Source organism: Oryctolagus cuniculus, chromosome X (assembly GCF_964237555.1).
Source record: "Oryctolagus cuniculus chromosome X, mOryCun1.1, whole genome shotgun sequence".
Taxonomy (NCBI): Eukaryota; Metazoa; Chordata; class Mammalia; order Lagomorpha; family Leporidae; genus Oryctolagus; species Oryctolagus cuniculus.
In genome coordinates this window covers 49,415,813-49,486,610 of record NC_091453.1, presented here as the reverse complement: position 1 = coordinate 49,486,610, position 70,798 = coordinate 49,415,813, and the positions used below count along the sequence as shown (strand labels likewise).

Sequence of the window (70,798 nt, the reverse complement as noted above, 5' to 3'; positions counted from 1 at the left end):
TTGATTGCTGCAAGGTCAACTAATTATAAACTATAATGGCATCTGAAAGGTTCCTTTTGCCATATAGTAGGATAATCATAAAAGTGATAGTGTATCGTATTGACTGGTCCCACCCACATTCAAGGGCGGGGAGAGATTCTACAACAGTATGACCATTAAGGGGGAAGGATCATCCTAGAACTCTGCCTATCACAGGCTATGAAAATTCCATTCACAATCCCTCCCCTAGGTTTAAGAAAGACTTTCTAGCCCTAGGGTCTGGTCCAAGTGGAAATTGGCTCGTTTGGAAAATTCTACAGGGAGCTATGGGTAGGTATGTTTGCATGTGTACCTGCCAAGGCCCAAGCAAAATATAATTTCACTATTTCTTCCCAGGGCTAGGGCCAGGTACTGTTCACTCTAGACCGAACTGTTCTGAGGGTAAATGAAGCATGAATGGAATGGGCACAGGGTGATATCACATGAGCCTTTTCTTTGACAATAGAGCGTGGATTAGCCAACTCAGAATGCAGCTTGTGCTAGGCCCAGATAACGTAAGAAATGGCCACTGTCTTGCAACCTGTTGCCTAAATCAATATTCTACCACTGATGTTCTGCTAATAAATAATGCTTGGGGCCCAAAGGCTAGACTTCCTATAGCTGTGACTTCTTTTAGCCCTGGGATCCCTCCTTACAATTGGAAATAATCGTACAATTAATAATCTCCAATCGAGAGAGAGAGAGAGAGAGAGAATCGTCCATCCTCTGGTTCTCTCTCCAAATGGCCGCAATGGCTGGGGTTGCTCTAGGCTGAAGCCAGAAGCCAGGAACTCCATCCGATCTCCTACATGGGTGGCAGAGACCCAAGCATTTGGGCCCACGCTCTGCTGCTTTCCCAGGCACATTAGCAGGGAGCTGCATCGGAAGCAAAGAGGCTGGAATTCAAACCAGCACTCAGATATGGGATGAGGGAGTTGCGAGCAGCAGTTTAGCTCTCTATGTCACAAGGCCAGCTCTTGATTCTCTGGTTCTTTGAATGGAAAGTGGTATGATGAAATCAAGTCACAACGCGGTCCTTTCAAGCTGAGACCAACTAGGTGATTGTAAGAAGTCAGTGGCTGAGGAGGTTGAAAAAAATTCAAGAGCAAAGGTGAATTAAGAAATGCAAGGCCCCTGTACCCACGTAGGAGACCCAGAAGAAGCTCTTGGCTCCTGGCTTCAGATCAGAGTAGCTCCAGCTGTTGTGGCCACTTGGAGAGTGAACCAGAGGATGGGAGACCTCTCTCTCTCTCTGTCTCTCCTCTCTATGTAATTCTGACTTTCAAATAAATAATACATCTTTAAAAAAGAAAGAAAAAAAACTATGCATGGTTACAATTTTTGTACCAATGTAACCTTACTTTTTAAAATTTTTTTTATTTATTTATTTTTTGACAGGCAGAGTGGACAGTGAGAGAGAGAGACAGAGAGAAAGGTCTTCCTTTGCCGTCAGCACCGCGCTGATCCGAAGCCAGGAGCCAGGTGCTTCTCCTGGTCTCCAATGGGGTGCAGGGCCCAAGGACTTGGGCCATCCTCCACTGAACCCCCTGGCCACAGCAGAGAGCTGGCCTGGAAGAGGGGCAACCGGGACAGAATCCAGCGCCCCGAATGGGACTAGAACCCGGTGTGCCAGCGCCGCAAGGCGGAGGATTAGCCTGGTGAGTCGCGGCGCCGTCCGTAACCTTACATTTTAAACCCATTTTCATGAACTTTTTGAAGAACCCACTTATATTCCTTCTCCATTCCAGTTCCTGTTGCCACATTGACTGATTTCAGAATCCACGTGGAGGATTCCACCCCTATCTCTAGCCCAGTGGTTCTCAACCTGCAATCACTTATCAAAGTCTTTAAACATACTGATGTTTAAGTAGGTACAAATATCATATGTTAATTAAAAATAAATTTAAATTAAAAGTACTAATGCTTGGGACCCACTTATAGCAATTTAATCTGAATCGCTGAGGATGTGGCCCAAGTATAGACATTTTGAAAGCCCCCAGATGATTCTAGCATGCCAAGATTGCAATGCAAGTTTTTAAGACTTCTCCAGCTACCCCCATTACAAGCCAGGATGGAGGACTGTGGTCCTGGTCTCGTGGCTCCTTGACATCCTGAACTATCATGTCTGCTACACGTCTGAAAATGAACTTCATCAGCACGCCTTGACCTAGCATCTCACTACCTCTGAATTCTGCTATCCCAAGAGTCACACTACATCAGTCACTTCCCTACTCAGGCTGCCACTTCCATCTCATTGACTCCACCATTTTCTTCAAAGTTATTAGAAGTCCCTCATCTTTGCTTCTTTCTCCCGCCACTCTGTATCTTACAAATGCTCATTCTCACTGCTAACTTCAACACCCAAGCTCTTTTGCCTACCTGGCCCACTTGCCTTAGAAATACCAAACCCTGAATCAATAGACAATCTCCCTCCTCTGTCCTTCTTTCAGAACTTCTAGGGGGGAAACTGGATGCCACTCAGATGGGTGCCACTGTAAATACATGGTTTCTAATTTTAGTTCCTAAATACTGCTGACACTTTAACTTCTATTCAACTCTCTCACCTCTCTCTCTCTCTCTCTCCCTTCCCCCTCTCTCCCTCCCCTCTCTCCCCTCCCTCTCTCTCCCACCCTCTCTCCCTCTCTCTCCCTCTTTCTCCCTCTCCCTCTCTCTCCCTCTCTCTCTCCTTCTTCTCTCTCTCCTCTCTCTCTCCCTCTCCCTCTCTCTCCTTCCTTCTCTCTCCCTCTCTCTCCTTCCTTCTCTCTCTCCCTCTCTCTCTCCTTCCTCTCTCCCCTCTCTCCCTCTCTTCTCCTTCCTTCTCTCTCCCTCTCTCTCTCCTTCCTTCTCTCTCTCCCTCTCTTTCTCCTTCTCTCTCTCCCTCTCTCCTTCTCTCTCTCCCTCTCTCTCTCCTTCCTTCTCTCCCTCTCTCTCCTCCCTTTCTCTCTCCCTCTCTCTCTACCTCTCCCTCCCTTCTTCCTCTCTCTCCCCCCTCTCCCTATCCCTCTCTCTTTCTGTCTCTCCCTCTCTCTCCCTCTCTCTCTCTTCTTCTCTCTCCCTCTCTCTCTCTCCCTCTCTTCTCCTCTCCCTCTCTCTCTACCTCTCCCTCCCTCTTCCTCTCTCTCCCCCCTCTCCCTATCCCTCTCTCTTTCTGTCTCTCCCTCTCTCTCCCTCTCTCTCTCCTTCCTTCTCTCTCTCCCTCTCCCTCTCTCTCCTTCCTTCTCTCTCTCCCTCTCTCTCCCTCTCTCCCTCTCTCTCTCCCTCCCTTTCTCTCTCCCTCTCTCTCTACCTCTCCCTCCCTCTTCCTCTCTCTCCCCCCTCTCCCCACCCTCTCTCTTTCTGTCTCTCCCTCTCTCTCCCTCTCTCTCCTCCTTCCTCTCTCCCTCTCCCTCTCTCTCCTTCCTTCTCCTCTCTCCTCTCTCTCCCTCCCTCTTCCTCTCTCTCCCCCTCTCTCCCTCCCTCCCTCTCTCTTCCTCTCTCTCTCCCTCCCTCTTCCTCTCTCTCCCCCTCTCTCCCTCTCCCTCTCTCTTCCTCTCTCTCTCCCTCCCTCTTCCTCTCTCTCCCCCTCTCTCCCTCTCCCTCTCTCTTTCTGTCTCTCTCTCTCCCTCTTTCTCTCCCTCTCTCTCCACCCTCTCTCCCTCTCCCTCCCTCCCTCTCTCTCCCTCTTTCTCTCCCTCTCTCTCTCCCTCCCTCTTTCTGTCTCTCCCTCTCCCTCCCTCTCTCCCCCCCCTTTCTGTCTCTCCCTCTCCCTCCCTCTCTCCCCCCCCTCCCCCCCTCTCCCTCCCTCTCTCCCTCCCTCTCTCTCTCCCTCTCTCTTCCTCTCTCTCCCTCTCCCTCCCTCTCCCTCTCTCTCCCTCTCCCTCTCCCTCCATCTCCCTCCCCCTCCCTCTGTCTCTCCCTCCCTCTCCCTCTCCTTTCCTCTCTCTCTCCCTCTCATCTCCCTCTCCCTCTCTCTCTGTCTCACCATCTCTCCCTCCCTCTCTCTCTCCCTCTCTCTCCCTCTCTCTCTCCTTTCTTCTCTCTCCCTCTCTCTCTCCCTCTCTCTCCCTCTCCCTCTCTCTCTCCTTTCTTCTCTCTCCCTCTCTCTCTCCCTCTCTCTCCCTCTCCCTTTCTATCTCCCTCTCTCCCTCTCCCTCTCTCTCTCTCCCTCTCATCTCCCTCTCCCTCCCTCTCTCTCTCCCTCTACCCCTCCCCCTCTCCCTCCCTCTCTCTCCCATTTTCCTTAGCCACTACTTTATACCTTTGCCCTCTTTTATATAGAAATGATGGAATACAAGCTCTCCTTCCACAACCACAGGCTTGCTTGCATCCCTTGTCCTTTTCTCTTTCCTTTGGCTCCAAGAGAAACGTTCCTTTCCTTATGTAAGGAGATTTATTCTTTCTGGGTTCTGAATCCTATCATCATGTCTTCTTATTTATTGAATCTTCAACTTCTGCCAGTTTCTTCCCCTGAGAATACACACACACACACACGCATGCACGCACACACACACATGCACACATGTCAAGTCTCTTCCATCTTCTAACAATTCTCTCTTGGGCTTGTGGTCTTCTTCAGCTACTGTCTTCATTTGTTTGATCTCAGCTAAGCTTCTTGAAAGAGTGGTCTAATTCACTGTCTATTCCCTCACCTCTCACTTACTCAACTCACAGCTACCCAGCTCCTACCAGTCCTCTAACTGCAGTTAGAATTCTTCTCCACACCATCTGTCCTAACCACTTCTGCCTTTTAAAAACCTACCTTGGTTCTCATGATTCTCCTCTACAATGATTCACCTCCTATCTCCCAGATGGACTGCTTCGTCTAAGTCTTTGTTGCTGCAACATATATAGTCTTTTGTTAAAGGATGCATTTTGATTTTTTTTGAAAGGCAGAAGGAGAGAGAGAGAGAGAGAGAGAGAGAGAGAGAGAGAGAGAGAGAATCTTCCATCCACTGATTCACTCCCCAAATGGCTGCAACAGCCCAAGCTGAGTTGATCTGAAGCCAGGGGCCAGGAGCTTCTTCTGGTTCTTCCACAAGGGTGAAGGGGTAAAAGTACTTGGGCCATCTTCTGCTGCTTTCTCAGGTGCATTAGCAGGGAGCTGGATCAGAAGCAGAGCAGCCAAGGAGCCAGCATTGTGGTACAGCAGGTTAAGCTGCTGCCTGGGATACCAGCATCATATATGGGCAATAGTGTGAGTCCTTATCTTTATTGGTGACACCATTCAATCTCACAAGAGAAACCTAGGTTTATTTCATCTAAGGTCATCTCTCATGATGAGTGTTGGGTGTTGCAGTTAGGTTACTACTTGAGATGCCTGCATCCCATATTGGAGAGGCTGGCGAAGGTCTTGGCCTTGCTTCCAATCCAGCATCCTGCTGATGCACACCCTGGGAGGCAGCAGATGATGGCTCAAGTACTCGGGTCCCTGCCACCCATAGGAGAGACTCAGATGAAGTTCTGTGCTCCTGGCTTAATTTTTTCCCAAGATTTATTCATTTATTTGAAAGTCAGAGTTAAAGAGAGAGAGAGAGAGAGAGAGAGAGAGAGAGAGAGAGGAGGGGGAAGGTTTTCCATCTGCTGGCTCACTCCCTAGAAGGCTGCAATGGCCACGGCTGGGTTGGGCCAAAGCTAGGAGCCAAGATCTTCATCCAGGTCTCCCACATGGGTGACAGGGGTCCAAGGACTTGGACCATCTCCTCTGCTTGTCCCAGGACATTAGCAGAGAGCTGGATCGGAAGTGGAGCAGCTGGGACATGAATTGGCCCCCATATGGCATGCCAGTGTTACAGGTGGTGGCTTTATCCCCTGGGCTCCTGGCTTAGACCTGGCCTAGCCCCAGCTGTTGCAGACATTTGGAGAGTGAACCAGAAGATCTTTCTCTCTGCTTTTCAAGTAAATTGAAAATAAATGAAAATTTAAAAAAATAATAAAATGAGCACTCGCTGCCTCTCTTTCTCTCTCTCATTTTCAGCTCTTGTATCCAACTAAACATCAAGTCCTATCAATTGTACTTCTTAAACTGATCTCCAATGGGTCTACTTCTCTGTATAGCTACCACCTTTCCTGAGGTCTTTATCTCTCACCATGGCTCTTGATACAGCCTCCTGACTTGTCTCCCAAATGATTGCTTCCACCCAGCAGGCAGAATGGTGGGAAGCCCTTGTGACAGTACCAGACACAGGGTATTCAGGAAAGGTTTGTCTAACCAGTGGCTGCCAAAAGGCTCTCTGGAGTCACTTAGAAAGCCTCTTTGTCTTGCCAGCCTCATTTCTTCCTTTGCCATGTAGATTCCAGCTAATGAGTGCAAGAGTCCACCTCCTAACAGGTCTTCTGATTCCAAGTTGGAGTGTTCCTTTAACTACAGCTCAGTCCTTCAGCTTTCAGCTTTGTATTCTGGAAGTCTTAAAAACTTGCTTGATAGCATTTGAATACACACAGGCAAGATGGTAAGCAATATGACCTCCCCTTTTCACTTCCCGTAAAGGGAATCCTATGACATTAGACCTACAAGGGCTGAGAGGAGATAGATTCTGCAGCGGTCAAAAGCATGGAAGAATTCAGGGCGTCATCACTGCACTCACCTAGTCGTCCACGTAACTCAACAGACATTTACTTCGTGCCAGGCTGAGTGTCAGGCCTTGAGGATTTGATGGTGGCTCCACTGCCTTCAAGGGATTTGATCAGTGCCGATGGGAACTTTGAACGTAGCAGGAGGAAGAAGCAGATGAGCCTGTGAAAAGTGAGCTCAGTGGTGGTGGGAGACAGCATCTCCCCATCCAGGGAGAATGGCCAAAGAGAGCTGCTCCAGGGTGTGGTGTCCTGGCCCATGGCAGTATCAAGGCTACGGGAAGTCACGAGACGGTAGGAAGAGAGGGTGTGCCTCCCCTCCTGTTCTCACCTCCCCTTGCAGCAATAATAATGCCACTTCTCTAGACACCTCGGATGTGGCGCTCGAGATGGGTGGCAGCATAAACTTTGGCAGGCAGATGTTATTCTGTGGAATTAAGCAGGGCTCACTGAGGCGGAAGTTCCCTGGGAATCTTGGTGGGGTCGCCCCCACCAAGCCCCTAGCTCTTCAGTGGTGACTCACCCACATGCCCCTCCACTCCCAAGGAGGGTCTTTCATCCAGAATCCTAGCATTTCTCTGGCCCGGCATTGGAAAAGCATATTACAAGTGAAAATCAGACAACAGCCGCCAGTGCTATTTTGTAGAGATGGAGTGGCCCCTCACACAACGGGTGGCCTTGACCCCTACTGCAAAGCCCACAGGAGTAGAAATGCCTGCTGTCTGCCTTTGGTCCTCTGCCCAGAGGTCCTGCAGAGCTGGGCTCCCCTGAGCCCCACCTCACCCCCTCCCTCTCTGGGGAGGGGCTGTACCAGACCCAGAAGACACTGCCCCAGGGGCTCATAATCTGAGCGAGACAGTCCAATTATCCACAATTTATGGAGCTCCATTGGAGGGAGTTCAGAAAAGAACACCCTGAACAATTAAGGGAGCAGAGGGCTTGGCTTCTGGGGCGAGATAAAAGGCAGGAGGTCTCAGGCGGCAGGAGTGGTTTCAGGGGGAGGGGTGACTCGGGGGGAGGGCCCAGAAGGCCGTCTGCCAGCAAGGGACTGTTACAGGGTGTGGCCGCCTGGACTGGAGGGTGCAGGCTGAGTAGGAACAAGGGATGTGAGCCCCAGCAAGGGTGAGCCAGAGGCTGAGAGCCCAGGCCCAGCCGCTGGGAGTCACGCCATGTTGAACAAGCACTAACTTTGGGGTTTCCTGGCCCAGGTCCTGGTTTGAAAGAATCCCAGGAAGCCCCCGTTCCCCCCACCCACTCCCCATTGCACCCCCACCCAGCCGGGCCAAGACCACGGCAGGCAGCAGCATGGTACGTCTGCCAGAAAGAAGCCTAGACCAAGGGCCTAGGGAAAGTGGGCCCCACAAGGAAGCCACGTGATGGAGAAAATGGTGGGCTGCTTGAGCTCCTGAGTAGCCTGCAGCATCCATTCCAGACCCCATCCATTGCAGAGACCCCATGGCAAAGGAAGGCCCTAACCCAACTCAATTGTTTTTTTTTTTAATATTTATTTATTTTGAAAATCTGAGTTAGAGAGAGAGAGGGAGAAAGAGAGCGAGAGCTTCCATTTGCTGGTTCACTCCCCCAGATGGCAGCACTGGGCCAGGCTGAAGAAGCCAGGAGCCAGGAGCCTCCTGCAGGTCTCCCACCTGGGTGCAGGAACCCAAGCACTGGGGCCATCTTCTAATGCCTTTCCCAGGTGCAATAGCAGGGAGCAGCTGGTGCTCGAACCGGCACCCAAAGGGGATGCGAGTGTTGCAGGCAGTGGCTTAACCCACTAGGCCACTATGCCGGCACGGCCCCAACTCAATTATTCATTCAGACTTTGTCTTTGATGCATAAGAGGTGTACTGTTTGGGAACAAGCCCTGCTTCTGATCAGACTGTACTTATAGCAGGCTGTGTGACGTTGGGTCAGGCTTCTCCTGGCTCTGGGTCTGTCCCCTCCTCCATCAAATGAAGCAGCCTATTAGAGCCCAACTCTCTCCCTTTGTAATGAAAGCTTACACAGATGCCTATGTAAAGTAAACAGAAGCAGCACTTTCCTTCCCTGAAATGTGCTCCTTGAATTCAAATCCATGCCACCCAGCTCATGATGAAATGAATCAGTCCAAGTTATGGGGTCATTTAGATCAAGCCAGTGGTTTGGAAGCCACTGCTGTAGCTGTCAGTTGCTATCTGAAATCAGCCCCCACAGCCGTATTTGCAGAACCCCTGGAGTTCTTCTGGGATGCCCGAGGGTACCACGGCACTCTGGGCGGAAGCCATCTTTAGTTGCCTCGCTGGATTTCTTTCAACTCCCACTTTTTCAGTCTACCTTATGGGTCCCCAGAAGGCAGGCACTCTGTCTCCTTCACTTGGGGTCCCTGGTGCCTCGAGACATGGACACCTGGCCTGGAGCTTTGTATAGGATATGATTTTTTAAGTCTGTGGAATTGAATTAGGGGGGCTTCAGGCAGGTAAAGCAGGTGCGTCCTGGCTGGGCAGCTACCCTACCCACCCAGATGCCATGGCTCTGCCCACTTTTGGAGCTTCCTTCCCACAAGACTGGGAGAAGCATTTTTGGAGGAGAAGGGTTTAATGTTCTCATGGCTGGATGTACTGCTCTTGCCAAACTCATTTTCACAACTACAATTGCTAGGATGTCTTCACTTCTGGGTGCCAACAAAGCAGGCCAAACCAGCCCTTTTTCAGTACTTGAGTAGGCCAAAGTTGACCAGAGCGAAGGAGGTGGCCTGGGTGAGAAGGGGCAGAGTAGGGACTGGCGCTGTGGCATAGAAAGCTAAGCCTCTGCCTGCAGTGCCGGCATCCCATATGGACACCGGTTCAAGTCCCGGCTGCTCCTCTTCCAATCCACCATCCCTGCTGATGGCCTGGGAAAGTAGCAGAGGATGGGTCCAAGCCCTTGGGCCCCTGCACCCACATGGGAGACCTAGAAGAAGCTCCTGGCTTCAGCCTGGTCCAACTCCAGCCATTGCGACCATTTGTGGAATGAACCAGTGGATGTAAGACTTCTCTTGCTTTCTGTTTTTTCCTCTCTTTGTATCTCTGCCTTTCAATATAAAGAAATGAATATAAATAAATAAATGATAAATGTAATATAAATGATAAATGAATATAAATAAATGATATATACATATGATATAAATGATAAATAAATGAATATAAATAAATTATATAAATATAATAAATAAATTAATTAATATAAATAAATAAATCTTTAACAAAAAAGAAGATCATCTTGGGATGGCTATTGGAGAGGCTCTATCAGAATGAGACCTTTCTCAAAATTACACATATGGTGTAAAACTCAAAAGAATTCCAATGTATATAATAAAAAAATTTATGTCTTCTTCCTTTCTTAGCTATAAAAATTTCTTCCCCTAGAGGCAACAATGGTTACCATTTTCTTGACATATGCATCCACAGATTTTTTTTGTCTACACGATATTCATGTACTTGCTCAGAGATATTCTGTACAAATACACACAAATGCAGATGTGTGTTTATAGTTCCCATTCCCTCTCCTCACAAAAATGAAAGTACCAGCATACTTCAAAAAGTTCATGGAGGGGCTAGCATTGTGGTAATAGCGGGTTATGGTGCTGTTCGTGAACCCAGCATCCCACATCAGAGTACTGGTTCAAGTCCTGGCTGTTCTGCTTCCAGTCCAGCCCCCCGGTAACCTACCTGGAAATGTGGTGAAAAATGGCCTGAATACTTGGGCCCCTGCCACTCATGTGGAAGACCCACATAGAATTCTTGGTTCCTGGCTTAAGTCTGGCTCAGCCCAGGATGCTGTGGCATTTTGGGAGTGACCCAGCAAATGCAAGATCTCTCTCTCTCTCTTTTTGTTTTGTCCTTCCACCCCTATCACTCTGCCTTTCAAATAAAATTTTTTTTAAAAGTTCATGGAAATGAAATTAAATTCAGTGCAAAAATTTTTGAAAACCATGTACACTTGTAGGTACATGCTACTCTTTGGGTTCTTTTTTATGACTGCATAATATTCCATTGCATATATGCATCAAAATTTATCTAATCAGTCTCCTATTGATGATATTTTGATGCTGCAATAGCTACTCTTTTTTAAACAAAGTATTTCTTTATTTATTTTAAAATAAGAGTTACAGAGAGAGAGAGAGAGACATACAGAGAAAGATCTTCCATCCATTGGTTCTTTGCTCAGATGGCCACAATGGCCAGGGCTGACTAAGGAGCTTCTTCCAGGTCTCCCACATAGGTGGCAGGGGAACCAAGCACTTGGGTCCTCTTCCACTGTTTTTCCAAGGCCATCAGCAGGGAGCTGGATCGGAAGTGGGGCAACCAGGACACCAACTGGCATTCATATGGGATGCCGGCATCGCAGGTGGCGGCTTTACCCGCTGTGCCACAATGCCAGCCCCGAAATAATTATTCTTGTAGGTACATAATTTGGCAGCGATGTGAGTATAGCTTATGACAGAGTCCTGAGCCAGATCTGAAATCCAACTGGGAGGCTAAAAGAGACAGTGCTCTGAAGTGCTCCAGCCTCATTTTGCCCGCCTTTACCAGCTTTGCTGTTTTCCTTGACTTTCAAGCTGGTGCGACTAAGTATCCTTGTGCAACATCAACGAAGAGGCACACAAGGGCTCCTGAGTGGCTTGGTAGGGGTCTCTTAGGATGTCCCCATTAGCTAATAATTCCTGCCTGGTGACATTACTTGCCCCCCGAAGCAGCAGCCAGCGATGACAGCCTGGTCTTGGAGATGAGGCAGGTGAGGCAACTGACAACTGGCTGCAGTGTCAGGGACCCAGTGGGGATGGATGGGGGTAGGGCTGATTGGGAGACAGCACACCTCCACCTAAAGAGGGCAGATTCCATTTCTGCTCTCAGTGGGGGCCCAGGACTGCCAAATCTTCAGAAGATTTCAAGAGGCACCAGAAATTTGAGTTTTATGTGCATTCTCCATGGTTTGTTAATAGTAATAATAATAAATGATGATGTTGATGATGATAACACCGACATAGTTCTTACTCTGTCAGGCATTGTCCTAAGAACTTAAGGTATGAGAACACTTCAAAAATCATGGAATATGGAACTGTTTGTTTTGGTGCAAAAAAAACCCACAAAATTTGAAATGGATGCATAGAAAATATCTTCACAAAGTTTGTGGAAACTATGGGAGGGAGGGGAATCCCTTGCATGAATTTCAAAATTGTTTTGCATCCAAGTAATCTTTGAACTTCATTTTCCCACAGACTTTGAAAAATTGCTTAATTTTAACTTTATTGATTTTCATTTTATTTGAAAGGCAGACAGAGGAGGGAGCTATCTCCCATCTGCTGGTTCACTCTCCAAATGCCTGAAAGAGCCAAGGATGGGCAAAATTGAAGCCAGGGGCCCAGAACTCAATCAGAGTCTCCCACAGGGGCGGCGGGGCTACCAGCATGTGAGCCATCATCTGCTGCCTCCCAGGGTGTGCATTGGCAGGAAGCTGAGGAGCCAGGGCTTGAACCAGGCGCTCTGAAAAAGGGATGCAGGCATCCCAAGTGGCATCACAGCTGCTGCACAAAACGCTTTCCCTTCTACAAACCTTTTAAAGTCCCTTCATATAACCCAGTATTCGTTGTGACTCTATGAGGTAGAGGACCATTGTTTGTCTTCATTTTACAATGAGCGAGACGGAGCACAGAGCGGTCATTTTTTTTTAATTAATTTATTTATTTATTCGAAAGTCAGAGTTACACAGAGAGAGGAGACGCAGAGAGAGAGAGAGAGGTCTTCCATCTGATGGTTCACTCCCCAGTTGGCTGCAATGGCCGAAGCTGCACTGATCCAATGCCAGGAGCCAGGAGCTTCTTCTGGGTCTCCCAAGCAGGTGCAGGGGCCCAAGGACTTGGGCCATCTTCCACTGCTTTCCCAGGCCGTAGCAGAGAGCTGGATTGGAAGTGGAGCAGCTGGGTCTCGAACGGGCACCCATATAGGATGCCGGCGCTTCAGGCCAGGGAGATAACCCACTGCACCATAGCACCGGCCCCCGGAGCACAGAGAGTTTAAGTAACATCCCTACAGTCACACAGAACCAGTGGCAGTGCCCTGAATGACTACACTACTCAATCTCTTATTGAGGAGATCCAACTCAAATGAAACACCGCATAGATCAACACTGCTGCTCCAAGCAAAACGTTTCTAGAAGTTTCTTGGTGGAGACTTCTGTTTTAGAGATGGCCTGCCACGAGGCTGGCTGTTGCTCTGGTGGGCCTGCAAACCTCAAAAATGAACTGAGTTTCCCTGCCATCATTCAGCCCCAGGTCAGGTGTCAGCACAGCCCTGGGAACTGACCTGGCTTCAATCACACTGCCTTTTTCGATGGCTTCTGAGAGCAGGGTGAGGGTCTAGAGTTGGGGCCAGCTGGCCTAGCTTTAGATCCTCACCAGGTCATGCAACTGTAGACAGGTGTTGGCATTGGCCTTGGAGCTGGAATTTTTGACTTCTAGTCCTGGCCTTCTGCTCTGCATTTTGTTTGTTTGTTTAGGGTTGGTGGATCATTTGATTCCTCTGAGCCTCAGTTTCTTATTTTTTTTTCTTTTTTCATCTGTTAGACCCAAACTAATAATCTCTACTGCTGCCCAGGGCTGTGGTGAGGATTAGCAGGACACTGCGTGTACACAGGCAGGACAAATGGAAGAGGATTTTCTTAGCAGTCGAGCTTGTTTAGGGGACAGGAAAGCTGTTATTTCCCAGGGACCCTAAGAGGCAGCCAGAGAAAATGAGCTGTCATCTTCCTGGCATCTCACCCTTCCCAGGATCGCTTCTGTGATCCCTAGCACTTTCATCACCCAGGCCACATCCAAGGCCATGAATGAGACCAAACTGACCCTGAGCAATTGATTCCTGGAGTCCAAGGGCCCAGGACTTGTGCATCTTGATCAACTATTAGGGCTTCATTTGCCAACAGTTTTTCCGGTTCTCTTGTACGCTTTGCTACGTTTCTTTACAGGTTTGTGTGCTGGGTTCCATAAGGCTAAGCTCAACATGAGTCTTTGTGTTTTCCTTATGAAGAGGTGCCTGTGGTCCTGAGCCTCTTGTGAGTATTGAGCTTTTCTAGAAAAACAAAACAGCCAACTGAGGCTGGCACTGTGGCGTCGGGTAAAGCTGTCACCTACATTACCAGCATCCCCTGTCCCAGCTGCTCCGCTTCCTATCCAGCTCTGCTATGGCCTGAGAAAGCAGTAGAAGATGGCCCAAGTCCCTGGGCCCCTGCACCTGCATGGGAGACCCGAAAGAATCTCCTGGCTCCTCGCTCCTGGCTTCAGATGGGCCCAACTCTGGCTGTTGTGGCCATTTGGGGTGTGAACCAGCAGATGGAAGACACCCCTCTCTCTCTGCCTCTGCCTTTCTGTAACTCTGCCTTTCAAATAAATAAATAAATCTTAAAACACACACACACATATACACACACAGCCAACCAAGCCCACTGCTGAAAACGAGAGTTCACATCATGGAGAAACCTGGTCACGCATCTCATCAACCACTTTGTGACAGGATGGTGGGTACTTGTTGAAAATAATCCTCCAGTACCAGCAGGAAAGCTGGGAGGGAGCAATGGGGCCACAGAGAAGGAACAGGGAGGGAGAGAGCTGGCAGAAAACGAGAGGGGAAGGAGGAGGGGCAAAGCACTAAACAAGGATGTGCTTCAGTGCTCCAGGGGACGCAACCGCAACCACCGTGGGTGTGCTCTGAAGCTCTCCAGTCTTGGGACAATGCACTCAGGAGTTGAGGCTGCTCAAAGGAGTGCCTGCAGAGCCTGGGACAGAGTCTTACAGCACCTCCCGCAGGGCGCTGTTCCTGTTCCCATTGCTCTTCCACTCAGGGCAGCCCACCAGGGGGCAGGCCTTTCGCCCTGGGTGGGAGTTGAAGCAAGTCAGCCCACTGAGGTGGGTTGGGGGTGGGGGTGGGGGTGGGGGTGGTGAGGATGGGGCTGTCCGGGCGGGGTGCGGGGTGGGGGCAAGAGTGACGGCTTTCGAATTTTCCAAGCAACAGGGCAGCCATTACAGGGGCTAGATGCCAGGCCAGAGTTCCAGGAGGTTCCTAACCCTGTGCAAGGGTGTCCGGGCTGCAAGGGCAGGAGGCTGGGGGCAGGGAAGCCAGCTGAGAGGGAATGAGGATCTGACAATAGCTATGAGGATGAAGGCATCCGTTTAAGATGCAATGTGTATGTATATGTGTGTGTATACAAGTTATACTGTAGATACACTGTGTATATGTATTTGATAGCATATATATATACATAATTTTTATAACACATTCCATGAACTATTTGAAGATCTTTGGTTATGCATGCTTCCAGTCTTTGCACTACAATACACGTATTTTTAAATTCCATTTCCACAGACATTTTGAAGTTTGTGTGTGTGTGTGTGTGTGTGTGTGTACACACATGCAGGGAGACAGAAGATAGGCTATCTGGGTCATATGGTGAGAGACTGTCATATGGCAGAGGCCAAAGGAGGAGTCCCAGATGACTGGCTTCTTGCCCCAGGAGCCAGGAGAAAATGCTGGGCTATTTTTCTAAATGGTGACTTGGTCCCTTAAATGCTCGGGGCCCTCTGCATCAAAAGGTTGCGCCTGCAGCCTTTGAGTTTGGGCCTTTGGAGGGGCTGTAGCTGGAGCCTGCGGGAGCTCTGGCTCCTCCCTGGGGTCTAGGAAGGAGCCTAGGCCTGAATGGGTTGAAATGGGAGGGCGCCACCCAGGGCCAGTCCCTCCTGCGCCCTGCCCAGGTCCCAGGCTCTGGGTCCCCTTTGGCCTGGCTGCTCCGAAAGCCAAGGACGGTCTGAGACGGTGAGCAAGCGACGGCAGTTAGGGGTAGGGGTGGGGTGGGGCAGGAACCGGCCTGCACGCGAGGGAAGCACGCAATGTGCAAGAAAGGCCCAGACTAGGAAGAGCCCTCTCTGCCAGCGCCGATGGACCCCCGCGCCCAGCTGAGTTGGGCTGCTGCGCCTCCGCCTCCCTGGCGCCTCCAGTACGGGTAAGAGGAGCCACAGCGCCACCCAGCGGTCGGTGTCGGGGAAAGGCAGTCTAGGTTCTCCCGTGGCCTGACAAACGTTGGGGAGCTGGGTGGGAAACGGCAGAGGAAGAGCGCCTGGAGCAAAGCAAGTGCATAGGCAGGGCACCTAGTGGTTGTTGGGTTCTTAAACAAGACCCTCCATTCACTTCACCCACCAACCCATCGGTCACATGACACCAGATGAATCCTACTCTAGGTCAGCTGGTAATATTCCTCTCAAGCTCAACAATCTTCCACAGCTCCCAACGGATCTCCCTAGAAAGCCCAAGTCCCTGGCCTGACCCTCAAAGTTTTGCAGGGCTCTTTTTCAAGCTCAACTCTTGCCACCCATGTCACATATGCTATACCACTCACTCCCATCCAAATGAGACATTTACCATGTTTACATCCATTCACTCAGTGAGCTAAGGCAGTGGCGAATTAGTGCATGTGACAGACAAGATTCTTGTCTACTCAGAGCTTTCCTTCAAAGGGGAAGAAAGCTAAGGCGCATGTGAGATCACTTCAAATAGATGCTGAGCACCAGATTATAGAAAAAGTAAGACAGTATGGTAAGAGGGCCTGACATGAGAAGGCTTACTGCTATACCTAGAGGAGTCAACCTTGAAAAAATCTGGGAGAAGAACCTTTCAGGCCGAGGAATATCATGTACAAAGGTCCCGAGACAGAAAAAAAAACAGCTTAGCGTATCCAAAGAAAAGAAATGGCAGGAACAGAGTGAAGGGAGGGTCCTTGGTGAGGTTCGAGAGGTGGGCAAGTGGACATCCACGGTAAGGACTTTGGATTTTATTTCAGTCAAAACTGTGAGAGGGTATTAGCAAGGCAAAGACGTGACCTGGTTTCCACTTTCAAAAGATCGCTCCAGGTGAATGTGAATGGAGGTGCAAGACTGGAAGCAAGGAGACCAGCGAACAGGTCATTGGCAGTGGCTTGGACGAGGTAGTGACAATGAAGCTGGGAGAAATGGGCAGATTCTAGAAGTAGTTTTTTCATGACTTTTCTCTCCAACCAACTGAGGAGTTCCTTGATGGGAGATTCCACGTCTGAGTGATCTGTTTGACTATCCTATACCCCTAAGCGGTTAGCCTCACCCATGTTCAGTGTGGGCTCCATGGATCTCTGTACTGCACCCTGGTGAATGTGACAGGAGGTAACAGCAGTAGGGCAGAAACTGGGGCCAGGCTCATAAAGTTCTGGGACTTCCTTTAGCTGTACGGATGCACCCTTCCCTTTGTCCTTCTTTGTCCTTCGGTGTATCCTAGAAGAATCTACAACTGCTGGGGGTGGGAGGGAAGATGTGCAGGAGGTCAGGTAGTTGCTCTCCTGTGCTAGCAATAGGGCTCCGTGCCTTTACATCTGCATAAGGGGACTTCGAAAAGAGCACGGGAAAATGGAATGGAAAGCTAAGGTTTATTTGGCTGCAGCGTTTTTCAAAATTCATGCATCGTTTTTTTTTCATAATATACATTCTCCATAATCTTGTTGAAGATTCCCCTCATATAACCTTTCACTTGAGTTCCTTTGTGCAATCTTTCTGACATCTCATCCCATCCCTTCATTGTAGAGACAAGCAGATTAAAAACCCAAAAAGGAAAAGGGACTTTGTGAAGTTGGGTAGAAAGGCAGAGTTGGAGCCGTCTGAGACATTTACTGTCTTGAATCCCACAGAAGCCCCTCCTCCCATTTCACACCTCAGTACTGTTTATCTGCACTTACCATGCTGGGCTCTTACCCTGGCTCTTGTTAACTGTTAGTATTACATGGTGCAACTAAATCTCAGGGTGCACCTGTAGGTCTTCAAAAAGATTTGCGGTGTCACCAAGTCAGAGAGAGAGTGCAACATCTCCTGTGTCGTGGGAAGTTCTTGGTGAAGGGCGATTTGCCAGGTATGGCCCCGTTAGCACTGGTGGAAGAGAAAATTGACCTGGCTAATGACGGGATCAAGGCTTCGGAGAGAATGATTCAACTCTCAAAGGAGCACAAGAGGTCCTTGGGATAATTGAAGAAGCTCTCTCATGGCATGGTCGGGGCGGGGGGAAGCCCCATTTACGACTGCGCTGCAAAAGTCAATATTACACTCTCATGCACTTTGGGCAGGAAAATTACATTATCCCCTAATGCTTGATTCCTTGTTTGTACATCCTAAGAATTAGGGCAGATTCTCTATATGTACATGCTTTAAATGGCAAGTGAAATATTTTCTACATTTCTAACGTCACTTCTTGAGATAAAGTTCCAAGCAAACCCTTTCCCCTTTCTTCCTCACTCTGCTGTGAAATGTTGCTCCCTATTTCAAGTGGATTCCTTGCAAGGGGCCTTATCTAGTACCACTTGTCCTCCAATCACTAGGATTTCATGTAGCCCTAGCCTTCTCTTCACCCAGGGATCCTGAGGCCTGGCCGCACGTTAGAGTCACTTGTGGAGCTACCTAATTTATACTGAAGCAAGAACCCCTACCCTAGCCTTATTAAGTCACGCTGTCTGCTGGTGGAGAGCCAACTCTCTCCAAGTGACTCTGATGCTGTGAGTCATTCTCTTCCTCTCTCCTTGCCCAGACTGAGGTTGGACTTGACGGAGGAGATCTGAATGGAGAGAACCAGGGCTGGGGCCCGGCCACATGGGGGCAACCCAGAGGAGGCAGCTGCAGGGAATGCCGGCTTAGCTCAGGGGTCGGAGGGTGATGCTTGCCTCCTAGAGCTACTTCCTTGAAACAGCCATCGCGCTGGTCACTCCCTCATTACTGTGAGTGCTTGCCCCTCTTGCCATTGTGGGTAGTGGGTTAGAGGGGGATCTCTAATCCTTTAGTTCTCTTTCCTATATGCAAGACCACAAGAGCCTGGCTGACTCCCTGCTTGTGGACATGCAGTGAGACAAAAGTGCTGATATAGTGAGCATACTGTTATGGCTGTCTGACATATAAGGTCATGTGATCTGGTACATCTACGTCTGATTCCTGCTGGACTGCCTACATTCTGCATGGGGCTTGTCATCTAGTCATTGCTCGATAGCACATGAATCAAACACACGCAGGATGTAACGAGTATCACTATTAATGTATGAAGTGTTAATTGAAGTAGAGAAGACAGAGGTTACTTCCAGCTTGGGAGAGTGGGGGAGATGTGGACGTCTTCAGAGCAGAGGTGGCATTTCAGCTGGACTGTGACAACCAGGGATGTCAGTGGCAAGCAGGCATGGAGAGTGAGCATTCCAGACAGAAGAACCAACGTGGGCAAGAGCAGAAGAGGAGAGGGTGCAGAGCCCTTTCTGCGAAGGAACAGCAGGGAAGTGGGGCTGTGATTGGGAGTGTCTATGCTGGGAGATCCGAGGAGATCTGATGGGTCTTGAGTGCCATACTCTCAAGTTGTACTTGATTCTACAGGCAATGTAGAGCGACCTAAGATCTCGGATTTCTCGTTGTGATATTTTCGAGGGTTATAATAAGAGGCTATTTCAAAAAGTTCAGGCAAAGTAAAATTAAATGGTAAGTTTGTCTTGGTACAAAGAAAAAAATGAATGACTGGTGTTGCAGTATATTGAGTTAAGCTGCTGCTTGCAATGCAGGCATCCTATATCAGAGAGCTTGTTCGAGTCCCAGCTGCTCTGCCTCCAACCCAGCTTCTTTCTGATGCACCTGCAAAAGCAGCCCAAGTACTTGGACTCCAGCCACCCACATGGGAGACCTGGATAGAGTTTCAGGTTCCTGACCTTGGTCTGACCTAGACCTGGTTGTTGCAACCATTTGGGGATGAACTAGCAGATGGAAGAGCTCCTGCTCTCTCACTTAATGGCTCTGACTTTCAAATAAGTACATAAATTAATCTTAAAAAGTATTGAAATCCATGGATGGGTTTTTTTCTCTTTTCTTTTTCTTTCTTTCTTTTTTTTTTTTTTTTTTTGACAGGCAGAGTGGACAGTGAGAGAGAGAGACAGAGAGAAAGGTCTTCCTTTGCCGTTGGTTCACCCTCCAGTGGCCGCTGTGGCCGGCGCGCTGCGGCCAGCGCACCGCGCTGATCCGAAGGCAGGAGCCAGGTGCTTCTCCTGGTCTCCCATGGGGTGCAGGGCCCAAGGACTTGGGCCATCCTCCACTGCACTCCCGGGCCACAGCAGAGAGCTGGCCTGGAAGAGGGGCAACTGGGACAGAATCCGGCGCCCCGACCGGGACTAGAACCAGTGTGCTGGCACCGCAAGGCAGAGGATTAGCCTAGTGAGCCGCGGTACCGGCATAAATTTTTTTTTGACGGGCAGAGTGGACAGTGAGAGAGAGAGACAGGGAGAAAGGTCTTCCTTTTCCGTTGGTTCACCCCGCCGATGGCCGCTGCGGCCGGCGCACCGTGCTGATCCGAAGCCAGGAGCCAGGTGCTTCTCCTGGTCTCCCAGGCAGGTGCGGGGCCCAAGTACTTGGGCCATCCTCCACCGCCCTCCCGGGCCACAGCAGAGAGCTGGCCTGGAAGAGGGGCAACCGGGACAGAATCCGGCGCCCCGACCGGGACTAGAACCCGGTGTGCCAGCGCCGCAGGCAGAGGATTAGCCTATTGAGCCGCAGTGCCAGCCTGGGTTTTTCATACTGTGCATTTTCCGTGAACTTTCCAAAGTCCCCCCCCCCCCCAATGTGTTTGCATTAGAAAAGATTAGCTGTATCCTTCGAGAAACTCAACCACAGAAGCAGTTCTTGGCCAAGATCCCTATCAAGTGCCTCCCAAATGCCTGACGCTGTGAGAGGTGAAGGAGGGGCTGGAGATGGAATAAGTGGACGAGACAGCCGTGAGGCTACTGGAATTGTCCAGGCAAAGGCTCCTGAGGGCCTGAAGCCTCTTCATGGGAGCTGAAGTGGGAAGGACCTGACACATATTACGGAGAGAGGAAGACAGAACTTGGTGAGCATTTTAGGAGGGAGTGAAAGAAAAGAGAGGACAAACTATCAAAGGAAGGTGGTGGCTAGACTCTGAACTCTCACAATCCGCTCTGGAGACCAGGCCCTAACTCCCATGGTATGCTGCTTCGGGGGTGTCTGGGGGACGTGTGTTTTCCTGGCACCAAAACAATGCAGTGGCTCGGCCAGGACCCCTAGGCATGCTCTCCTTTCCCCCATTTATGTGAAAGAGGGGGTGGTGGTGGAGCGCCCTATCTGGAGGCCTTTGCTCTTGTGGTGGGCAGATGGGCCTGGGATAGTGGTGGAAGAGAGAGGAGGCTGGTAGGCTAGAACCTAAGGCTGCGGCAAAGGCACACGACTGGCACTCCCCAGGTCATGCGCGGCTGGCAGACATTTAGCCCACATGGAGGTAGGTGGTTGGTTTGCTTTTAGACTTGAGCCAGCAATCAAGAGTTGGGAGGCTTCCCATCCACATCCTGAGTCCTGACTTTCCCTGAAGAATGAGAAGGCCTGGAAACAAGACCAGCCAGGGCTAGAGTTGCCCCCTTTTCATGTGCTCTGCCCTTTTCCCCCAGCCCTGCCCACCCGCCTCCTTACAGTTATCTGCCTGATCCCAGCAGGCAGTTGGCTTTGTGTTTCTCTGTGAAGAACAGCCTACTACAGAGTTTATCCGTGCCCCCACCACCAAGGAGCAGGGCCAGGGACGGGATCATTATCCTCTGGTCCCACCCCTTCTCCAAGCCATACGTAGATTGTTTCCTAGGGCAGCCAGCTCAACGCCACAGAACAAAGCCAGCAAGGGAGGGTTATCATCAAGTCTTACCATTTATTTCTTTATGGGATTAAACAAGAGCAGAGAGGCCTCTGCCCCACAATGCAACAAAACGGAAAGCAGTACACACACAGAGACTCTCACTGAAACACAGAGGCAGGGATAAAGGAATGAAGGGAAGGGGAGAGACAACTGAATCATAGCTGGTGAGGGAGGAAGGGACGGGGGACTACTAGGAAACCAGCTTGGAGACTCAGTCATAGGAACTAGTGCAAGAAAGTCCTACTCATGAAGCACAGTGTAGAAAATGGCGTAAGAAAGCTGCCCGGCTCTGCTGCCTGCGGTGGAGGGCAGGGGCAGCCGGAGAGGTGGTGGAAGATCAGGGAGGTGGGGCGGATGGGGGCAGTCAAATGACTTTGAGGTGGAGTGTGGTGCCCCTTTCCCCTGCCACTGGGCAAGGCCTTGGGCTGGTCTGAGCCAGGGGTCTCCTGGGCACTTGGTGAAGGGGACGAGAGGATGGGAGTCTCCAAGGGTCCATTTCCCTGGGGCCGTGTGGTCCCCCCTTTACTTCCCAGTCCCTTTTCCCCTCCTGAGGATGCAGGAGTTAGAAGGCAGTACCTAGGGTCTCTCTGGAGCCCAAGCACCTGCCCCTTCACTTAACACATAAGCATGTCTGGAAAGGAGCCAGCACCTCTTCCCCTCCCCAGCTGAAAAGAGCACTCTAGGGGTGGGGTATGTGGCCAGGCCCGAAGTGCTGAGGGCCTAAATAGGGGAGGGTGTGGGCAGGGCACGGGAGTGGGGGTGGGGAGGGCAGGTTGTGAGAAAATGAGAAAACTGGCAGGGAGGGACTCCCCAGGCTTGCCGACCCTATTTGGGACCTAGCCAAGGCCCTTGTGTGACGTCCTCTTCACTAGGGAGGCCCCCCATTCATTGCTAAGTCAATCAAGGCCAGTTCTCCCCTTCCCCAAGTCCCCTTCCTGGTTTCATTCTAATGCAGCTCCAAGTCTGCCCCTCACCTTCGCTCACTTGCTCGCTCGCACCAGATCCTAGAAGGGCCTAGAAGGGCCTGTATCAGGAACATAGTTCCGGCTCTCTTCCTCACTGACTCTCATTGGCTTTTGGATATCCCAGGCAATATGGCCTCCCTCTCCCAGCGGACCAGTGCCAGGCTGATGACGCCCAAGGGACTCTCGCTGCTTCTCCAATCCAGCCCTCTAGCCCAGCCAATCGGCTCAAGTCTCTCCTCCCAGGGATGACAGCGCGTTGTCTCGAGGCAAAGGGCCCTCTTGCCAGTCTCTGGACTTTTCTCCAGGAAGGGGTGTGGGGTGACTGGAGCAAGGGACCCGCTACAGGGTGAGAAGGAGTCTGGTTGTTCCACAATTGGGATCAAGGATGGGAAGGGATGAATACTCTTTGGTAGGCTGGGGATGGGGACAGGAATGGGGATGGGGGAAGGCTCATCTCTGGAGAACTCTGGGGCAGGGCCACCAGATTCTCCTTCATGGAGGCCTGGGCTAGGACAAGATGGGGGAGTATGAGGACCCAGGCCAGGCCTGACCCACTTGGGTTTAAGTCCCTCCTCCCCATGGAGATGGGAAATGGAAAGGTCTTTGGCCCCAAGGCCAAGATCTCCAGGGCAAGAGCGGCCCTTGGGAGTGTGTGCACCTTCTGTAAGATATGGCCCTTCAGACAGCGGCAGTCGAACCACGTGCCCTCAAGCCTCCTGTTTCTGAGGTCCAACAACTCAGTTCCTGGGCTCTTCCCCCCTCCCAGAGATCTCCTTCTACCACTCTCTCGTTTGGCCGGCAGTTCTTAGATCACACCTCAGCACTGCTCAGTCCACCTCCCCAATGCCAGGCCAGCCACGACCCACTTGGCTATCTCTCCCAGCCCCGTGTCCACATCTCTCCTTTCTTCTCTCGCTTCCTGAGCTTCACTCTCTTTCGCCACTCATTCTGGGCCCCATTCCTAACCCCACCCCAACCCCCTGTTGCCAAGGGTGCTGGGAGACAGCTTAACTGGGGCCCCCAACCTAGCTGCAACTGGGCGTACCTCATCACCCAGCCAGCCCGCTGCTTCCCCTGTGCCGGCCCCACGTGGGCCGAGGTGCGCTGATGTGGCAGGAGGGCCGTTGCGCTGTCTGCCGACGCCTGTAGGGATATGGGCAGGAGGGAATTAAGGATCTTGGCAACAAAAGGAACGCGGAGAGGGGGGAAAGAGCTTCTCCCCTCTGTGCCCCCCAACATTCCCTGCAGGGCTGAGGCTGGGTGAGCAGCCTCCTCCCCTGGGGTCAGGGCTCTCGGCAGGGGTGGAACGTTTCCAGCCCCTGCTCCCCCCTCCCATTTTTTTGCTAACCCCCAATCAATGGAGGCCTGGGAGGGGGCACCTGCTGCTCCTGCCTTTTTCTCCTGGGTGAGTTGCGCAGCTTCCTGGGGGGCCCTGTGGCCGTTCTGTTGGAGCTGCTTTTTGGGGCAGGGGGGCAGACTGGGAGGGATGTGTGGTCCCCCTTCTCCCCCCACCCCCCACTCCCCCACCTAGTCCTACATCCCCCATGGGAGGAGCTCCCTCTCCCCCCCACCTGGGGGGGCTGCAGCTGATGCCAGTGGGTGGTGGAGATCTGTCCTCCCTCCATGCTGTCACTCTTCCCGTGGGAGGCCCTCCTCCAGGGCAGGCAGTGTCTCCAGCCCCAGTCCCCCACCACCACCCTGGTTGCTGGAGAAGGACACCACGGTATGGAGGAGCATGAGCACAAGGACACAGAGCCGGATCCTACTGGGGCTGAGGCGTGAGCCCCCAGAGACCGTCAGCAGGGAGGGCTTGTGGCTGACGCGGCCTGGGGGGTCATGGCGGGGGTGGTAGTGGTGGTACTGTGGGTGGTAGTGGTGGAAATAGGAGTGATGGAATTGCTGGTGGTGGGTGTTGGGGGCCTCAGTCTCCTTGAACTTCTTCTTTTCCGACTCACAGGAGACCCACTGCACGTCACAGCACTTGGTTTCCGGCCGCTTTGGTGAAGTATCCAGCAACCCTGCCAACGGATAAGGAAGGGGTGGACGGGGTGTTCAGGGGGCTGGTGGCTAGGCCTTACCTGGAGAGGAGATTTTTCAAAGCTTTCTCTGAGCCTCTTCCCCCCGGCCCTCAGCGCTGTTGCTTTTGCAGCCCTTCTCTCCGGAGGAACTCAGCCAGTTTCTCTGGCTGAGTGTGTTCTGGGTAGAGCTGGCCACTCTGGTCTTTACTTTTTTTCCTAGTCTACTTGAGCCTGTCCCAACCTGGGGACCTCACGCCCCACTGCTCCAGCCATCGGGCTGCTAGTGTGTCTGCCCTTGTCCTCCCTGCTCCCACTCTTCAGAGCTGCCGCCTTCCCTGGGTCCCCAGCCTCCTCCCCCTTTCCCAGCGCCCTGCCTTTACCTGTACAGATAAATCCAGGGAGCCCTCCGTACACCATTTCTTCATTGTCAGGGAGGATAAAAGGGCACCGGGTCTGCACCTCCAGGCAGTATTGCTTGCAGGGCACCCAGCGCTGGCATTCCTGCTGGGTCACGCTGAAGTATTCTGAGCACAGCCAGGCCTTGTACACAGCCTGTAGGGAGAGGAAAGAGCATCAGCTCATATGCCTGTCCCTTCCCATCTCAAAGGAGAAGTGGGGGGAGAGTGTCCTGTGGTCTCTCCAGGCAGCTTCATTAACCTAACTCTGCAATCCTCTCCAGGGGTGAACAGGAAGAAATGTTTGCATCAAGGCCCCTAAACACTACCCTAAGATCTCCTGTCATAGCCAGGACTCCCTCCATCTACAGTCATCCAAAACTTAGAAGTTGCTCATTGGCAAAAAAAAAAAAAAAAAAAAAAAAAAAAAAAAAATCACAAAATTACTCCTACGTGAGAGCTGGAAGGAACCTCCCTAACTGTTCCATCCAACCCTGTCACTTTACAGTTGGTCCAAAGAGATGTCCTGACTTGCCCCACTATATATATATATATATATATATATATATATATATATATATATATTTCACTTGTACATATATATGTGTATATATATACACATACATACATACATGCATATATACAATGATGCAAATTTCAATTCCATTCAATTCCATGAACATTTCTTTGGTTGATGGTGTTAGATTTCTAAAGTCAAGAAAGAGTTGGAGAGAGTAATCCATGCTCTAGCTTATTAGGGTGTTGTGTGGAGCAAATAATATGGCACATATGAAAATGTTTTGGAAACTCTAAAGTGCAATGCAAATGTGAGGGGTTGCTTTTAATAGAAACAGAGGGGCCGGTTTGTGCTGTACTGGGTTAAGGCTCTGCATGCAATACAGGCATCCCATGTGGGCACCAGTTCAAGACCTGGCTGCTACTCTTCCAATCCAGCACTTTGTTAACAGCCTAGGAAGGCAGTGAAAGATGGCCCAAGTGTTTGGGCCCCTGCACCAACGTGGGAGAGCTGGAAGAAGCTCCTGGCTTCAGAACTGCCCAGCTCCCACCATTGAGGCCATTTTAGGAGTGACCCAGCAGATGGAAGACCTTTCTCTCTGTCTCTGCCTCTCTCAATCTGTAACTCTGCCTTTGGTGTGGAGCAGACATCATGGACTCTGCCATATTTCACCTGGCATCTTTGCTTTGCAGTTTCATGTCACTGGTATACTCTACTCTTGGCCCTCTCCTAGCCCACCGTGGCCAAGGCCTGCTCCATGCCCTGGCCATCATCAAGCCCAGTGCTTCTGGCAGTGATGTTACTGACATTTGGGGCTGGATAATTCTTTGTTGTGGGGGCAGTCCTCTGCTCTGGGCAGCATCCCTGGCCTCTACCTGCTAGAAGTCAATAGCATTCTCCCCAGTTCCCCATTGTGACAACCAAAACATGTTTCCAGCTCTTGTCAGATGTTCCCTGTAGGGGAGCAAAAATCATCTCCTGTTGAGACCCACTGATCTAGCTCCTTGCTACTCAAAGTGCACCTGGACCAGTAATGTCTCAATCATCTACAAGCTAGTGAGAAATACAGACTCTCAGTCTGCCAGGTCAGCACTTGTGTGCTAACAGGGTGCCCAGGTGACTATCGGCCCTGGGGCTCAGGGGTTCCCCGCAGCTTCAGAGTTGCTCCCCACAGCAGCGGTTGTCACATTTCACAGTGTGCCGCAGAAGGCCCTGGGGTGTTTGTTCAATATTCAGATGCCTCCCCTCCAGTTTGGTTTCCAGAGGACTGAGGAGGGCTTGGGAATCTGTGGTTTTGAACAAAGGTCCAAGACTTAGAAAAACTCTGTCAGGGCCAGCGCTGTGGCGTAGTGGGTAAAGCCGCCACCAAAAGTGCTAGCATCCCATATGGGTGCCAGTTCGAGTCCCGGCTGCTCCGCATCCCATCTGCTATGGCCTGGGAAAGCAGTAGAAGATGGTCCAAGTGCTTGGGCCCCTGCACCAGCATGGGACACCCGGAAGAAGCTCCTGGCTCCTGGCTTCGGATCGGCGCAGCTCTGGCTATTGTGGTCAATTGGGTAGTGAACCAGTGGATGGAAGACCTCTCTCTCTCTCTCTCTCTCTGTGTGTGTGTGTGTGTGTGTGTGACTCTTTTGAATAAATAAAATAAATCTTTAAAAAAACAAAAAAGAAGAACTCTGTCACAGTTCCTGCACTGATTTTTTATTTAAAATTAATTAATTAATTTGAAAGGCAGAGTCACAAAGAGAGAGAGAGGCAGAGGTACAGAGAGAGGTCCTCCATCCACTGGTTCACTCCCCAAATGGCCACAAGCCGCAACAGGTGGAGCTGTGCCAATCTGAAGCCAGGAGCTTCTTCTGGGTCTCCCATATGGATACAGGGACCCAAGGACTTGGGCCATCTTCTACTGCTTTCCCAGTCCATAGCAGAGAGCTGGATTGGAAGTGGAGCAGTTGGGATTCAAATTGGTGCCCATATGGGATGCCGGCACTGGAGGCGGCGGCTTTACCCGCTATGCCACAGCGCTGGCCCCACCTGCACTGATTTTAAGCACTTTCACTAAACTACAAATAACTGCTGCCAACAAGGACTGTGGCAACGCAGTGCCACACTGGCTGTCATCAAAGCAACGGTGGTGGTGGCAGTGGTGAGGGGCTTGTGGTGCAAATCAATTCCCCAAGGAACAAAAAGCATTAGCTGGGACACTGGTAGCCCTTAGGCATCTCAAATGAAACATGCTCTAATTTTTGACATGTAGTTCTTGATTTTTTTTTAAATCTCAAATCTGCCCTCAGACTCAAGTCTTGCCTGTTGGAGTAAGTGCCAGGAAACCCCTACATGTCAGCCTTCATCCCTGTCTTTCCCTGTATCTCCACAGCCAGTCTGTCAGCCAGCCACGTCAAATGTAGCTCCATGGGTGCACCTTGTAGACAGGCCTCGATCATCTCTTACCTGGATGACAGGTTCCGATCTGGCCTCACCACCTCTGCTCTTGCTCTTTCCAATCCACTGCCCACAGGGGAGTGAGAGAAGTCTCAAATTGCAATCAGATCACATTACTTACTCCCTTGCTCCAAACCCTTCAATGTATTTAGACTAAAACCTGAACTTTGCACCGCAGACTTCAAGCCCCTACATCTCTCTCTCTCTCTCTCTCTCTCTCTCTCTCTCTCCAACCTCATTTTCTTATCCACCCCCTTAAGCTCCTCATGCTCCAGAGGATTTCATTCTTTTCCCTGAACATGCCCTACTTCTTCCCACCTCAGGGCCTTGGCAATGCTGTTCTCTTGGCCTGGAATGCTCCCCAGCCCCCCTCCCCACTTGGCATGGCTGGATCTTTCTTATCTTTCCAGACTCAGTTTAAATAGCTGCTCTTCAGAGAGGTCCTCCCTGACCACTCCTGCCACCCTCATTATCCCCTTTCCCTTAATTGTTTCTTTGCCACAAATGTTACTTGGCCTGCATCTTTGTTTTCTGTCAATCCCACTAAAATGTGAGTTGCACATTTGCAGACATTGGTTTGTCGTAACTGTGCACTCAGCACAACATACATGAAAAGCTCTGTTGACTGAAAGAACAGAACAAGCAAATGTGGCCATGTCTCACTCTCACAGGAATTCCAGTTTCATGGGCAGAAGAGATCTAACTAGCAAATAGGGTATACGATTTGTACTACAGGAGAGGTCAAATCATGGGCCAGGGGAGCAAAGCGAGTAAGGGAGCTGAGAGAAATTTCAGTGAGGGGATAATAATTGATCTTGGGCTCAAAGTAGGACTCTAGATGGTATGGGTAGACATGAGGCAAAAGGGCATTTGAGGTTGAGGCAGTGGTCTAACCAAAGGCATGGAGGTAAGCAAATGCATGGTGTGCTAAGACAACAGAAACATTTTCTCTGAATGTAATGGAAAGGGTCCCGATCTCCCGGCTGCGGGTCATTTGTTTCCGAGTTGCCACTGCTATGAACAATGCTCTAGTGGATGTCATTGTGCACACACCTCTCTCACATTTGTGTCCAGTCTTTTTATATAAATTCCTAGGCATGAAATTACTGGGATAAAAGGTATGTGCAAAGGAATGAGAAGGGAGTAAACTGAGTGTAAAACAGAACAGGTGACAGTTAAGAGAGAGGGTAAGAGAGAGCTGGAGGGGCAGAAGATGGTGGTAAAAGCGGGCATTAAGGGCTAAGAGACAGTGTCAGTGGAGTAAGAGGGTAAAACAGAGCAGGTGTAGGGCAGACTCTGGCACAGCAGTTAGTTCCCTGCCTGGGATACATACATCCCTTATTAGAGTCCCTGGGCTCTAGTTCAAGTCCTAGGTCCACTTAAGGTCCAACTTCTTGCTAATACACACCCCTGTGAGTCAGCAGGTGATGGTCCAAGTATTTGGGTTTTTGCCACCCATGTGGGAGATCTCGACTGAATTCCTGGCTGTGAGCTTCAGCCTGCTCTAACCCAGGCTGTTGTGGGCATTTGGGGAGTGAATCAGTGAATGAAAGATCTGTCTGCCTCTGTGTTTCTGCCTTTCAAAGAAATAAATAAACAAATCAGAATTTTAAAAAAGAAAGGTAAGAACAAGCAGGGGGTGGATAAGAAAGAATAGGGTGGATGATAAAGTTGGGAGTATAAGAATGCAAGGTTGGGGCTGGCGTTGTGGCATAGCAGGTTAAGCTATTGCTTGTGATGCCGGCATCCCATGTGAATGCTGGTTCGTGTCTCGGCTGCTCTACTTGTGAAGACAGCAGAAGATGGCCCAAATACTTGGGCCCCTCCCACCCATGTGGGAGACCTGGATGGATTTCCTAGTCCCTGGCTTCAGGCTGACCTAGTCCTGGCGATTGTGACCATTTGGAGCATGAACCAGTGGAAGATCTCTCTCTCTCTCTCTCTCTCTCTCTCTTTCTCTCTCTGACTTATAAACAAATAAATAAATCTTCTTTTAAAAAAGAATGCACAGTAAAGAAGGAGGGATAAGAGCAGAAGAAAGGAAACAGAATGAAAATAAGGCAAGAAAGAAAATAAAATCACAAGAACTAAGGGCTCCAGCATTTCGGAGGTTCCCCTCCATCTTTCGGGCTCCAGAATGCTAAGATGAGTCTCTGTCCACAGCCACTGCCCCCATCTCTGTTTCCTGGGCCCGCAGCCACTGCACTGTCAGCTCAAACTGTGTGGAATCGCTCCCTCTGTGCCCAGTGGTGGGCTCAGGGGTCTCTGGGTGATTCTCTGTAGCCTCTTCCAGTTCAGTGTTCCTGCTCCCTAGGTGAGGAGGCCCCAGTGGATGGAGGCTGGGCACCCCTCTCATCTGTTTCTGGGGGGAGGGAGGGAAGGAGAGAGGGGCAGTTGGGGGTGAGGGGGACAGGGGAGAGGGGTGGCCTGACAGTTTGGAGTGAGGCCTTTCTCCTTAATTAGACGACCCCCCTCTCAGTCTCCACACCCCCAGCCAGAGTCACCATGGCAACAAGTGGGTGAGCAGATTGCCTGGGGAGGACACCAGGCCTGTGGGTGGTGAGGCAGGAACAGGCAAGGAGCTAATGAGGGGAATGGAGGAAGAAGAGCTACACCGGGCTCAGAGGTAATCCAACTCCTTGGCGCCCCAGCCAGCTGGCTGAGGCTACTGCCGACCCACATGCTTCACATGTGGCCTGGGGTCCTTCTCAGATGAAAGGTCTGACTCTTCAGTGCTCCCATGTGGACAAAAAGGCCACCTTATCCGCTATAGTCCTGTTCCCTATTCAGGCCTAGGCAGTTTGCCCTGTCTCAGCAGGGAGCCAGGTTGCGTGGGTAGTCACAGGGGGCCTTGGAATTGTCACCTATGAAGATGAGAAAGATCCAGGAAGGCCAAGCTTAGGAGTGGGACTTCTTGGAGGTAGGGCATGTAGGGAAAAGGAAGAAATGTTTCAGACCCAGATAACAGTCAGTTGGGAGCCCGGTGGAGACCTTTTGCCCTCCAGATGGGAACCACTCAGAGAGCTTTTGAAAAATACTCCGGCCTGCCTCGCTTCACACCCCACATTGACTATATCTGAATGCTCATACGTGGGACCCACACATCCAGTCTCGCCAAACACCTTGTCCACAGCCAGGTGAAGAACCATCAGCTAAGTTCTATTGCACCATTTTATAGACAGGAAAACTGAGGCTCAGAAAGGGGAGGGTGGGGGAGAAGTTGTCCACATAATAAAGTGACAGAGGGGAAGAGAGGAACTTGAAACCTGCCTTCCTGCCTTTGACTCTAGGGTTCTTGCCACTGAACAATCCTCCCAGCCACGGAACATTCTAAACTCATGGGCAGGACACCGGGCGCGGCTCGGGGGAGAAATGCTGCAGCGATTCAGGCCTGCTTTGGGGTTTCAGGATATTCAAACTTGAGCCCTGGCAGCAAGGGATTCTCCATCGTCCCTGCCCTCTGAGCTGAGGTATTTTAGGCTCTTGAGGTAGCAGCAGGGGATGGGTGAGGTGGGCAGCCTTGACCTGGCACTGCCCTCTTTTCCCCGACTCTGTCGGGCCACTGCTGGGCTCAATCAAGTTCTGGCTGCTACAGCCCAGTTGCTATGGGAACTGGGAGGGGAAGGAAGCAGGGAGTAACTAGAGGGAACACCAATTAACCCAAAAAGGAACCTGGGAAGGCTATTCCCACCCCTCCTCCCAGCAGGGCTGCAGAGCCATCCCTGAAACGGGAAGGGCGATACAGGGGGATCCCCATTCCTCCTGGGCTCTGCAGTTACCAGTTTGGGGAGGAGTGAGAGGACATGGAGGGCCTAACCTTCCGGCTCCTTGGCTTGCAGCCCTGGCCAGGGCATTCTCATCTCTCACTCTCCACTGGCAAGAAGTGCCTGACTTGTCCAGAGTGCTGCGTGCACGCACACTGTCGAACTCCAAATCCGGGACTTGGGGCCACAAATTTTAGAAACAGGAAGCCTTCCTGAGCTCTTTGGCTTTGGGGCTAGAAAATCTTCCAGGGAAGAGAGCTTCAGTTCTTGCCAACCAGGAAGTAAGCAGTTTCCTTCTCGTATTCAAACACGCTTCCTTCCCTCGGGCCTGTTTCTCCTTCCAAATCCTCCCTGTAGACCTTCTCTCCATGGCTGCTTTTCTTCTTAATGTACCCCTGGGACCCTTGGCCAGGAGCTGCAGCCATGGCATTTGGCAGCAAAGCAGTCATCTGGGCTGGGCTTGTCCACAGACACCATAATATGCAGGTAAGCACTCTACCCTCCAGGGAAAAATGATGCCCAGGGAAGGAGGATGGCTTAGCCAAGTCAGACACATGCAGGAAAGTAGCTAGGACCCAGGGTTAGAAGGAAGGTGCCCTGACTGCTAACCTGATGCCTCTTTTCATTGCATCCATCAGCACAACTGGACTTTCAGAGAGTTGAATCAGAACAGGGTAAGGTCAAACTTAGCCTCCTGAACCAGAGGAAAGGAGATCATGAACATAACTCTGGAGACAGCAGCAGTTCCTTGGGACTGGCAGAATACAGCTGGGATTACCGGCATTAAAGGGTAAATCCAGGTGGATGACAGGGCTTTACTTAAGTGGTTGTAAAAAAAATAAGCAACAGCTGTCCTGCTTCTCAGACTGAGCAGTCATGAGTCAAAGTGGCCTGGCCTTAAGGAAAGGCAGGGGAGGTGACTTGAGAGGTAGGTGAGAATCTAGAGCCAGCACAGCTCCAGAGGGCCTCCCAAAAAGTGGCTGTGAGGGTGTGAATGTGAGAAATATATTAAGGAGGCAGGATCTCCTCAAGTGACAGTAGCTGGGTGGGTCAGGCTTGGCCAGAGGTGGTGGTGGTGGTTGTTTTTTAAACTCTTGGTTTATGACTGCTTCAGAATGGAAAGGATCATGACAGTTACCACTCGAGCACCCTAATCTGCTGTTGGAATTTCCACTTGAACATCGCAGCCAAGTGCTAAGCAGCTTCTGACCGTGAACCTTGTCACAGGGAGCTCACTCTGTCCTGGGGCAGCCCATGTCTTCAGACAGCTCTAGCAGGCCAAGAAGTTCTTCCTTCTTTTGAGTTGCGATGATATCTCCCTGTGGCTTCACTCCTGACTCTTACTAGCTCTTCTGGGGTCCTACAAAACAGTTGCCTTCTGGTCACCACTTGCCAACCATGTAGGTATTAGTAGACTTCTCTGAAACCGGTCTGCTCGTTCGTTTGTTAATGCAAATACTACCTGGACATCTTCCGAGTGCCTGGCACTGTGTTGTGAGCTACAGATACTGGAGATGGGTAAGACAAGATTCCTATTTTTCAAGAAGCAGGGGAAGACCCGTATGAATCAATTATTACAAGTCACTGTGATAAGTATCATGGACTTGGTACAGTGGTAGCATGAAGAAAAGAGTGATCAACTGTTTTGAGAGCTGAAGAACAGGAAAACATCTCCACGTGGAGTAAGCTTGAGTTAGGGGCTTGGAAGAAGTGAATCCAGGTGAATTTAGCTGGACAAGGGAGGGAATAAGTGTACTGCCTGTAAAGGTATCAGTAGGCACAAAGGCTGGGAGGTGTGAAATAGTGCTGGGTTCAGGTACTGTATATAGTTGTTCAGCATAGTGAAAGGGTGCAAAGGGGGACACAATGGGGATGAGGCTACAGAGGAAGGTCACGGCCATAACATAATATGCTCTGGATGCTGAGGAGGATCTGGGCTTCAACATACAGGGAATGGAGAGCCTCTAATGGGTTTTAAAACAACTCTGTGGTGACTTTTTCCGATTTCTGTCTGAAAGTGGATGATGGCATAGGCATCAATACTGGAGGTAGGGAAATCAGTCAGGAGACTATTGCAACAATCTGAGAGAAGAACATCTCGACATAGGCAGCGGCAGCAGAATTAAGAAACAGAGAAGGAGCTGGTGGTGTGGCATGATGGGTTAAGCCTCGACCTGTGACACTACCATCCCATGTGGGTACCAGTTCATGTCCTGGCTGCTCTGCTTCAGATACAGCTCCCTACTGATACACTTGGAAAGACCTCAATGGAGTTCCAAACTCCTGGCTTAGGCTTGGCCTGGCCCAGCCCTGCCCATAGTGGCCATTTGGAGAGTGACCCAGTGGATGGAAGACCTTTCTCTCTTCCTCCTCTCTCTCCCCCTCCGCCTCTGTAACTTTGCTTTACAAACAAACAAATAAATAAATAGGGGCCAGTGCCGTGGCTCACTTGGTTAATCCTCTGCCTGCAGCGCTGGCATCCCATATGGGCGCCGGGTTCTAGTCCCGGCTGTTCCTCTTCCAGTCCAGCTCTCTGCTGTGGCTGGGAGGGCAGTGGAGGATGGCCCAAGTACTTGGACCTTGCACCCGCATGAGAGACCAGGAAGAAGCAACTGACTCCTGGCTCTGGATCAGCGCAGTGCACCAGATGCAGCGCGCCGGCCTCAATGGCCATTGGGGGGTGAACTAAGGAAGACCTTTCTCTCTGTCTTTCTCTCTCACTGTCTATAACTCTACCTTTCAAATAAATAAAAAATAAAAAAATAATTCTTAAGAAAAGAGAAATGGGGAAGAGGGGTGGATGTGAGAAAGATATCAAGGAGGCAGAATCAATAGGGTTTGGGGAATTAGGGACAGAAAGGGATCTGGGATGACTTCCAGGCTTCTGGCTTTGGTGGCTGGATGAATAATAGCTTCATCTATTAAGGAAGGGAAAACAGGAGGAGGTGTAGATTTGGGGGTGAAGGGGATGAGTTCAGTTTTGAGTTATGTTCATTTGGAGGTATATGCGTATATGTGGGTCAGCTAGCAGGAAATGTCAAGGAGGCAGTTGAATAATACTATGCTCAGAAGGAGGGTGTGGATAAAGGGTTGGAAGCCATCAAGGGTTAGGGGGCTACAAGTTAGGTACGGACATATGGCTTACATTGACCAATGAAGTATGAGTTGAATTGACATGGATCACTTGTGTGGAGAAAGGTTCATTGTTGATGTATGATTTGCCCTATTCTATTCCCTCTGGCTGCTGCGGTGTTGAGTTGGACCCTCTACTACCTTGGGTTTTTAATGGGTTTCATGAACAAATGCTCCCTACTGACCTGTTTTGGATGTGTATTGGGAGCAAGAAATAACCATTTTTGTGTGTTTTTGTTACCACATCACAACCTGGCTCACTCTTATATAGTGAGGTGTAAGCACACATGGAGGTGCTTGCCAAGTCCTTGTAAACCAGGCTTCCAGAAACTAGCCCATATTGGAGCAATGTGGATAGTTCCAAAATAGAAAATAATGGGTTATGAATGTGTTTTCATGTAATTTAGAATTCTGATGAAGAAATAGATTATGTCTTCGCCAAAAGTCATAGAAAACTAAGCAAATAGAAAAAAGAGGCAATTGTTAACTCCAGGAAAACAAGTTGACAAAGGAAAGAAATATAATTACAGAATTCTACACTATTCAGCTGTAAATAACATTTATAATCCTAGTAATGTAAACATGGAATACTGTTAAAAACCAGAAACTGAGATATGCCAATCCAGAGTGTATGAGGAGGGGAAGCATGTGTACATGCAGAGTGCCACTGGTAGCAAGAGAGCTAAACCTTCCTCTAATCAAATAAAAAAGTGAAGAGATATTTCAAACAGAAAAATCAGGAAATAAAATATCGGTATGCCACTTATAAATGTAGAGGAAGTAACTTAAAAGAATTGGAAGTATTTAACTCTGAAGAAGGAGGCTCAGGGGCAGAGCAGAGGGCTACTATTTTAATGATAAGTCTTGAGATCTATATGTATCATTTATAATATATACATAGGGATGTTGTGGTGCAGTGGATTAAGCTACTGCTTGCAATGCTGGCATCCCATATCAGAATGTCACTTCATGTCCTGCTGCTGGCTTCCCATCCAGCTTCCTGCTAATATACCTGAGAAAGCAGCTTATTTTTATCTATTTTAAAGGCAGAGTGATTGAGGGGGTGAAAGGGGAGAGAGAGAGAGAGAGAGATAGGTCTTCCATCTGCTGGTTCACTCCCTAAATGGTCACAATGGCTGGAGTTGGGCAAGATCAAATCCAGAATCCTGGAACTCCATCCAGATCTCCCACGTGTGTGGCAGGGGCCCAAGTACTGGGGCCATCTTCTGCTGCTTTCCAAGGCACATTAGCAGGGAGCTGGATTGGAAGCGGAGCAGTCCTGGCCTCCAACTGGTGCTCTGCTATGGGAGTGCCAGCATCACAAGTGGTAGCTTAACCCACTGTGCCACAATGCCAGCCCCAATAAATCTATCTTTAAGAAAAAGAATATATCTTAAAGGATATGTACAAGCTACCAAGATGCATTTGTTTGACATTCTATCTATACATACATACACACACATATACACATGGTCAGATATTTAAAACAGAAAAATCAAGAAATAACAATATTGGCATGTCATTTATAAATGTGGAAGTAAATATTAGAAGAAATGGCAAGAAAATTTCAAGTGTTTAAAGAGTGAGGTTCAGAGATATGTTTTTGTATGTGTATGTAGATATGTAGCTTGTAAATCAGTAAAAATTATGGAATATATTGCTTTGATAAAACCAAAAATTAAAAACAAGGTGATAAGCAACCATGAACCTCACAAAGAAGCAAAACAAAATCCCCAAGACGTGACCTGACAAACCTTGCTGGACTCCATCTACACTGTCCTGCCCCATGGCCCCAGGCCCTTCACTGCCCTGCCCTGGATCATCTACTCTATCACGACTGTCTAGGATGTAGACATGGGTAAGGCAAGCTAATAAGCCAACTGAGCTAATGGGGGCTGGGGTGGGGGTCCCATAGCAAGTGAGAGGAACTGAGATGCAGAGAAGAGAGCTTTGGGAGCTTCTGCACATAATGGCTATGCAGGTCACAACAGGAATGATGCCAGTGTGACACTGACCACCGTATCTTCCTTTGTTCTGCACATACTCTGGTCTCCCAGGCACACCTGTTAGCTACACAGAACTAGTCTTGTGCCCAGGCTTGGTCAGCAATCTCTAGCCTTCTGCAGGGGTCACTGTGAAGGCAGCTCTCTGCCCCTGTATCTCCTCCTCCAAATGCTGTGCCTTGCTGGATAGATGGGCAGCTGCAGAGAACAAAGACCTCATCAAAGATGACCGTGGGCTGTGCTTGGTCTCTAGTGATGAGGTAAATCAAGGACTTTGGAGTCCTTCCATCTCCTCCTCTGTCTCTACCCTCCCCTATCTAAGCATATCTGTATTCTCAATCACTAGAATCTCTCTAGTTGCCTTCTGGCTCCTAATTACCCATCTCCACCTAAGACACTTCACCTCTTGCTCCCAAATCAGCTTTTCCTACTCCTAAGCAGCCCACCTCAGCAGTTTGAGTCTCATTTGAGCATGAAACAATCAATTGGATTAAATACATCTAATGAAGTCAAGAATAATAATAGCCACCATTTAGTAAGTGCTTTCTGTATGCTGGGCTTGGTCCTGATCAGTTGACCCTGACCTTTATTAACTTATCAAATCCCCAAATCCCTTGATGTAGAGACACATCTTTACAGGTGAGGACAGTGAGGGTCAAAAAGTTTAAATAACTTTCCTAATATCCATAGCCAACAACAGCAACAACAATGATAGCAGTGGTTAGCATTTGCTGAGCACCTTTCATCTTGTGGGCTCTGTGCTCTTAGGAGATTTCCATGTGTTATATCATTTATACTTCATGATGACCCTGGCTCCTTGGTTTCAAAGGTGAGGAAGGTGAGATTCCGAGGGATATTAAAGAATATGTTCAAGGTCTTAATAACTGTTCTACAAGAGAAGACAGATTTCAAACTGGAAATTGAAGTCATGTTTCCTGAACTTCAGTGCCCAAGTTCCTGTACACCATCCTGCCCTTGGGATGGCCTCTTCAATGTACTACCACAACTGAAGCTTGTTACTCAAACAAACCTCTTTTTGATGGAATTTCAGGTCACGGTGGGGAAATATTTCTAGGTTTTCATGGTGGGGGGCTGTTTTTCTAAAATCAATCTACTCAGTTAATTCTCTATATGAGTAAGGTATTCTGTATTGAGTAGATGTGAGGGAAGGAGCACTTAGATAATAGGGGCTACAAATGATCATTTCCATTCCTCTGTCAGTGCAGTCTTTATCCGCTTCTCACACACACACACACACACACACTGCTTTGCTTCTTCCACACCACTAACTTCCTACCCACAGCCCAAGGCTCACTATTGCTGCTCTGATCTTTGGCAACTGGTTGAAAGGAAGGTAGCTATCTGAGGCACAAAGGTTTTATTAGGGCTTCTGGAACAGCCTTGCTCTGGATAACTCTGATGCTGGAGTCTAATCCTTCATTAAAGTCTCAGGGAAGCCATTTACTCTACCTAATTTCTCATTCTTCCCCCCATCCTCACTTACTCCATCAATGCTCTTCACCAAGAAGCCACTGATCCAGTCAGATGGAGCCTTAGTCAGATCCGGGTTCAGATTCTGACTCTGCCACTAGCTAGCTCTGTGGATTTGGATGTCAGCTGTAAAGAAGGAATTCTGTCGCTATTGCAATGTGACTGCCAGTCAAGCACTTTTCCTCTCTGGGCCTCTGTTTGAATCCAAGAAAAAAGCCACTGGGGAGGCAGCACGTATGACATGGTCAAATACCTTTAAACTCAAACAGTCCTGCAGTCACAATCCCAGGTCTGCTCTGTCAATTATATAACCTTAGGCAAGAAACTTGACTTCCTTGATCCATGCTTTCCTCCTTCTTCAAAATGGAAAGAATAAAAGGACCTACCCTTATGTTTCTGTAAATGGTATCTGTAAAGCAACTGGCACAAAGCTTTACCTATGGCATAATTACACCAACACAGATTGCGGACTCTCATTGTCTGCCGGAATTCAAATCCCAGCTCCAATTCCTACCAGCTGGATAACCTTGAGCTAGTCATTTAACCTCTCTGAGCCTGTCTCATCCTCTGTAAAATGGAGATAGTATGAATGTATTTCATAAGGCAGATGTAAGAATGAAATAAGCTAAAGTACATGAAGTGCCGTAAAGTTCCCTTCTTTGCTGTTCCCTCCTTTTAGCTCTTAAAACATCAATAACAAATGAAGAAAAACTCTGCCACAAACGTGACTGAAGAAAGGTTAATGTCATTAATACATATAAAAGAGAACATATAAATCAAAAAGAAAAATTAAAAAAGCGCAAACAGAAAATTCACAGAAGAGGCAAAACAAATAGGCCATAAATAAGAAAAACAAATGTCTGACCTAAGGAATGCAAATGGAAAGCCAGCGTCAGAACATTTTTCAACTACCAAATTAGTAAAGCTTTGAAGACATGATACTCAGTATGGAAAAGTGTGGTAAATTAATCTCACACTTTTAGAGAGGATATAAACGGGAATAATTTAGTAATTTGAAAGAAATTTGGTAATGTATGTGAAGAGCCTTTAAAAAGTGAATACTCTTTGCTTCTGTAAGCCTACTTCCAAAACTTCATCCTGCAGAATTAATGTTGATGCTCTCATTTGTATGCAAAAGCAAGAAAATGTCATTTTGTGTGTAGATGTTTATGTAAGCCTACAAAGAGAGGTAGAAGAATATATATCAAATTGTTAACATCAGTGGCCTCGGGGCAGTAGGACTGGGAGGGGAGTGAATAGGAAGATTATTAATGTTTTCTTTATAAACCTCTGTATTGTTAGATTTGCTACAATGAACATGCATTATTTTGTGATTTAAAAACCTCAGCAAAGTAGAGAAATAAAAAAAATGATTGCGATAGCATTTAGTAGTAAAAAAGAATATGATCTGCCATAAATTTATGAACAAAGGTATTCATCACAGCATTATCTATAATAGCGAAAAGTTGAAAGTAATGTAAATATCTAACAATAGGAGGCCAGTTAAATAAATTATATTATATTCATATGATTTTTATTATATTATGATTCATATATATTTATTTGTACATTCATCAATAATGGTATTTATAAATACTTAGCTACATGGAAGTGTACTCAATGTAACAACAAGTTAAAAATAGCAAGGTAAAAAAGTGGATGATTTCACCTATGTAAAAATGTATAGTCACACTCATCAGGATGGCTATAATTAAAAACAAACAAACAAACAAAACCCAGAAAATATTAAGCGCTGGCCAGGATGTGGAGAAATTAGAATCCTGGTGCATCTCAATATATATGTTAAATGTAATGTAATATAAAATGATGCAACCACTGTGGGAAACAAGGTGGTACTTTCTCAAAAAACTAAACATAGGGGTAAATGTTTGATGCTGCAGTTAAAAGGAGCCTAACTCCATATTTGAATTCCTAGGTTCAAGTCCCAGTTCTGCTTCTGATTCCAATTTCCTGCTAATGCACATCTTAAGAGGCAGTGAGTGATGGCTCAAGTGGTTAGGTTCTTGCCACCCATATGGGAGATCTGAATTGAGTTCCTGGCTCCTGGCTTCAGCCTGGCCCAGCCCTGGCTTTTGAGGGCATTTGGGGAGTGAGCCAGTGGATGAGGGAGATCTCTCTGCCTGTCTACCTCTATGCCTTTAAAGTAAATTAAACAAGCACAGCCGGCGCAGTGGCTCACTAGGTTAATCCTCCGCCTTGCGGCGCTGGCACACCGGGTTCTAGTCCCGGTCGGGGCGCCGGATTCTGTCCCGGTTGCCCCTCTTCCAGGCCAGCAGACCAGCTCTCTGCTGTGGCCAGGGAATGCAGTGGAGGATGGCCCAAATACTTGGGCCCTGCACCCCATGGGAGACCAGGAGAAGTACCTGGCTCCTGGCTCCTGCCATAGGATCAGCGCGGTGCACTGGCCACAGCGCACTGGCCGTGGCGGCCATTGGAGGGTGAACCAACGGCAAAGGAAGACCTTTCTCTCTGTCTCTCTTTCTCACTGTCCACTCTGCCTGTCAAAAAATTTAAAAAAATAAGTTAAACAAGCAATATTTAAAGATTTACTCTATTTATTTGAAAGATAAAGTGACAGAGAGAGGGAGAGATAGAGATTGATTTACCCCAAATGGCTTCAGGATGAAGCCAGGAGCCAGGAACTCTATCCAGTCCTCTCACTTGGGAGGAAAGGTGCCAAGCACTTGGGCCATCATCCACTGCTTTCCCCAGTGCATCAGCAGGGAGCTGGACTGGAAGCAGAGCAGCTGGGATTCGAACCAGCACTCCGATATGGGATGCTGGCATTGCAGGTGGTTTAACCCACTGTGCCCAAATGCTGGCCTCATAAAAAAACTTTTTTTAAAGTTAAACATAGAATTACCACATTATCTAGCAATTCCACTTCTGAGTGTACACCCAAAAGACGTGAAAGCAGAGGCTCAGACACATTCTTGTACATCAATGTTCTCTGCAACATTACTCAGAATAGCCAAAAGGTGTAAACAACTCAAATGTCCACCAAGAAATGACTGGATGAACAAAATGAGGTGTGTACATGTAATGTAATATCGTACAACCACAGAAAGAAATGAAGTACTGATACATGCTACAATATGGATGAATCTTGAAAACATCAAGATAAGTGAAATAAGCCAGACACAAATGGACAAATAGCATATGACTTCACTTATATGAGAAGTACCTATAATAGTGTAATTCATAGATACAGGAAGTAGAAAAGTAGTTACCAGGGGCTGGAGGGAAAGAAGAGCAGGGAGTTATTGTCTACTGGGTGCAGTTTCTGTTTGGGAAGATGAAAATGTCTTAGAAGTGGACAGTGGTGATGGCTGTACAACACTGCAAGTGCACTTAATGTCACCTTCTCTGTGCACTTAAAAATGGTTAAAATGGTAAAAAACATTTACACATATAAAAAAGATTCTGAGTCTATAATAATTCTGAAGGATTAGCTGGGATTGAAGCTTCAGTTAAGTTCAACAATAAACAGTCATGCTCACTGTTCACATATCAGCTAGGTAACCATGCTAGCTACTTAAACTCAAGTAAGACAAGAAACACTGGGTAATACCCACTACTACCACGTGTCCCTCTAGAGGCAGAACGTAGTGGGTTGGCACTTCCTTCAAACTCCAAAAGAAGCCTAGGTACCCAATGCCAAAGGCTTACCCAGGTCTCAGCAGGCTCTGGGGTATTCCCTTTCCCTTCCAGCTCTACCAGCATGTGCTTGGCAGGGCTCAGGCTTGCGTTAGGCCTGCTTGAGATACCCTCCCTCCTCCTGTCCTGGTTGATTCCTCCAGCACATTGAGGCTAAGAAGATGCCAGAGATACAAGGGTACTTCAAAAAATTTGTGGAAAATATAACTAAAAGATGAGTTTATTTTGGTGCAAACATGTTTTAAGTTCCATTTTCCATGAGTTTGCTGAAGTGGCAATATATCTTCTCTCTAGGCAAGAGGAGCCCAGTTCCTCTCATCTCTTTTGCAAAACCAGAAGGAGGAGGAGGGGAAGAAACACCTTCCTTACTCTCATCCTCCTGTTGGCATCCCAGAGGATATGAGTGACTGCCACCAGATCTCAAGGCTAAGGCTGGGATGTTGAACCAAAAAGAAGTTGGTGGGTCCTCGCTCTGGATCCGAGCCAATCTAAACTTCCAAAAGGATCTGCCAGGGTTCCTCTCCAGTCAGCCCGGCTTCTAACACCAGCAGTTCAGTAGCCAGCTGGGCACTGCCTCTGACAGGTGGAGGAGATTATTAGCATTTTCTTTATACATGTGTGCACTGGAAAAAGAACAGACAGACCTGGGTCTGGATCCTCCCACCTTTCAGCTGTGTGGCCTGGGTAGATCATTTCCTCTCACTGAGCCAAAGTTGTCTCATTTGTAAAATGGGAACAATAGTATTTGCCTGCTAGAATGACTGTCCGGATTCAATGAGTTCATAAACATATATCAAGTCCCTGGCATCTCCTAGGCATTCAAAAGCTTGCCATTTTCTTTGTCTCTTTACTTTTCTCATCCCTTTCTTCTTTGGAACTGGTTTCCCTCATCTTCTGGCCCAGAGATTTGTGGCTCAGGTTCAGGCTCCATTCTCCAAATTCCATTCTGGTTGGAGCTGTGGCCATGGCAGCCCCTGTCGCTCCAAAGTAACTCCTTCTCTTCCCAGAGCCAGCTTTAGCTTAGCTGATATCTTTGCTGCCTCCCCCTCTAAGTACCTACCTGGTTCAATAACTCAAAAATTCAGGCTTTTCTGAGCTCTCTCTTAATGTGCAGAGAGAAAAGGCTGGTCCAGCAGCCCTGGTCACCTGCACACACCCAGTTCAGTGTACCTGTAACCACAGGAACCCAGACGTACCCATTCCCCAGAGACCTCCCAGGCTAGCATTGGATAATGGTGCTTTTAAGGGTTCGGGTACATCCAGAGCCCTCAGAAGCAGAAGCCTCACCCTCACCCTCACCCCCTGCTTTCAGCAAACAGCTGCAATGTGCAATCAGCATGTGGCTGAGGAGATGAGCAGACGAGGGCAGGTTTGATGCCCAGTCTGCATAGGCACACAGCAGGTAAACAGCTGCCGGGGGTGGCAGCACAAAAGAATTGCCCCGAGGGAAAAGTTGTTCTAGGGCAAACTGCCACCCCTGAGTCTGAGGCATTACCTACTTTCCCATCGACACACCAAAGAGTGGGTGTGCCCTTTCCCTGAGGTACTGATGTTTGCCGAGGGGACCGGCACGCACCCTCAAGGCTTAGATGCTCTCATGCTTGGGCTGCGTTTGTTCAAGGATCCTTGACCTTCTTTGGATGTCAGCCACACCTGCTGTCTTCCCTTCCCCTATCCCCCCACTTGGACTATGTTCAGCAGACTTTGCCAGCCAGGCCATGATATTGGGTGGGAGGCTGCTGGGCTCCCTTTCCTCCTCTAATCCCCCCACCCCCACTTTCAGGAGATACCAGTATATCCTTCCTGGAGGTTCCCGTTGCTATGGTGACTATAGTAGTCAGGCACCAGCCTGCGGGAAGGATGGGAAGTAGCCATGAAGATTGGGGGATGTGTGTCTGGTGTGTGTGTGTGTGTGTGTGTGTGTGTGTCTGTGTCTGTGTCTGTGTCTCGGTGTGTGCATGCACGGACGCACACACACATGTCTACCCTGGATGGGAAGGAGAAAAGGGAAGGCAGAGAGAGAGTACAGAAGGAACAGGGTAGAAAGGGGGAAAGGGGGCAGAACAAGAGAGGTCTGGAAGATGAAACGGGGATAGGAGGAGAGATGGGGGACACTGGGAAGTCAACTGTAAGGAGGGTAAAGGGGTGAGGGGGTACGGAGGCATGAAGAACAAGAGGGGTGAAGGACAGAGGTCAGAAGAGAGTTGGGGGGGCCGGCGCCATGGCTCACTTGGTTAATCCTCTGCCTGCAGCGCTGGCATCCCATACGGGCGCCGGGTTCTAGTACCGGCTGCTCCTCTTCCAGGCCAGCTCTCTGCTGTGGTCCAGGAAGGCAGTGGAGGATGGCCCAAGTGCTTGGGTGCCTGCACCCGCGTGGGAGACCAGGAGGAAGCACCTGGTTCCTGGCTTCGGATTGGTGCAGCGCCGGCCATAGTGGCCATTTGGGTGTTGAACCAACAGAAGGAAGACTTTTCTCTCTGTCTCTCTCTCACTGTCTAACTCTGCCAAATAAATAAAAAAAGAAGAGGGTTGGGAACTGGGGTAAAGGCTGGGAGGACTGTGACGTGGGAGATGGGAGGGAAGGGCAGTGGAGTGGGATAGGAGAGCTGGCTGTTAGGTGAGGGTGGGGAGGAAAGGGTTGATGTGACGGGGAGGTAACTGTCCGGAGACGTAGGTATAGGGATATGGCTACACACTGGGGTGCGAAGTGTGGTCTGGGGAGGTTCTAGGGGGATAAACAGACAATTGGGAAGGTTATGGGGTTGGTAGGTGGATGAGGGGTGTTAGAGATGGACTACAATGTGGAAGGAACATGGGGATTGTGGGGGTGATGGGGCTGGAGGGGTGTGAGCAACACGAGGCCGCTTTCCCATTCCCAGCCTTTCCGCTGCTAGCCTTAATTCACTATGTTCTTGTCCTCACTATAAACCTCTTGTCTGTCCCTGTTCCAGGATTCCCTGTTCCTGCCCCTTCTGAGAACCCCATGTTGGCATTCTCTGATGATGAGGAGATGAGCTTCTGCGGCTCTGGAGGCCCATCCCCCAGGGCAGGCTTTGTCATGGCTCCCAGGTGGCTGCTTATTGACTGTCTCTTCTTCTTCCACCCTCAAAATAGGGACCAGGGCAGCCTTTCTGGCTACAAGAGCCCTGGGTCTGGAAAGCTGTCTGCAGGGTACTGTGCTCTCCTTGCCAGCCTGGGTGACAACAGGGAGCACTGGGCAACTTGGGGCACCTGACCTTTGCCTAATACCCTGAGTTCCCAGTTCTCAGCAACCCCCAAACCCAGCATTAGCCCCGGAGTCCTGCTTGGCAGGAAAGCTGTGGCAGGTGGGAGGAGAGAGGAAGGCAGTGAGGCAGAAACAGCTGCCAGCCGGAGTGGAGGAAGAGCAGGCCCCCAGCGGGTACGGGCAGAAGGCGAGGCACTGGCTCTGGCAGCCCCCCACCCTTTCCCGTGTGTGGGTGTTAGGCTCAACCGCCTTCCCCAGCCCTCCCTATGCAATGCTGCTGTTCAGGGAGCAGACTCTGCTCACAGGCCTAAACTCTGAGGCAGAAGGAGACCACACAGGTCGCCTGGTCCAACTCTCCCCATCATCTGGTGTTAGAGTCACCTCCACGGCATTTCCCCCAGGGGTCCATTTGGATCGGGCTTAGACATTTCCTGGGAGCAGAAGCTCACCTCCTGTTAAGGCAGTTGCTCTCTTCTTTGGAAAGAAAAAAACTGTCAACCCAGCAACCCGGATGTGCCAGGCCTAGGTGTTGTACAGACTTCTCATTAATAATAATCTCACATGGCTGTTAGGATAGGGTAGCCCCATTTTACACATGAGAAAAACAAGGCTCAGAGAGTGGACTCCATAGGTTAAGGTCACTCGGCAATAAATAAAAGCTAGCTTAGAACCTAGAACTTTCTACCTACATAGGCACAGAGTAGGATATGCTTCCTCTTTAGACCCCTGACAACTCCTCTGAGGTGTGGAGACAGAGACACCGTCCTCTCGAGTCTCTTCTCCAGGTGAAACAGTTCCTTTGACTCTATCTGATTGAACTGGGGTTCCAGCTCCCTCCTTCCTTGGTCAGTGTGAGACCCAGAACCAAACACATAGTCTGCCAGGTGGGTTTGGGCCAGGCCAGAGTAGCACACAACCATCAACATCCTTCCTGGGGCTAACCTTAGTTGATGCAACCCGGCAGCCAGTACCAATGCTGAGAATCATCCTTCCCTGAATCATCCTAGCCCCTCTTGGATCAGGAGCTACGAGAGTGGAAGCTAGGGATTTGCTCCCATCTCTATCACTCCTCTCGGTCTGAATGCAGTGAATCGGGAGCAAGAAAGAGGTGAAGGTGGAGGAAGAGGCCATTAGAACCAAGCAAGTCTACAGCATAACTAGGAGGATGAAAAGTTGTGGGGCATGAGGTGGTCATCTAGTAACCCTTGGCAGGAGCAGGGCAGAGGGGGAGTAAGACTTGGGGGGGGTGTATGGGGAGATAAGGGCTTGGTGGGGCATGGCCCCAGGGGTTGGGAGAGGCAAGGGTTGGGATGCATATGGCCCTGCCTAGGTTAACATCGCTGTGCTGAGAGAGAGGAAGTCAGTCGCACATTAAGGAAATGTTGCAGCTGGTACTAAATTGGGAGGTGTCACAGGCAGCAGTGAGGACAGGTAGGATTCTTGGGGCCCTGTGTGGCCAGAAACAGGGGCAGACATTGCAAAAGAAAAGAGCCGGGTTTCTGGGGCCGCCTAGGAAGGATGTGACCAAACCATTCACCATAGGGCTCTGGAGGCGAGGGAGGGCCTCCAGGCTTGGTTTCCTGAAGTAAAGGAAGCCTCCTCATTCTGGGCTGGGACTTTGGGTCTCCCCTTAGGAGAAGCTCTAATAGTGGGAATCATTTCCCAAGGATCCCAATCTGGGTGGAAGCAAAGAGGGCCTACAAGGGAGGTAACGTGAAGGATTGCAGAGACAGGCTGGGAGCAGGGCTGTCTTTCCCCGTAGTGCCCATAATACAGCTGGCTTAGAGAGCCCTCGGGGCCTCAGTTGAAGAAAGAGAGAGTACTGGGAGAGGTAGGAAAGACCGGAAGAGAGCTATGGAGCTGGCACTGCCCTTCTGCCAGCACAGCTGGCAGCAAGAGGGCAGGAGTTCGCTTGCTCACAGGAGAGAGAGGCAAGGAGACAAAGGAGAGGAGGGAGGGCCATAGGGAACTTGACGGAAGGCCGTGACAATAAGCAGGAGCTTAGCATCAGAACATGCCATTTGGAGCCTCAGCACTCCTGCTCTCATTAACTGAGTGACCTTAAGGCTAACTGCCTGACCTCCCCCCTTCCCTGCACCTCAGTCTCCTTGTCTGGAAAGTGGGAATGATGGTGCTAGTATTACCGACCTCCCTGGGCAGTTGTGATCTCAAAATATACGTGAGAGGGCTTGAAAACCCCAAGCCTTACATCAATGTCAGATGTTCACATTTCTGTTACAAAATACTATCAGCTACCTCTTCCCACTCAGACCTCACAGAAGATCCAGGACACAGAAAGAGAGCAAGGATTATTGTCCCTGTTTGACAAATGAGGAAACGAAACGTGTAAGAGGAGTGAAGCGACTTGCCCAAGGTCACACTGTTAACAAGTCATAGAAGTGATAAGGCCTCTTGAATCGGAGAGATCCGTTGTCTTTCTCCTATATCACAACTGCTTGGGAAACAAGCAATCAATGTGAGGGGCTGTAATCAGTCAGAGCTTGGCGCCAGCTATCACATGGAGAAAACCCTATGGGAAAGTTGTGGCATGGCTTTCATTCATGTTGGTGATTGAGAGGAAAACAAAAAGCTCTTGGGCCCATGGGGTTGGAGGATCTATCCTTTACTCTGTCTGCTAGTGAACCACATCCGTCTGCTCCCATGGAGTGTATATATCTGTATCCCGATATGACAAAATGGGTCCTTCTTCAGGTGGTAATACTTTGCCTGTGTGTCTCTGACACTGTGGGGAGATGTGCATGTGTGTGTGGCATGAGGGCTACTTGTGTGGTTCTGTAGAGTGTGACACTCTCTCTGTATGACTTCCGTAGGTGGTGGTGGTGGTACTTGGCTCTGTGTGTGTGTGCACGTGCACACGCGCGTGTGCATGCATGTGTGTGTCTGTGTGTCTATCTGCCTGTACACCTTTAAGAAGTGGAATATCTCATTTGGTAGTGTGAGTGAGGCAGTGAGTCAGCTGAGGCTGAGGGAGGCGGGAGGGAGACTGCTAGGTTACGAGAACAGGAAAAAGGAGAAGGAGAAAGTGAAGTCAGGAGCAAAGAGCTACCTCTTTCCTCCTCAGTCCTCTACCCCAGATCCCTCTGGAGCCCACCAAGAGCATGGAAGCCTTGCACAAGTCCATGGGGGTCATGCCAGGCATAAAGGGGTACTTTCTTTCCCTCCCCAAAGCCTGGGAAGGAGATGAGCTAGCCTAGGCAAGTGTCTCCCTCTCCAGTTTTTGGTCCCTAGCTCCAGGATGTGTGAGGCCACCACCCCACCTGGTTTCCTTGCCACTTGACCCTTTGACCTTGCTGTTCTCTTTCTTCCCAAAGGCAGGCCACCTGGCCAGGCCAGAAGAGCGGGGCAGTGGCATCAGGTCCAAATGTTTATAGCCCTCACCCACTGGCTGTCCAAAACAGTGCTGCTGCGGGTGAAGAAGTTTCCTAAGGCTCAGTTCTCACAGGCAGGCGGGTCTGCAGCTGCCTCACCTAGCCTCTGGATGCCTGGCTGCTATTCTGGGGTGCTGCCATCCTGGGGCGCTGGGAAGGTACCAACCTTCTGTGGCCCTCCGATGAGCTCCTGTTCCCAGCTCCGTCTTTTGTCAGGGGAGAGCAATCCAGCACGGTCCCTCCTTGGGACAGGCCAGGTACCCCTAGGTTCCACCTGCCTGGGCTCTGGCAGGCCACCTCCAGTCATATGAGGTCAACAGAGTGGTGGGCCCTACTCCCCCCACCCCACCCCGCGCGTGCTCCTCCTCTCACCCATTGGCAGGATCCAAAGGATGAGGATTAAGTCAACAAATATTCTTCCTCTCGCCTTTGGCCTTCCTCCCTCACCAGCCAGTCCCAGGACTTCCAATTTCAGCCCAGGGAAGGAGGAGGGCCCGGCCGGCTGAGGATGAAGGCTAAGGGAACACAATCCCTCCTTCCACCCCTTTGGCAGCCATCGCCCATGAGCCCTCCCTCCTGGTGCAGAGGCGGGACACCCACAAAGTGCCAGGCGGAAGGTCCCCAAACGCAGAATGAACAGAAGTTGACCAGGTGGTTACCTGACCGGAATCCCTGAGGCCCCCTGCGCTGGGGGAGGATCCCGGAGTGGGAACCACCGGGTGAGTGGTGGGCTGGGTGCAGAGGAAGACCTCCTTTTATTCTGGCGGTCCCCACCGCTGCCGCGACCGCCACCACCCAAGTCAGTTTGTTGGGGCCGCAGACGCCAGACCCTACCTTACAGCCTTTCGTGCACGACCGTATTGAGTACTCTTCCGCCTGTAAGTATTTATGCAGCACGAGGTCGAACTCGTCATATTTTTCCTGAGCATGTCGGTCCAGCCGCTGGTACGCCTCGATACAGTTGCGACATGCCTCCCAGGCCCCAGAGCCCGGGCTGGCCACCACGGCCAGCAGGTCCCCCAGCAGGGTGTCCAGACTGCAGTCCAGGCTGTCGGGACGGTCCATGCCCAGCAGCAAGTCCCAAACCGTGTAGGTGTCGCAAAAGGAGAGAGTGAAGTTCCGAAAGTGGCCTTTGAGCAAGTTTTTTTTGGCGGAGGGGAACTCCGGGGTACGGGAAGGGGCGTCAGGGGGCCGCAGAGGGGGGGCCGGGGTTGTCGGTTCGAAAAGTCTCTGCAAAGATTCCAATTTGGTGCAAGCTGCGTCCAGCCCCGTGGGCTCTGGGACGCCGCCGCAGACCGGTCCGGGGCCGGCGGCGGGGGCGGCTTTGGTCAGGTTGCTGTATCGGGGGCCGCAGGTGCCCGGGGACGCGCTGGCCTCGCCGGGCGACGGCGGCGGCAACGGCAGCACCGCGCGAGGAGGCACCGGCTGCCGCTCGCGGCCGGCCCCCCAGGGCGGCCGCATGGCGCTGCTCAGCTCCCTGGCCCGGGGCCGGGCCCCCGCGCACAGCCACAGATGGTCAGCGAGCAGCACGGTGAAGAAGAGCAGGGACGCCAGGGACAGTCGCCATCGCTGCGCCCGCTCGGAGTCGGCGCAAGGTTTGTCGCTTGGCCTGGGAGCCCAGCAGCAGCAGCAGCAGCAGATAGTCAGCGCGGCGGCGTCTTTCCCGGGCCACATCCAAGCGCCCCTGAACATATTTCAGGGGGGTCCGGGCTGGAGGGAGTAGGCAGGAGCGAGGCCGGACGGCCGTCTCGGGCGGGCGGGCTGCGCGCCGCTCGGCGCTCCTCGGCGCCGTCCAGGCTTTACCTCGGTGGATGCATGGTGAGGCAGGCAGGCAGGCCGGCCGGCCGGCCCGGGGCGCCGCTCAGGCCGGAGTCGCAGGGCGCTCTCGTGCCGTCCCCGCGCCCCTCCCGCGCTCCCTCGCTCGCAGCCCGGGCGCCGCCGCCCGGCCCGCTAGGCGCTGCCCGGCGTCCCGGCGGGGGGCGGTGCGGGGCACTGGGGCGGTGGCGGCTGCGGCGGCGGCGCCGCACTCCTCATAGTGTCGGGCCCCTCAGCTGCCCTCGGCTCCGCGCCACTTCACTCCGCGCCGGCGGCCGCCGGGCTCGCACTCTGTTCCGGCCGTCTCGGCTCGGCGCAGCTCTGCGCCCCTCAGCGCCGCCGTGCGGGCCCCGCCGCGGCGCTCCGCTCCGCTCCCCTCCCGCCCGTCCGCCCGCTCGCTCGCTGACCGCTCCGCGCCGCTCCCTGCCTCGCTCGCTCCCTCCTAGGCCGGCGGGCCGGTCCGCTGCTCGGCCCTTCGGGCTTCGCTCCCGCTCCGGTCGTTGGCTGGGGTCGGTCCCGGACCGGCTCCGCTCCGGCTCCGCACCCGCTGCTCCCGGAGTTCCGGCTCGGGCGGGCCACCTGGCTCCCGGCAGCGCCACAGGCACCGGACGCGGACACCGGGCTTTACTTAGTGCGCCTCTCGCTTCCGCCTCTGCTTCGCACCGCTGTGGCGGCCGCCGAGCGGCACGGCCCCGTGGCTCCCGCTGGCTATACCCCCTCAGTCTGTCGCCATCTTCCGCTGTGCGGAGAACACCTTGAGAGCCCGTGTGCGAGTGTGTTTGGGGGGAGCGGGGCGGAGAAAGAGGCACCGAGAGGAGGAGGGAACGGGACTGGGGCCCCGACTGCGCCTGCGCCTCAGGACTCTGCCCCCCCCCCCCCCCAACACACACACCCCACCCCACCCCAGCCCCCGCCGGCCGCAGCCTGTGCTGTTTGGGGATGTTTCCAGTCCACCCCCAACTCCATTCACTTCAGCGCCTCCGTTCATCCGCCCGCTCCCCGCGTGCACACGCCACACGCTGAGTCCCAGGCCCGGGCGCTCCCCCTCCCCCACAAGCCCGGGCGCCCTCCTCCCTCCCCGGGGACGCTCCTGTCTGCTCCCGAGGGCTAAGGGACTTCTGTGGGTGATTGTCGGAGGCAAGAGGCAGCAGACATATCACCCATCACGTCTCCGCTGCCTCCCCGGGTCGCCTCCCCCGTCCCCGTGACTAGGAGACGCTGGAGCCGGCTGCGGAACGGACCAGTCCCGTGTCCCTAACTCTGCTGTCGCCCTCACTGTCCTGCCCGAGGCCAAGGCGGCCCCTGGTGCTGAAGGACAGCTCCCAGCTTAGCTGCCGAAGAGGACTGAGCTTGGAGAGCGACCTGGAGGGGGCACGGCGGTGGACTAAAGATGGGTAGTAGAGCTGGGGTGTCGTTTTTACCCTTAGGAAGATTGCCAGCAGCCTCCCCCCAGCCCCCGTCCTGGCTTCCTGGCTCCCCCTACAGGCTGCTGAGAATAGCTGAGCGAGAGTTAGGGAAGCTGCGCCGCCGGCATGGAACCATGTGCTTGGGGCCCTCACAGAGTCACATGGCACTAGGAACTCGGACATACAAACGTCCTGTCGCGGTGCCGCTAACCTTGTTTGGACTCCACCAAATCTCGGACTGGTCCTGTGGTCTACTTCCTCTCCTCACTGCTTCTGACTCTCAGTCACTCTCACAGTCTCATTTTTTAATCAACCCTTGACAGCAAAAAATAATAATATAGGAAAGAGCCCTGAATGAACACATGCTATTTGCTAAGGTACTGCCATCAGCACTTGCATTGCTCACCTTATCCTCACAGCAACCTTATGAGATAGGGACTACAGTTATCAATATTTACATATGGGGAAGCTGATTAAGTTGCCCGAAGTAACCAGTGCAGCCAAGATAGTTCGAAACCCTGGCAGGCTGGTTCTAAAGCTCTCTAAAGCACTCCAACAAAGCACTGGGAAGCTGAAGGGATGGAAGAAACACTCCTATCTTAAAGGAACGTATAGTTTGTAAGAAGAGACAAGACATACACGTTGAATTGTGGGAAGACTCATGGACTGGAGACTTGAAATCAGCTAGTAGTTCAACCATCGAATAAGCTGTACAGGCTTGGGTGAGCGTTTTTGTTTCTGGGTGTATTAGTTAGCTTTTCATTACTAAGATGATTTCAGTACCCAAGGCAGTGAATGTATAAGGGAAATGGGGTTATATAGCTCACAGTTATAGAGCTTTGAAGTCGAAATGGCATGGTACAGGCTGGGGCTCAGGTCTGTGAGGAATGGCTGAACACATTCAGAGGAAGGATCACATGGGGATCCAGAAAGCAGAGAGAATAAGTGGGCCCAAACTCAAGAAATCACCAGAGAGCTGCCTCCCAGTGTGCTTTCCCCAATGACTTAAGGACCTCTTGAGAGTTCCACATCCACCAATAACACCAGCTTGGGGAGCAAGCCTTTAATGCATGGGCCTCTGGAGGGACATTAAAAATCTGAACTGTAGTACTGAGTCTTGCTTTTCCCCTAAGTAACATGAGTGGATGCCAAGGGTTAAGAGATATTGGAAAGATTTGTTACAGTGCTTGGATATGGGCTGGCTGGGTGCATGGGTGCACGAAAGGTTTCTAGAAGAGAAAGACTTGGAGTTAGTTACTAAATAAGTAGCAGGGTTTGTATGGGTGGATGGGAAAGACACCACAGGTAAGAGGAATGTGGAAATGGGGGTGAACGTTTTTAGGGACAAGTAGCCGCCTGTATGTTCTTGAAGCCATCAGTGTGACAGTTTGGCTATGCTGATGGTGAGAGTCTGTGGGGGAAAAATTAGATGGAGATGAGATAAGGAAGAAAATTCTCAGCCATTTGGGAAGCGCGTTCATTATGTTCTGAGCACTGTGCTGGGGGATAGGAAGGCTACTGAGGTGGATCAAGCATAGCCCTGCCATTGAGATGCTCACAGTTAAATTAGGGAAGCAGGCATGTTAAAGAAGGAATTGTAAGCCAGTGCAACATGGGTGACACTGAGGAGTGGTCTCCCTCCCATGGTGGAAAGGATCCATCAGCTCTGCCAGCTTCCCATAGAGATGATTTTGGGTACAGCCACTTGAGTTGGGACATTACACTCGTGCATTTGTTTGTCAAACATCTATTCAGGATTGGTTATGTTCCAAATGTTGTACTCAACATCACTGATGTAGACATGAATAAAATACGTGTCTTGGGCTGAAATAGTTTGGTTGAAGTTTCAAGGGATGCAGAGGAACTGACTAGACAGATAGCAGAGAAGGTGGTGTGTGAAGGATGTTCCAGGCAGACGCAATGTCATGTGTAACAGCCAGGAGCAAGGCCAGGCAATGCATGTTCTGAAACCTGCAGAGCAGTTCACTGTGACTAGGTGCGAAGTGGGAGCACTGCCAAAAACCGAGGCTGAGGAGTTGGCAGGAGCCAAAACAAGAAGGGCCCTCAGTGCCATGCTAAATAGTTTGGACTTTATCCCAAGGGTACTAGGAGCCACGGAAGAGGTTGAAATGTTTGCAGCAGAGAGGTGACACGATCAGCTTTGTATTTTTAGAAGATTGATTTGGCTGCAGCCTGGAGACTGGGTTGGAAGGACAGGGGATCCTGGAGGCAGGGGAACTGGTTAGCAGACTAGTTAGCAGCCCTGGTGAGAGATGGTGAGAACCGAGCAAAGGCAGGAGCAGTGAGGGCGGAGAGCAGAAATGCACAGGGATAGGAAATGAAAGAGGTAGAATTGAAAGGACCTAGACCCTGCCTAGATGTAAGGAATAGAGGCAGGGTTCAAAGAAGGAGGGTAAAACCAAAGAATTCCAGGACACTGGCAGGACTGCCCCTGCCCACCTAGGAACTGTCTTTTCTGAGCCATTCTTTGTTTAGTCCTTGGAGGGTTCAGTGTTCTGTTTAACAAAGAAGGCTAATCGCTTACAGACACCTAGTTTAGAGCTGATTGGCAGGGCCATGGTGACTGACACCCTTGAGTGCCAATGAAAGTACAGCCTGCCAGGCCTAGGCTATCAGCTCTGAGCACCTCTGGAGCTTTCTGTGAGAAGTCACTCAGGCAAGACTCCCTCCCTCTCCCCCAGAACACACAGGGTGAAAAGTGTCTCACAAAGGTCCATTTATCACAGGAGCACAATATAACAATAACTTACCCACACAGTACCCGCTGCGCACAAAGGAGAGGTGGTAGCACACCGGCAGGCAGAGGAGGCTCTCATTCCCTCACTCTAGATGACACACGAAATTAGGGAGGGGGGAGCACAGAAGACATTGGCCTCTAATCAGCCCTGAAGCGGAATAACCACAGGGGAGAGGGAGATGGAGTGGCACACTGCTCCACACAGCTGGTGAGCCCTGACCAGCCCTCTTGCCAGCCTTTCCTCTCCACCTGCCTCCTTGTCAGCAGAGGCGAAAGCCAGAGGATAAAGGTGGGTCACTCCTGAGGGACCCAGCTGCCCAGGAAAAGTGTTCTCAATCCAGGCAGAGTGTGTGTTGGGGGAGGCGGAGACAGGGTAGACAATTTGGAGCAGAAGGAGGAGGGGAAGATTTTCCTTGGTGAAATGCTGACAATTAGGAAAAAGACAAAGTGGAAGTCATTTAGAGAGACCAATGTGGTTATACAGGGAGCTTTTTGTTAAGCTCAGGTCTTAAAAGGTCATGTGCAAAAGCTGGAAAGACAGGCCTGTAATTAAGGGTGGATCTAAGAACCTGTGAGAAGAGTGTCAGGATGGCTAAAGCGCAGCTTGAGCTGAAGCTTGCCAGGCTTTGCCTGGATCCCGCTGCCTGCCCCCTCCCCCCTCCATAGTTGGAGTAATTTTAGGCCTACCTGCAGGCTGCACCTTTCTGGAGACAGGATGGATTGAAATAATCCTAGCTTGCATTAAGCCATCCCTTTGCTGCTGGTCTGAGTCTGATCTCAAGTTTTCATAGAGCCTCTACCTTATCCCCAACTTCTGATCTCCAGCCTTCTGTCTCATGTCCTGTATCTTAGTTCCCCAGTCATCTTGCCTGAGCGAGCCATGCTCTTTTAATCACCATCAAGGGAGGGAGTCCAGACCCCCCAAAATCCTAACCCAGTGACTGAGGCCTAGGGAGTCTCAGTCACTAGACAGCTCCTTTTGATTCTAACTGCTCACTTGTATTTCTAAGTGCCCACTCCTTCTGGATTCCTATAGTCCTACTTGCCTTCCCATTTGCAGCCCCAGTTTTTCTGTTATAACCCTATGTCTGCTAGGAATGCTTTTGACTGCAAATAGTAGACAATTCTGTAATGGTGGCTTAAACAGATGGAGGTCTATTTGTCTCAATTGACAAAAACTCCCTTCATAAGGAGTGGGCATTATAGCCTGGCATTAAGATGCTCACGTTCCACTTTAGAGTACCTGGGTTCGATTACCTCTAATGTCCTGCCAATGCAGACCCTGGGAGATAACAAGTTACGGCTCAAGTAATTGGGGTCCTGTCATTGGGAGAGACCTGGATTGTGTTCCTGGCTCCTGACTGTGGCCCCAGGCTAGCTCTAGCCATCGCAGGCATTTTGGAGAATGAGCCAGAAGTTGAGAGCATGCTCTCTCTCTGTCTCTCTTTGTCTCCCTCTCTCTGTCTCTCACTTTTATAAATTTAAAATAATTCCCTTGAGGGGTGGTTTTTATACTGGGGTATCAGTTTGCTTGTTCAAATTCTAGCTGCTCAACTTCTAGTCTAGCTTCTTGCTAACACACCTAGGTAGGTAGCAGAAGATGATCCAAGTACTTGGGCCCCTGCCATCCATGTGGGAGACCCAGATGGAGTTCCTAGCTCCTGACTTTAGCCTGGCCAAGACCTGCCTGTTGCAGCCATTTGGGGAAGTGAATCAATAGATGAAAGATCTCTCTCCATGTCTGTCTCTGTCTCTCTCTGTCACTCTGTCTTTTGAACAAATAAGAAATGTTTTAAAAATTAAAAAATAATTCCCTGATAGATAATCCAGGGCTTTTTTAAAAAGATGTATTTATTTATCTTAAAGTCAGAGTTACACAGAGAGAGAAGGAGAGGCAGAGAGAGAGAGAGAGAGAGAGAGAGAAAGAGAGAGAGGTCTTCCATCTGCTGGTTCACTCCCCAGATGGCTGCAATGGCCAGAGCTGTGCTGATCCAAAGACAGGAGCTGGGAGCTTCTTGCAGGTCTCCTGAACAGGTTCAGGGGCCCAAAGATTTGGGCCATCTTCTACTGCTCTCCCAGGCCATAGCAGAGAGCTGGATGGGAAGTGGAGCAGCCAGGTCTCAAACCGGTGACCATATGGGATGCTGGCACTGCAGGCAGCGGCTTAACCCACCACACCACAGAGCCGGCCCCTAGGGCTGGTTTGACAGTTCAATGATGCCATCATCCCCTTGTTTTACATCTTACCATCCTGAAGGAAGACTGTCATTCACTTGGTTTTTCGCCTGATAGTCACAATATAGCTATTGCTGCTCTGGGCCTCATATCTGTATTCTAGACAAAAGGGAACATGCTAGGGACAAGAAAGCTGAAGACAAAGGACCTTTAGATGGTCTCTGAACACTATTTCTAGTGACATCCACCTATATCTCTTGGATTGGAACTGTTCATATGGACATTCCTACTTGCAAAAGAAGCTGGGAAATTCAGTACTTTTAGCTGAGCACATTGGTACTATGAACATAGTTGATATTCTGTAAGTGAGGAAGAAGAAGGAAATCATTATTGGGCAGGCAACCAGTAGCATCTGCCATGAACCCCAATTACCAAATGCTTGCGTGGACCACTTTTCCTTCTTTACCAAATCCTTCAGATACTGGGCTGTCGCTCCCCCTCTTCATGGAGGAACGACACTAAACCCTGCCTAGGCTTCATATCCGAGTCACGGCACCATTATGTCGCTCCCCCTCTTCGTGGAGGAACGACACAGGACCCTGCGCTGTTCTTTGGTCTGCTCGGCCCTCCCCGGGTTTGCTGCTGGTTCTTTCCGGGTTGGCTGCCGATCCTTCCACCTCCGTGGAAGGGCGGTTCCCCCTGCCACTTTCCCCACTTCCGCGGGGGAGCGGCACACCGCCGGCCGGCTCTCTCGGGGGCTGCACAGGTGTTCCTTCAGATAGATGTTCCCCTTAGATGTTCCTGGTGCATGCTGTCTCTCTCCTCCTTTATAGTCCTCTTCCGCCAATCCCAACTCGGCTACCCACACGCCGAGTACGCTGCTCTCCTCCAATCAGGAGCAGGTCCTACAGTTTACTGGTTGAACTAGAGGCAGCTGAGTAGAAGCTGTTTCTCCCTTCTCAGCGCCATATTGTGGGAGAGCAGATGCATAGAATAAGTCTTAATTCCAGTAACTTAGTCTAGTCCGAGTTGCTCCCCACACTGGGCTTTGACTGCTGAACTTGATTTTTCCTGGAAACTACAGGGATAGGAGGCTTTGCTCCTTTACTACAAGACAGAAGAGACCTGCCTGGTTTAACAACAACACATGTGAAAAAGATCTTGATTTGATTATAACGCCAATGCGAGCCAACAGAGTGATGATGCTGCCAAAAGAGGTAATTAGATTTTAGACTGCATTAATAGAAGTATAGAACCAGTACAAGAGAAGTTATGGTTTTGCCCTTCTATAGACTTGTAACATCCCACCTGAAGCACTGTGATCCATTCTGGACAACCTCTTTAAGTTGGGATGCAATGACAAAATTAAAGGTATCTGAAGGGGAGACACTAGGTTGGTACCACAAGCCATGTCATATAAGGAACAGTTGAAGGCCCTGGGATTATTTTGTCTGGAGGTAAACAGACTCAGGGATGATCCCATGCAGTGAATTATTCAGAGCCAGGGAGATTGTAGCAAGCAGGGTGGTATCAAGTGATTGAGTAGGAGGATAGAAGAGAAAATCAACAGCAATAAAAATAAAATCTTACATAATGCTTAATATGTACCAGGTACTGTTCTATGCATTTATATGTATTAAGTCACTTAAACATCCATGTCAATTCTGTGAATAGGAACTATTATTACATCCATTTTCCATATAAACACGTGGAAGTGCAGACAGGTTAGGTCACTTGCCTAAGGTCACACAATTAGCAAGTGGCTGAGGCAGAATTGAACAAATGCATTCCATTCTGATCCCAGAGTTTGTGTTCATCTTACCTCCTCCAAAAAGATTAGTGATTCTGGGAAATTTCCTAGATTTGAACACAAAATAACATCTTCAGCTTCTTGATTGTTCAGCAGTCGCAGGTAGTTGGAACAGATGGGGCTGAGAGATGGGGGATCCGATCTTAGAACTTACAACTCAACCCAAGGAATTCTTCCTGCATATTTTGACAGCTTCTCAGTGAAAACCATGAGGAGTAAATATCAACATTTTGGACCACATTCAGCTTTTCCTCTCACTTCCAGTTTCTGATACAAGGAATCCAGCTCATCCTTAAGGCAATTGACAGAGCAGCCTCACCCTAGGAATGGTTCTACTCTAGGCCACACAGGTACAGAGATGGCTACCTCTGGGTCACCACTAACCAAGAGATTGTAGTGAGTAGAGTCTGCAACTATACTATCACCAGCCCTGGCCAAGAGGGCCAGTTTCCTGGCCACTAGTCTCAGTGCCAACTTCCTTAAAGATACTCAGTCTCAGTCTACCTTGGCCCCCTTCTTCAACAGTCATAAGTCAACTCTTAAAGCTATAAGCCTTATCTCCACCCTCACAATGATTCTCACATTGTTCTGTTTTTTCCCTTCACCCAGCTAAAGCCTCCAACTTTTCTGTGCGGCTCCAAGCTTTCACTGGTGCTAGAAGCTTGCCCAATTAGTTGCTCCCTAATCAACATTCTCAACCATTTTCACCTAATACAAGCTAGAAGCCTAGCTCTATCCAGAGAGCTGTTTCCCTTGCTGCTTCCTTATGAGAAACTTGCTTATTGTCTTTTACAGTTCTTTAGGATCCAGATGTGGGGCAGATGTCTTATTGCCTCCCTCCATTACCACTTTAAGAACATTCTCTTTCCTTGCTCTTTTTTTTTTTTGACAGAGTTAGACAGTGAGAGAGAAACAGAGAGAAAGGTCTTCTTCCATTGGTTCACCCCCCAAATGGCCGCTACGGCCGGCGCGCTACGCCGATCCAAAGCCAGGAACCAGGCACTTCCTCCTGGTCTCCCATGCCAGTGCAGGGCCCAAGCACTTGGGACATCTTCCACTGCCTTCCCGGGCCACAGCAGAGAGCTGGACTGGAAGAGGAGCAACCAGGACAGAATCCGGTGCCCCAACAGGGACTAGAACCCAGGGTGCTGGCGCTGCAGGCGGAGGATTAACCAAGTGAGCTGCAGCGCCAGCCCTTTCCTTGCTTTTACAAAACCTACAGCTCTTTTTAAAAAATATTTTTTAAAGATTTATTCATTTATTTGTTACACAGAGAAAGAAGCAGAGGCAGAGAGAGAGGTCTTCCATCTGCTGGTTCACTCCCCAATTGGCCACAAGGGCTGGAGCTGCGCCAATCCAAAGCCAGGAGCCAGGAGCTTCCTCTGGGTCTTCCCACACGGGTGCAGGGGCCCAAAGTCTTGGGCCAGCTTCTATTGCTTTCCCAGGCCATAGCAGAGAGCTGGATCGGAAGTGGAGCAGCCTGGTCTCGAACCGTCACCCATATGGGATGTCGGCACTGCAGGCAGAGGTTTTACCCGCTACACCACAGCGCCAACCCTCCCTATAGCTTTTTTGAATCTTACATCATTTTGATATATCACTGTCTCCTCATTGCTGTCATGTATAGTCTGCAGTGAGTTGAATTGTGTCCTCCAGAAAGACACGTTGATATCCTAACTTCCAATACCTGCGAAAATGATCTTAATGGGAAATAGGGTCTTTGTAGATGTGATTAAGTGAAAATGAGGTCATGTGATTAAGTGAAGATGAGGTCAAATAGGATTGTCCTGGGCCCCAGACCTGTAACTGGTATCCTTATAAAAACAGTAAATCTACTTTTAATAAAAGATTTATTTATTTATTTGAAAGGTAGAGTTACAGAAACGGGGGCGGGGAGAGATACCTTCCATCCTTCCATCCGCTGGTTCACTCCTCAAATAGCCATAGGCCAGGACTGGTTCAAGCCAAAACCAGGAGCCCGGAATTTCATCCAGATCTCCCACATAGGCACAGGGACCCGAGCACTTGGGTCATCCTCTGCTGCTTTCCCGGGCACATTAGCAGGGAGTGGATCAGCAGTGGAGCAGCCAGGACATGAACTGGTGCCCCTATGGGATGCCAGCTTTGCAGGCGGCTGCTTAAAACACTATACCACAATGCTGGCCCGTAGAAAAGGAAATTTATACACAGATACATACATAGATTGGAGATAGCCATGTGACAGCAGAGGCAGAGATTGGAGTGATGCAGCCACAAGCTGAGGATGGATGACAACCACCAGAAACTAGGAGAAAGTCGTAGAAAAGATTGTCCCTCATAGCCCTCAGAAGGAATCAACCATATCAACGTTTGATTTAGGACTTAGGTCCTCCAGAGCTATGACAATAAACTTCTGTTGTCTTAAGGCACCCAGTTTATGGTAATTAGTTGGGGGCAGCTAAACAAAATGATACATCTTTTTTCTCAATTGTAGGCTTTGCTGTGTGTCTCACTGCCTTCACTCCTCCCCACCACGAGGCCTGCTATCATCCTAGTGTACTCCACTACACAAGTTGATGATTCAGCCATCATCTGAGCCTCCTGGGTCTCTTCAACTCTACTTCAACCAGCTACCTCTAGTGTAACAAACTCCACCTGCTCCACTATAAATCACCAATTTCAATCAAACCCTCAACACTGTTTCACAATTCTCCAGTGCTGAATACTTTTAAGTATACTTATTTATGTCTCTAAAAGGCAGAGAGATAGAGACTGACAGATAAACTGATAGAGCTCTCTCATTTGCTTGTTTACTTCCCAAATGCCTGCAACATCTAGGGCTGAGCTAGGCTGAAGCCAGGAGCCAAGAACTCAATCCAGGTCTCCTGCATGGGTGGCAGGGAGCCAACTACCAGACATTACCTTCTGCCTCCCAGGATGTGCCTATGTGCCTTAACCAGAAACTAGAATCTGAAGCAGAACTGGGACCCAAACCCTGGCACTCTAATATGGGATGCTGGCATCTCAAGCAGTGTTTATTTTGTTTGGTTGGTTTGGGTTTGCGGTTTTTCTTTTGGTTTGTTTTGTCAAAGAAATTCATTGATACATTAGATTCTCAGGTTCACAGCAAATGCATGATAACTACTACAATACAATTCTCATCAATTCTCATGTTAATATAATATTAATACAAAGAGAACAGAGTCCATAAAGTTCATACAGTTCTAAAAATATAATGTACTTTCCTCCCTTCCTCCTTTCCTTCCTTCCCTCCTTCCTTCCTTTTTTCTTCTCTCCCTCCCTCCTTCCCTCCCTTCTTCCTTCCTCCCTTCTTTCCCTCCTTCCCTTACTTCCTTCCCTCCTCCCCTCCTTCCTCTACAAGCAATGTTTTAGCTGCTCACCAAATGCTTGTTGCTCTTTAGTACTGATAACTCAAGGACGATGATTTCAACTTCAGTCTTTTCTCAAAACTCCAACTTTTATGCCCTCCGTTTAACTCTTAGAACATAACCTGGCCAGCGCCGCGGCTCACTAGGCTAATCCTCTGCCTAGCGGCGCCGGCACACCGGGTTCTAGTCTCGGTCGGGGTGCCGGATTCTGTCCTGGTTGCCCCTCTTCTAGGCCAGCTCTCTGCTGTGGCCAGGGAGTGCAGTGGAGGATGGCCCAAGTGCTTGGGCCCTGCACCCCATGGGAGACCAGGAGAAGCACCTGGCTCCTGCCATCGGATCAGCGCAGTGCGCCGGCCGCAATGCACCGGCCGCGGCGGCCATTGGAGAGTGAACCAATGGCAAAAAGGAAGACCTTTCTCTCTGTCCCTCTCTCTCTCTCACTGTCCACTCTGCCTGTAAAAAAAAAAAAGAGAACATAACCTTATTACCTATTTCACTGAAAAAAATGAAAGCATCAGACAGGGCCTCCTCTTCCTGGCACCATATCTAATTATTACCTTATCTACATCCTCCACAGAATTTCCCTCCTGTAATAGTGGAGAAGGTATCCCTTCACCTTCCTCGCCTTCTCATACTACCAGCTAGCCCTTTTCCCTATTATATATTCGACTTTCTTCCACCAACTGGACCATTCTCAATAGCAGGTGAAATAGTCTCTCTCATTTTTTTTTTTTTTTTAGTTGACAGGCAGTGTTAGACAATGAGAGAGAGAGAGAGACAGACATAGAAAAAGGTCTTCCTTCCATTGGTTCACCCCCAAAATGGCTGCTACAGCCAGCGTGCTGCGCTGATCTGAAGCCAGGAGCCAGGTGCTTCCTCCTGGTCTCCCATGCGGGTGTGGGGGCCCAAGAACCTGGGCCATCCTCCGCTGCTTTCCTGGGCCACAGCAGAGAGCTGGACTGGAAGAGGAGCAGCCGGGACTAGAACCCGGCGCCCATATGGGATGCCAGCACTGCAGGTGAAGGATTAACCAAGTGAGCCACGGTGCCGGCCCACTCTCTCATCTTATAATAATGCCTTCCTTATTCCCACAGGCTCTCCAGTTTGCATTCTCTCTTCTCTCCTTCCAAATAGACTCCTCAAAAGAATTGTCTGTCTTCACATCTAGGCCCACCCCTGTCACCTGAAAGTGTTGTAGCCAAGGTCACCAATGACCTTCATGTCACTGAACCCAAAGAATGCTTTCAACACTTATCTCACTTGATTCCTCATTAGATGTTATCGACTACATCCTCTTGATTAAGACAGTCTCACCACCACCCCCGCAATTCACCTCCTTTCTTTGTTTTTTTTTCTCCTACCTCTTTGAGAATTTCTTAATTGGTCTCCTTTGGGGACTCATTTGTCTTTAACCAGCTTTTAAATGTTAGAGTTCCTCAGGGCTGCCTTCTCTTCTCACTTGTACTCTCTTCCCAGGAAGTTTCATTCATGCCATTGGCAAGTGTCTCATATCTACATGTCTTCTTGGATGACTTAAACGCAACTCAGATTCAGTACATCCAAGAATAAGCCATGGTCTTCTTTAAATCTGGTTCCCTAAAAGTTCCCCTTTTTAGTGAATGGCATCTACAACTCTCCAATTATATAATTCAGAAATCCAGGGGTCATCCTTGGTATGTCCTCTTCCTTAAATCCAGTCTATCACTAAGTTCTATTTATTTTACTTTATAAAAGTATTTGCTTCATCAGCATGTTTGCAGTTACACTGTCAGCCACAATCTTTATCCACATTACTAACATCTCTCATTTTATCTATGACAGTGGACAGGCATCTAAACACTCGGGCTACTATCTTGCAATCCATTTTCAACATAGCAAATCGAAATGTTTTCAAAAAATCAAACATGATCTTGTCATCATCTTCTGTAAGAAAACTCTCTAATCATTTTCTATGACTCTGACAAGGAAGAATGATTAACGTGGCCTGAAAGGGCCTGCAAAGTCTTGCCTAAACTCCAATCTCAGCTCACACCACTTTCTCCCTCATGCTCTATGCTCCAGCCACACTGGATGTCTTTCAGCTCCAAATATGTCGTGTGTTGCTGGCTGTAGGACCTATGCACATGCTAATTCCTCTGCCCAGAACACTCTCTCCACTTCTTACCTCTAACCACTTTGCCTGGCTAAGCTTACTTAAAACTCAGATCTCAGTTCCAGCATCATTTCTTCAGGGAAGATTTCCTTGACCAGTTCCTCCAGGCTGTACCAATTTCCCTCATTGTATTTCTCATAGAACTTTGTTTTTCTAATATCTGTCTTAGTTGCAGTTACACCATTATTTGTATGATTCTTGGTTAATTACTGTTTCTCCCACTACACTCCAAACTCCATCAGAACAGGAACCATGTCTATTTTTGTTCCTCTTTGTTTCTCTAGCACCATGCACAGTTCCTAGAACATAGATTCTCAGTATTTATTAAATGAGTGAATGAATGAACAAGTGAATGAGCTAATGAATAGGCACTTCAAGTGAGACCATACCCACGCCACCAAAGGGATATGGATTTACCCTACCAGATCTGCCAGTATGTCTGTGTTTTACTACCGAACATAAACTACAACATGTGAAATAAGATCATTGCCTCATGGCTGAATCTAGAGATAATTAATTACCCTCAATAAAGGCATCTTTGAGCAGGCACATAAACATAGGTCGAATGACTACTTGTGATATAGCCACAACATGGACTAGATGACCTATAAGATTCTGCCACCCAAAGTCATGATTCTAGGATTTTGGTGCATAGAGAGGGTAGCTTGAGTGAAGAAGATTCAGATACTCTTTGGGATGGGAAAACCAGGGAAGAAATGACTTTAGGGTCCCAGCCCCATTGAGGTAAACTTATTCATTGCCTCCTCTTTCTAGAAGTTTCTCTGCCTGTCCATATTTTGGAATATCATCAATGTTCCTATATTCAAGATTTCCATAGGGGAGCTGGTGTTGTGGCACAGTAGGTTAAGCTGCAACTTGTGATGCTGACATCCTATATCAGAGTTCAAGTTAGAGAACCCTACTGCTCTGCTTCTGATCCAGCTTCCTGTTAATGAATCTGGGAAGGCAGTGGAAGATGTCCCAATTACTTGGGACCTTGCCAGCCACATGGGAGACCAGGATGGATTTCCAGGCTCCTGGCTTCAGCTTGCCCCAGCCCTGGCTTTTGTGGTCATTTGGGGAGTAAACCAGTGAGTAGAAGATTCTCTCTCTCTCTCTCTCTCTCTCTCTGTGTGTGTGTGTGGGGGTCATGTGTATGTCTCTCTCCTTTCTCTGTGATACTCTGTCTTTTAAATAAACATAATAGTTTTTGTAAAAGATTTATTTATTTATTTATTTGGAAGTCAGAGTTATACAGAGAGAGAAGGAAAGGCAGAGAGAGAGAGAGAGAGAGAGAGAGAGAGGTCTTCTATCTGCTGAATCACTCCCCAATTGGCTGCAATGGCCGGAGCTGTGTTGATCTGAAGCCAGGAGCCAGGAGCTTCTTCTAGGTCTCCCACACAGGTGCAGGGGCCCAAGGACTTGAGCCATCTTCTACTGCTTTCCCAGGCCATAGAAGAGAGCTGGATCAGAAGTGGAGCAACCAGGACTTGAACCAGTGCCCATATGGGATGCTGGCACTGCAGGCAGCGGCTTTACCCACTGCACCACAGTGCCAGCAATAAATCTTTTTTTAAAAAAATTCCTATACTGTAAAGATTCTTCAATTTCCAAAGCTCTCCTCATTTCAAGATTCACTGTAAATGTTGTTACCAATGTTCATCTTCCCTGCTTAAATTTCAAGCTATTTCTTCATGCTTCACATAGCAAGAGTGGCAGTACAGTGGGCCAGCTATACCTCCCGTTACCCCTATCTTCACCAATAGGTCTCTTGTTGACCCAGCATAGAAGGAAGTCATTTCCCTTGAGACAAGAAACCCATAACACTGATGAGAGACTCCCCGTGGGGCAAGAGGCTGTGTGGAGCCTCCAACTGTAAAGACTTCTTAATAACAATTATTGTTTGGAGCAAGTCCCCAAATTTCATAGCACAGAGTATGACAGTGAAGCCTGTGACAGAGTCAGCTCCTCATTACACTGTGTGTAAAGCAACGTTTGGTATTTGGATATTAAGGGTCTTGCAAGGCTGAAGTGTTGTTAGACTTGGGGGCCTGCCAGGGTTACAGACTTGCCTCGCCACATAGGGGATTATAAGCGGTTTCAGTCATAGTCGAGTTCCAGGGCTCACCTGGAAAACATGAGTTCCTTTAGAGGGATCCGGGCTGAGTGAGAGGACTATAGGAAGCCTGGGACTTTTGTGTCTGTAGTACTGGCTGGGAAGAAATGCCAGCCCTCAAATCCTTGCTCCCTGAGGTTGAACGTAAGAGGTGCCTGCCTTGTGAGCATAGACCAGGGATACAAAGAGATGGAACCAGGCCTCTGCTGCTTTGGAGCCCAGATGTGGTACAAACAACATATGAGTCCCCCCTAAAAATCAGTCACGGTTGCATCAGAGAGGCATGCTGTGGAGGCTGGGTGTTTTGGGTTTCTGGTATGGCTCTCTGCATCACCCAAAGTACTTCAAGTAGTTCTCTTTTTTTATTAAGATTTATTTTATTTATTTTGAAAGAGTTACAGAGAGAGGTAGAGCCAGAGAGACAGAGAGAGAGAAAGGTCTTCCATCCTCTGGTTCACTTCCCAATTGACCACAAAGGCCAGAGCTGAGCTGATCTGAAGCCAGGAGCCAGGAGTTTCTTCCAGGTCTCCCATGCAGGTGCAGGGGCCCAAGGACTTGGGCCATCTTCTACTGCTCAGGAACCATAGCCGGAACTGGATCGGAAGCAGAGCAGCTGGGACTTGAAATGGTACCCCATGGGATGCTGGTGCTGTAGGCTGGGGCTTTAACCCGCTGTGCAATAGTGCTGGCCGCTTCTAAGTAGTTCTTGATACTGATGCTTCCTGCTTTCTCTACTGCGCCCAGGAAAAACTAGTGATGAGCTTTGTGGCCCTCTCAGGCTAGAGTATTAAAAAATAATAAGAGTGACACATACCTGGGCAGGGTATGTGGCCAAAGGGGAAAGAAGAAAAAGGCAAAGCCCTACCATAGTATGCCCTCCTCCCCAAGGTCTTTCCTTCAATCTAGGGACCTTCACATTCTGTTATACAAGAGAGTGGCAGTGGTAAGATAATAGTGAGACCTAGGGCCTTGAGGGAGAAAGGAGAGATTCACAGGGCCAAAGTTGCAGTCAGATCATAGTCTCTACCCTCCATGGGGAGTCTCTCTTCAGTGCTATGAGTTTCTCCTTGCATGGGGAAATGGCTTCCTTCTTCACTGGATACTTTATCATGCATCAACAAGAGACTCACCTGTTAAGGCAGAAGTAGTGGCAGTGGACAGATCGGAGCCTTTCCAACACTGCCCTTCAGATCTCCTCCAGAGCCAGCCCCCTAGATATGGCAAGGCCATAGCCAAAGGGATCCTGGTTAGAAATCAGGTGCAGAATTCTTGTGAAGGCCAGAAAGCACCCCCTCTGCAGCTCACTGCCTCTTTGCACCTGAGGGAGCTGTCTCATGACGGTGGTGAAAGGTAAGCCTAGGGGGTACTGAAGGAATTCCATCATGTACACCTCAGTGCAAAGTCATTGTCAGCTTCATGCCCTGCCACTTGCCCAAATGGGTGTAGAAGGGAGCTTAAAGAAGCAGACCTGCAAGTCTTAAGACAGCAGGCCTAGGCCAAGCATTAGAGTCCAAGTCTCCTTAGACACTGACCCATGTGTGGCCTGAAACTTTGGGCTAAAGGCAGGTTTTGTTGCATGGATCCAGTGACTTTCTCTGTTAGCCTCTCCCTCATTTCACTCCTTCACTGCTTTCTGGGGAGTTTGTACTTTGGCTCTGTATCTGCCCTGTTCCCTGGAGGGTCTTTAGTTCTCCTCCTGTGGCTTGGTGGTGGTCTAATTGGTGTCACAGTTGCCTGTAACAGTTTCCTGTGGCATCCTGTCTGTGGCTCTGAGAGCCCTCCAACTCTCTTCAGAAAGTAGCACATTGGGAGTGGGCACATCATCTACTTCAGATTCAGGCAGGCCTGGGTTAACATCCCAGCCTAGCACTTCTGAGCACAGGTGATCAGGGGCAGTTTCCCTGTCAGTAAAAAAAGGAGGGCGGGGGTGGGAACAGATAGTTCATAAGGCTCTTGTGCGGATACCATGTCATGATGGCTCTAACATGTCTCCTACCTGACCGCTGGTGCATGAGTCCATTCTGAGCTGTTCTTTGTAGGACAAGGTAAGCACTGCCCTTTTTCTTCTCTCTTGATGTCTTTCTACTCTGCTGTTGGAGACACATTCAGTAGCAGGTGATTAAGTCTGGTTCACTGCTGGGAAGAAACTCCCAGAGGGGCTTATTTCTATGTATAGCAGAGGCTTGTGGGTGGGGTGCTCCTCCTCTCTCTGGGGCTCACAATCCTCAGAGACACAGATTCCCCATGTAGAGAAAGGTGGACTGCATGTCCTTGCTTCAGGTACGGGTTGGGAATAAGGAAAGCAGAGGGAAGAAGCCTAATAGAACCCAGTGTTCAACTCAAGAGGGGGTCAGGGGATAGAGCCTAAGTGCCGGAGTACCTGGGAACTTTGGAACATGGAACCTTTGTTATTTTTTAAGGTTTATTTGTTTATCATTCGGAAGGGGGATACAGAGGGGGAGCGGGGGGAGAGAGACAGACAGAGACAGAGAGTGAGTGAGAAAGCCGGGGCTGGGCCAGGCCAAAGCCAGGAAGCAGGAATTCAGTCCAGGTCTCCCATGTGAGTGACATGGCCACTCCCTCTTGAGCCATCACCTGCTGCCTTCCAGGATTAAATCATCAGGAAAGTGGATCAGAAGTGGAGTAGCTAGGATTCAAACCAGCTACTCCATTATGGGATTCAGGCATCCCAAGTAGTGGCTTAACCTGCTGTATCACAATGCCTGCCTCAGCCTTTGTCGTTTTACGTATATGCCACCATAGCAATTCACCAAACCTATCATTTGCAATATGTCGCTTTTGTGGCCTCTGTTCTGTTTCGTCTTGGCAGTCGTCTGTAGATTCACCTTTGCAGAAGTGCCAGGCTGACTTCATCTTCCTCCGAGCCAGTCCAAAGAAGAAGAGCTACACCCGCCCAAAGGGCTCGACTGCTGTAACAGCAGCTCTAAGGAGGAAAGGAAAGGTGGCTAGGGCCCCTAGGACTGTGAGGAAGGAAGTCCTGGGACCTATTGGAGTCAGACTGAACCTGACACTGGGGGCTCAGGAGGAAAATCAAAGGCAACTTCCCCAGGACATCCCTCAGGGAAACTCTGGCACCTTCACTGGCTGATCTAAACTCCTGTATGGCTCTGTTTATTTTGTCAGCTATGGGGTCTGCAGAGCAGATGGCGACTGAGGCTCGGATATGTCAGTTCACACATTGTCATTTTCTGATCCGAAGTCTCAGCTTACTTCTGCCCTGCCCCCTCGCCTCGCCTCCCCCACCCCCACTCCGTGACCTCCGGCTGTGAGAGCCTGTCTTTCAAGAGTGCTTCTGGCTATGGGCAATGCCTTCTGAGTTTAGTAACTAATCAAGTCAGCACTGGTTACCATACTCACTCTTTTCCCCCAGAAAAATCACTGATGACTCATCCTTCTGGTGTACCCAGGAGGAGGATGGAAATGCTTCCTAGAATCCCCTAATTGCATCCTTATAATCTCTGGATACTCTTAATTCCACGGGCCATAAAAGTAAGAAAGGTGACCCTTGGAGGCCAGAGAGGCCAGCATGGTGGACATAGAAAAAAGTCATTGACAGGATGCTTCGGGGTAGAAGCTGAGCAGAAATTCTTCCAGGCAGGGAGAGCTCAGCTTAGATGACTAAAAGTGGGGAAGAATGTATCTGTGAGTGTCAGGGAGGGCGGGAGGGCGGGAGGGTGAGATTTCTGTGCACAGACAGAATAAGGACCGTACTAAATGATATGCATGTAACTGCCTCCTCCACTACCATGTTTTGGACTTCTCTATGATGGCATTTTTGGCTCCCAGGGCTGCTCCACTGTTCTGGAGCCTTTTCTTTTTCTTTTTTTTTTTCCCTTGACTCCTCTGGCTGCTCTTTGGACTCTCACCAACCTACTGGACCGGATCTGTACTAACCTGGAGGAAGGTGATGCCGGCCTGGGATTGACATGACCCTGAACATGACTCCCTGCACACACTCAAGCCTTTTAACCCAGGAGTTTCCAAGTCCAAGCTCAGGGTTCTGTAGGTTGGGCTCTGCTGCCCCCCCCTGGTAACTGAGGTTACTTTTCCTCACCTGAGATGGCTTCGGAAAAAAAGGCTGTCCATCTTCCAAATTTCTGGCCACTTTCCCCAGCTCCTCATAGCCACCTTCATGCTCTGCAGTGCTTTCAGGAACATGGCTCTTTCTCGGTCACATCCTAACAATGATGAAGTTTGGGCCATGACTTGAGAGCAGTGCCGCCCCCCCTCCCCACCGGCCTGCATCCAGACTCCCCAGATCTCTTTCGGGGATTTGGGAAGTGAATAGATGAAGAAGGAGGCACAAAACACTGGAAGTAGGATGATTTCTCCGAGAGGGTGTTCAGACTCAAAGCCATCAGTCTGAAGCGCCTAACATCCCCAAGCTCCCATCTCAAAATCTGAGCACATGAGCTTTCCCAAATATGCCTTAACTGAGGAACACGACCCAGCTTCTCCTGCTGTTTCCTTGGTAGCTCTGACAGGTCAGAGGTGGCCCAGAGCCCAGCAGACCCACCTTTCCTGCTCTGGGCCCTGTACACCTTTGGGCATCAGGGCATGGAAAGAAGAGGGAGCAGGATCTTAACCAGACGCAAATGATACAGGGATCTCTTACAGACCCAAAGGGGATGCCCCATTACTTGAGGGAGAGGGAGAGCCCTCAGCATGCTGGGAAACTGGTGCTCATCCTCATCCTCACTTCTTGTTCCTTTCATCTTGTATCCCTCATACAACTTGTTTCTCTATATAAGACCCCTATCTCATCCTAGAGGCAGTGCAAGACCTATCCAGGAGCTAAGTTAGAAATCTGGGAGTCATGATTTCGTTCCTACAGGAACTTTACATGTATTATTTCATTAAT

At 49.8% G+C, this 70,798-nt stretch overlaps 1 protein-coding gene across 1 annotated transcript; it reads right to left on the bottom strand.

The window, feature by feature from the left end:
• Positions 1-21,266: 21,266 nt before the first annotated feature.
• NALF2 (NALCN channel auxiliary factor 2) lies at positions 21,267-50,959 on the bottom strand. Its single transcript, XM_051827161.2, has 3 exons — positions 49,151-50,959; positions 24,660-24,831; positions 21,267-24,279 (listed from the first exon to the last, which is right to left on the bottom strand). Exons 1-3 carry the CDS (start codon positions 50,006-50,008, stop codon positions 23,891-23,893), a joined length of 1,419 nt encoding a protein of 472 aa, XP_051683121.1. The 5' UTR covers positions 50,009-50,959; the 3' UTR covers positions 21,267-23,890.
• Positions 50,960-70,798: the final 19,839 nt, after the last annotated feature.

Bases quoted from the DNA above. Each gene is read 5' to 3' on its own strand.
- NALF2 (XM_051827161.2), bottom strand. From the start codon at position 50,008: ATGTTCAGGGGCGCTTGGATGTGGCCCGGGAAAGACGCCGCCGCGCTG. The intron at 24,832-49,150 runs GTAGGGTCTGGC...CTCTCCCTACAG, and splicing joins CGTGCACGAAAGGCTGTAAG to GCTGTGTACAAGGCCTGGCT. The intron at 24,280-24,659 runs GTAAAGGCAGGG...ATCCGTTGGCAG, and splicing joins CCCTGGATTTATCTGTACAG to GGTTGCTGGATACTTCACCA.